This window comes from Pezoporus occidentalis, unplaced genomic scaffold (assembly GCF_034315485.1).
Source record: "Pezoporus occidentalis ecotype Australia unplaced genomic scaffold, CSIRO_AGI_Poc_V1 ctg117, whole genome shotgun sequence".
Taxonomy (NCBI): Eukaryota; Metazoa; Chordata; class Aves; order Psittaciformes; family Psittacidae; genus Pezoporus; species Pezoporus occidentalis.
Genome location: NW_026912961.1, coordinates 196 through 72,284, shown reverse-complemented (window position 1 = coordinate 72,284; position 72,089 = coordinate 196). Strand labels below are relative to the sequence as shown.

The window sequence follows — 72,089 nt, the reverse complement described above, 5'->3', positions numbered from 1 at the left end:
GCCAAAAAAAGCACAAGAGCTTTAATATTTAAGCATAACTGAAAAAGTAATAATAATAAAAAAAAACTATTAAAGGAAAACTTCAGCTTATCCAGTCAAAAGGGTCTATTTACAAGGGGCTCAGGAACTCCAGTTCCATCTTTATGGAACAAGATGTAGAATTCAACCTCCTCTTCAGGACACAGTAATGCCACAGTTGTAGAAGAGTTACAACTTTTCTATTTCTTTGGTTTACTTTTTGTTTCAAAACAGAGGACTTTATTCCAGAGGGATGGAATAGGTAGAACAGAATAACTGGAGGAACTCCTTAAATTTCTGTATTTCATTCAAGCATGATGCTGGACCACAAACAGATCAGATTAATGTCTGTCTGATAGCTGGTTTTCACAGACATTTCTGTATACTATTCAACTTCATCCAAAGCCTGTTTTCAAGAGATTTCTTATTTTACAAACCCAACTACACTAGCAAGAAAGACAGATGGGTAAAACTGAGTATTTTAAGAACAATAAAAAAATTATGCTAGCGCCAAAACAAATAAACAAATACAATACCAAAAGCTTTGGTTTTGTTCTTCTAAATTGTAACCTTATTTTGAAAGTTAGTATGTGTTTTGTCATTTTTTTGTTTTCTTGTTATGACAAAGAACAGCATTCACTGGAGATTTAATTCACTTTAACATGTTCTTTGGGGAGTTTTTTTTTAATGATGATAAGAAAAAGACTCTGCTTTTTATAATAATTTAATTTTTTCTTTAAATTCTGTGCTTTTTTTATAGCATTTTATTTATTAAACTTTCATTTGGAAGAAAGAGAAAGGGATGACAAATGAACTTAGATGGCTTTTAACACAGATGTCATTATTTTAATCTTTTTTCTTTGAAAAATACATTGAACCAAATCCTACTTTCAGTTGTAGAATATAGTTTCAAAAACTTCTAATAAAGTCAGTGGATTTCCTCTAGTTTTACAGGTGTAACAGATTAGGCTTTACCCATATATAAACCCTATGAACAGCTTTATCTAGATATAGCCAGTGCATCTCTATTTATGACAAAAAATTACAAACGAAAGTGTCTCACTCTTCAAGAGAATGCTTGTTTTTCCTCTAAATTTGGTTCCCAATTTCATATGGAGTCTTTTACTTCTTGTCTTGAAAGGATTATGATTCTGACAAAACTATTTAAAAAGCTTTTCACATATTTACAAAATAATCTAGGCTGTTCTTCATTCCACAAGGTACTGTTCTTCTCTCCAATAAAAATCTACTCCTGAAAGTCATCATATATTAAAAACTACTCTAATTTTTGGATTACCAATTTATTTTTGCCTAGTGTTTCATAAAGGTAGCAAGGCAATAACTTCTTAACTGAGGCCATAACATGTAAAACTGCTTGCTAGATTATGCTATAGTTCTATTTAGAATCAGAAAATCATAGAATAATTTTGGTTGGAAGGGACCTTAAAGATCATCTAATTCTAATCTCTTTACCACAGGCAGGGACACCTTCCACTAGACCAGGTGCTCAAAGCCCTGTCCAACCTGGCCTTGAACGCTGCCAGGGATGGGGCAGCAACAGCTTCTCTGAGCACCCTGTGCCAGTGCCTCGCCACTCTCATCATTAAGAATTTCTTCCTCATGTCAAATCTAGATCTATCATCTTTCAGTGTAAAAGTGTTGCCCCTTGTCCTGTCACTGTGGGCCCCAGTGGAAAGTTTTTCTGTCTTTCTCATAGGATCACTTTAGGTACTTTAAGGCTGCTTTAAGGTGTCCCTGAAGCCTGCTATTCTCCAGGCTGCACATGCCCACCCCTCTCAGCCTGTTTTCACAGAAGAGGTGCTCCAGCCCTCTGAGCATTTTCTTCTGGCCTTGCTCTAACACTTTCTTGTGCTGGGGACCCCAGGGCTGGAGGCCCCAGTACTGGCTGCAGTAATCTGGGTGAGATGTCACTGCAGGGGAGTAGATGGGGACAATTACCTCCCTCAACGTGCTGGCAACGCTCCTTTTAATACAGCCCAGGATATGGTTTGCTTTCTGGGCTGCAAGAGCACATTGCAAACTCATATGTAATTTTTCATCTACCAATATTCTTAAGTTGTTCTCCTTAGGGCTGCTCTTAATCCATTCTGCCCCCACTTGTTACTGATCTCCATTTGGACATTGAGTCATTGACCACAAATCTTTGGATGCAGTTATCCTGTTCCTCGAATTGTCCATCCATCAAATCACTATCTCTCTAATTTAGCGACAAGGATGTTGCGTGGGACTGTGTCAAAGGCCTTACAGAACTCAAGACAGACTACATCATTTTTCCTCCCTTATCCACCAATGTCCTTAGTCCATCCTAGAAGACCACCAGATCAGTCAGGCATCGTTTTCCTATTGTAAATCCATGTTGCCTGTCTCTAATCACTTCACCGTCATATATATGCTTTGACACAGCTTCCAGCAGGATGTGCTCCATTATCTTATAGATACAGGGTACAGAAGTAAGTATGACAGGTTGATAGCTCCCAGGGCTCTTCTTTTTACCCTTTTAAAAAATGGGTATGATGTTCGTCTTTTTCCAATCACTGGGAACTTGGCCTAACTGTAAAAACTTTTTACTTTGTGCAAACTATAAATATGGTGTGGTTGATAAGACAGTCTTCTAGTCTGAAGTTATTCTGCTATCTACCCCTTACACAGAATTATAAGGAAATCAAAGGAAATGTCCTTGTCTGTTGATAAAAATAATATAAACCAGAAGTTACCTATGTCAGAGAGCAACAACATTTAATCTCTGTCTCCATTTATAGTATAAATGCTTTATTACTACATAAAATATTGCATTTCCCAATTTCTGTAATTTCCTATCTCTTACTGCAGTATATTTTTGTCTTTGATCATGATCAAAAAATACTATTTTTACAACTAGATGGAGAATAAGTTCATAATGTAGCTTCAACATTCACTATTTTCTCCTTTTCTCCTATGGTTTTTCATATTTAAAAATTAAAATCCACTAGGCAGGATTATTCTTTTCTTGAGATGGGGATTCCCACTGGTATAGACCCCAAACTCATTTAGCTCAACTTTCAGGAGAAATTCAGGGAATGGATGATCTCTATTCCATGTTTCTTAAATCAGTGAGTTTGGAGTAGCTTCAGCAACAAAAGGATGAGAAAAAGTGCATCATCAAATTATAGGTTTAGAAAAAGGAACAATTTCAGAAACTAATGCTCAGACATCACAGAATTTCTATTCTCCATACAGTGAACGTTATGTGTATATGAACAGTTATGTCTACAGCTGTTACTACTGTAGGTTTCTAAGTAGTTTGCATGTAATGGAAAATATTTTGTATTTTGACCTAGCTGCATGTTTTAAATGAATGCCATAATTTATTCCTGATGATCATAGCAATACAAACAGGAGATGGTAAGAGCAGGAGTTCCTATCAGAGAAAGATAATCATAAACCACCAAAGACGGTGTTTATGTCACACACAACATCCTTATCTCTAAATTGGAGAGACATCAATTTGATAGGTGGACCTCTTGGTGGAATAAAGAACTGGCTGGATGGCCGCATGCAAAGAGTTCTGGTCAATGGCTCAATGTCCAGCTGAAGACCAGTAACGAGCGGTGTCCCTCAGGGATTGGTGTTGGGACCGGTCTTGTTCAACATCTTTGTTGGTGACATGGACAGCGGGATTGAGTGCGCCCTCAGCAAGTTTGCCGATGACACCAAGCTGTGTGGTTCGGTTGATAAGCTGGAGGGAAGGAATGCCATCCAGAGGGACCTTGACATGCCTGTGAGGTGGGCTGATGCCAACCTTGTGAAGTTTAACCATGCCAAGTGCAAGGTCCTACACCTGGGTCGGAGCAATCCCAGGCACAGCTACAGGTTGGGCAGAGAAGAGATTCAGAGCAGCCCTGCAGAGAAGGACTTGGGGGTGTTGGTCGATGAGAAAATGAACATGAGGTGGGTTCAGTGTGCACTCACATCTCAGAAAGCCAACTGTATCCTGGGCTGCATCAAAAGGAGCATGACCAGCAGGTCGAAGGAGGTGATCCTGCCCTTCTACTCTGCTCTCATGAGACCTCACTTGGAATATTGTGTGCAGTTCTGGTGTTCTCAACATAAAAAGGACATGGAACTGTTGGAACAAGTCCAGAGGAGGGCCACGAGGATGATAAGGGACTGGAGCACCTCCCATATGAAGACAGGCTGAGAAAGTTGGGGCTGTTCAGCCTGGAGAAGAGAAGGCTGCGTGGAGACCTCATAGCAGCCTTCTGGTATCTGAAGGGAGCCTATCAGGATGCTGGGGAGGGACTCTTCATTAGGGACTGTAGTGATAGGACAAGGGGTAACGGGTTAAAACTTAAACAGGGGAAGTTTAGATTGGATATAAGGAGGAAGTTCTTTACTGTGAGGGTGTTGAGGCACTGGAATGGGTTGCCCAGGGAGGTTCTGAATGCTCCACCCCTGGCAGTGTTCAAGGCCAGGTTGGGCAGAGCCTTGGATGGCGTGGTTTAGTGTGAGGTGTCCCTGCCCATGGCAGGGTGGTTGGAACTAGATGATCTCAAGGTCCTTTCCAACCCTAGCTATTCTATAATTCTATGATTCTATTAAGGAGATCTTGACACTGAGTCTGTGCCAGGGAAGTTTGGACCACAGATGTTTCAATTTAGTTAATGAAAGCAGTGTGACATACTCCCTCCCACATAATGGGATTAGATATTAACTTAGGAACACTAAATATCCTAAATTATCAGAAGATGTTTGATTTATAAACAGGAAATCTGTGTACAGAACAGTGATGCAGCAGGGTGAGAAATTACGGAAAACTCATAATTCCAGAGAATTTTTTCAATTTGCTCAAGTTACTTTAGCAGGTATATCAACATGAGAAGGAAGGCTGAAGACACAAAGTTATACTGAAACAAAGATGGAGAATGATAAATCACTGATGTGTCAATAGAACTATGCAAGAATGAAGTGGAATATTTATTAGTAGAGGGATTTCTGATGATTAATGCTAGCAAATTCTCACTAAAAATATCACTAAAACTAATACTTCTGTCTCAAATCTGCAAAAGAGCTCATAGCAGTAGCAGCACAAAGTTTGGCAGTTAAGACATTGGAGGCAAATGCAAGGTAAGATAAAAACAGGGGCAATTATCCACATTTTTAGATACAAGAACTGGGGTGGCAGATGATTGGAGAGTCATTTGTCAACTAAAAATGTCAAGTGTGATAGGGCCTTGGTCTTGTCGCTAGACAAGACCCACCTCTTCTCCTTGTGTCTCTCATTGCTTCCACAGTGCACCATGGTCCAAAAAACGCAACCATACAAAAATGCTTTTAAGAATAGGAAAGAAATCAAATGGCTCGTTTAGAAGAAATAATTCTTCAGTACTCTAATAGGGGCATTTTAATAATTATATTTGCTATACAAATGAAAAAAACCTCAGAAACTGTGAACATTCAGTAAATAGACTACTTCTTTAATTCAAAAGAAATAATTTTCTTGATTACTATATACAACTGCTTGCAGAAATCAAGTTGATTGTTACTCATATTTCAGCTTTCTTGATGCACTGTTTTCATAGTTCACATGAGTATCTGAAGTTACAAGCAGACCACAGGCCTTAGCTAGACATGTAACATTTTGTGTTGGCAGATGCAATGGTAAAAATTAGTTTGATTTCTGCAGAATTTATTATCAAAGCTTATATTGCTCTCCTTGGCATGTTCCTTAGTTTAATACTTAAAAGAACTCTGTATTTCATTCTGAATTTCTGTAAAAAAATCAAGAACAAAACATCTCTTTAGCAGAACCTCATGATAGTCCTATGAAATGTAACAGAACTCCTAGCAAACATTACGTACAGGGATAAACTTGCTTTTTAGAAAAGTTCTCATCTGAGAATAACAATTAAAATTTCACACCTGGAGAAATATAAAGAGTGAGTTCAAACAGAATGAACAGTTTTCCTGTTAATTGCAATTTAAGGGTAAGTGGCTGAAACAAAGGCTCTGAAAATGGTTCTTGGGCTAGCTCAGCAGAGGTAGGTGAATTATTAAGAAAAAAAAATCAGGTAAGGCAAATTTACTTCCTCTGTGAAGTTATACTTCAGATCCTTACCCTAACCTCCCGTTACCTTCATCCCCATATTCTACCTCTTTCCCGCAAAGTCAGTGTACTGTAAACAGTTACAGGTCTTAAACTGACTTGTCACATTTGGCATTAGTTTAATTAGTTTTGGCAAATGCTTTTTGGTGACTCATGGGAGAGTTCCTTTGGTCTCTTTACTAACAGATGTACCATTTCCTGTGCTAAAAGCAATGACAACAATGTCATACGGCTATAAAATTGTAGGAATTTGCTACTCATAGTCCAATAAAAACAACTTGCTTAAAAAAAAAAGAAATGGAGCAGATAAGATGGAAAATGCACATTAGCAGAAACATTTGGTCATAACAGATTTGATCCTTTGTCACATATCTAAACTTTGTAGGTTGAACTAGAACTACATATTATACAAACCATTAACTCAGGGGCAACCATCACTTTGTGCTCCAAAGAACCCCACTGCATTGCAGAAAGCCACCTCTTCCTGTTACGTGCATGAAGTAAAACAGACACATATAAACAACTATCACTATTTATCAGCTCTGGTACAATTTCCTATATGCTCCCTTATTTATGCTAGCATGTTTCTCCTGGTTAAAGATTTCTGATATGAAAAGCAACCTCTGTGGAGTAATACTAGAAGACCAAAATACTCCATGACAATTTCTAAATCACGATTTATCTGCTTACATGTCCTTACTTCCCTTCTCTGGTTAGTTTATGCAGCAGAGAAGCCCCCAAAAGATACAATAAAAAGTTAAAGTCTAGCGATTGGATTATGGCAACTTTTGGTTTTGATCCTCAATCTCCCCTCCCCATTTGCAAGTAGAGGGGGATGACATCTCTTCTGGGGAGAGAAGGGAAGCAGCACCCTGCCTGCATGCCATCTTCATGTTAAAGAGAGAACCCTGGGGAAGGCCACCAGATCTTTGTTAGACCCTCCTCAAGCTGCCAGGAGAAAGCAGCTGTAGATACGAGAGGAATGTCCTGCCACATGTCACTCACAACTAATGTTTCAAGTAAAGCCCCGCAAACACGAGTACATATTTGATAAATACATATGTAAATTCAATTACCTTCTGTAAACATTGTGAGATTTTTATTTTTTGATATATATGTATGTATTTCTCTTAAGAACAGGAAAATCCTATGAATTATCAAGAAGAGAGGTTTCCGTGTGAACATTTGTCTGGGCATTCTGAAATATTTTTGAAATGCTTGTCCTACAGACAAAACTATGTAGCTAGTGCCTTGCTGAATTACACAAATAGCATTTCAGTGTGTGGTACAGATATCTGGATGAAAGTAAAAATGAAAGATTCTCCTGCTGTTACTAACCTGTGATTTTTAGACCTAGCTGAAACATTTTTCAGATAATTCAAGAAAAAAATAGGAGTTAATGAAATAGGTTTTGAGCCATTTCTTAACCAGCTTCAATGACTTCATTCCCCTGTGCAATTTATCTGTCACCTTTATCTGAGCTGAATTCACCAAAACAAAACAAAAATGAAGGGAATGTATTCATCACTTAATTGCAATTAAAGGTTCAGATTTAGACAAGCTGCCACAGGGAGATGTAATTTGCACTTCCTAACATCAGCCAACCCTTCTGTGCCAGAGGGGGCAATTCATCACTGTGGAGAGTATTGCTGGTTTGTGAGAGCTCTGCTGGCAGCAGGCTCCAAGTCAACACCTTTGTTACACATCCCAGTTATGCCCTCTTTCTGGACAATCCACACACAGCAGCCTGGAGTACCTGCGACTCTGTACAGATAAAATTTATATTGAACCAGCAGTTTGCAGTTGCAGCTTCCCCACACATCACAAGGCAGGGAGAATAAAATTCTTTGGAATTAGAAACAAGATATAACAGTACACACACATATTCTTTTATGCCTACCTGTACAAATATATGAGGACAAGAAAGGAAAGTTCTTAACGAAAAGGTGGACATAAAAGTGAGACTGCAATTAAACCTGCAGTTCAAATGGTCTCAAATGTATTTCTTCAATCACCTTCTTTTATGTTTCCATGCTGCTTACCATGATGTTTTAGATAGGACCTCATCCTGTAATATTTATTCCGGCTTCAGTTAATCAAAATTTGGTATTTCTCAACTATCACTTTAATATTTTATTAACATGTTCAGTATTTGGTGAAATACTGGTCTAGATTCATCAAATGATGTACTGTGGAAAATCTTTTCAAAATAGAATCACAGAAATTAGATGTTCAGTGTTAGGGAGTTTAAACATGTCCAAGTTTCGTTTGTTTGTTTGTTTGTTTGTTTTCGGAGGAGACTCTTTTTGGAGTCTCAGGACAATGTTTAACACTAAATGAGCTATTTTGCTAATAAAGAAAGCCTACTGTGACCTTTACATTGTTTGTGATATGAAAAGCTCTCACCTTAGCAGAAAGCAATGTCAGATTTAATTTAATTCCTTACAATTTGAACTGCCATCAGTGATAAGTTATCCCCCATCAGCAACAGGGACAACATGTGCAATAGTTCGGAAAAGTGTGAAAACCTTTCATGTTAATGAAAGCAAGTTGAGTATTATTTCCAGGTTAAAATTTTGGTTGTATTAACTGAAGATGACTAAGCACAATTTTAACAGAGTGATAATATCTCCTGTCAAAAGACTTCAGACCACTTCAGGAGAACTTTAAGTGGTAATGTTTTAATTTTGCAGTGGTAATGTAGATCAGTATAATTGCCTCCTCTAGAGACAGACAAACTGAATGAAGTTAAGATTCTATTTTATGAGAGACCTTTCTGGATTTTTTTTTTTTTGATTTTTTTTTTTTGGTGGGCATTTAACTGGAAATAAGAATGCTTTGCTGATACAAAAAAGAAATGCTGTGTGTCTCATGTGCATGTTAATGGCTATTTAGAGCAGTATCTAGTGGAATGACTTGAGTCTTGCACTATAATTTAGTCTCCATTCATGTTCCTCTTTTACCTTATCAGGAATTTGTAGCCAGGGAGTTGAGAAAATCATTATTTACAAAATTCCTGACAGTACTACATAGTTCATATTGTCTCCAATAAATTTATAGGAACATTCATTTCATTACCATCTTATCACCACTGAGCAGAAAAACAAAAAATAAGGCAGTTTATTGTCTTCCTATCAAAAATCCATTACAATTAAAGTTTCAACTTTTAAAATGCCTGTATTTCATGAAGGCATGGTCATTATAACTGAATGCTATACCAATCCTTTCTTCTGTCTTTCAAATCTATTCAGAAAACAAAATAAATATTAGTCACAGAAAAAGGATGTGTAACTTTAACTATAGAACATGACTTGTATTTTCATTACTGTTTAGATAACACACTAGATTTTATATAAAATACATTGTAAGCATTGCTTCTTACCAATTTTTAGTAGCAGTTTTTCCTTAGAAATTGTTTCTGTTTCCAACAAACTTGAAACTTGTTCAGGGTGGCTAACTAACTTTTGTGTAAACAGTAAGAATAATCGTAAGACATCACGTTGGAACCTGAATTACCACCCAATATTTATCTTATTTTTAAATGTCATTACTCATGCGTTTATATTTTTTAGATATGCTTTTGGCTTGGTTTTCAATTCTAAGTCCCCAACTAGGCTTTATATATATAACAGGAAAAATTTTTTTGCCGAGAAGGTGAACAGGTATTGGAAGAGGCTACCCGGGGAAGTGGTGGAATCACCACCCATAGAAGGGTTTAAAAACTGTAAATAAGGCCCTCTGTGACATGGTTTAGTGTTGGTCTTGATAGTCCTAGGGTAATGGTTGGCCGTGATGACTTAGAGATCTTCTACAACCTATTTGGTTCTGTGATTCTATATAATCTGCCTAGATCATTGGGCAGTTGTTTTCCAATTAGTATCAGTTACCCACTCCTCCACCTCAGGGAAACTTCATCACTGCTAATAAAAAACCTTTCTAATGATTTTTGGATTTGTGTAGCAACATAGTTTGGGAAAGACATAACAAGGGTAAGGGTGGTAAATTCAATCCAGCAGCATTACTCACCAGGGCAGGTGAAAAGAGAATTCACATCAGTTTCCTACTAAAAGTGACGTGAGATCTGATATGAGGATGACTGTGTTGACAATCTATTACAGCATTAGGCACTAGGAATATCACTGAAACACTAGACTTAGGAGTGATCAAGTTTATTTAAAAAAATAAACTTGAAAACACAGGAGAAGTCACCATTTTTGATCAATATAAAGGGTAAATATTTCCACCGTATATTCAGATGACAATGGAGAATTTTAGTTCTGTAAAATTTTGAGAAGCAATCTTCTTATTTACCAGAGTATAGCTCTTAATAAATGTGAAAAATTTTAGCATGAATAGTCACAGAAGATTATTTTGCCCACCTTGTTTGATGATCAATATCTTTTACAAAATAATGAATTTGGGAACGTGCATTTGAGTATATAGATGCATGCACAGCATATACAACATAGGCAAACTCCTTGTGGCATATTCCTGTACCCAAAGATTTTGATGTCTTCTGTGTAGTGACCATGTAGTGAAAAGAAAAATGAAATCATCATTCTAATGATCCTTCTCATTAAATGTCCCACACGCAGCTAGGATAGGTATGCACAGCCCTCTAAAACAACACTCAAGAAGAGTACAATGTTTTTTACTGTACTCTTACTCTTGGCAGGTCACTGTGAGAACCTTTTCCTTCTTGACCTTCTTGACCTTTCAGCTTACACATCTGGACTCCAGAACAGCTCTCTTACAGGGTCATATAAAACCATCCCTTCTTGGATATATATATACATATATCTTCTTGGTCATATAAAACTGTCCCAAGTCCAAAATAAGCACAAAACACCAAACTCTTTCACTACTTTTGGGCCCAGACTTCCATGAGCCTCTTCATGGATGATAGACTCTGATAGACAAATGCTTCTATACTGCCCAGGTTCAGGCAAGCCTAAGTTGTTTTTTGGCAGCTAAGTAAGTAATCATCTCCTATTAAGCTTTACCCTTCCACAGAGAACAATCTTCCTTAGATCCTGGCACTCAGCCAGTGCTTATACTCCTAGAGTAAGAGATTAAAAAAACTCTCTTCTTCCCATTATCAAAGAAAAAAAAACCAACAAACCCAAACCAGTGCTTCTCTCTTTGAATCCTCCAAGAAGCTTAACATTGGTCTCAGTTGCTCCAAAGCTACCAATTAAGATTTCTTGGAGTGCACTGTAAATCTCCTGTGCAAGGGTGACAAATCTCAGTAGAGCTGTCTAATTAAAGAAAAATAAAGATGGGGTGCCTTTTTTCTAAAAGAAAAAAGAGGTGAAAAGGAAGACCACATCATCATGCACTGTTCACACCACAGATTTTGACTCAAATAATTCCAAGAAGTGTCTCAAAGCGTATAGATTGTATCTATACCATACACGCAAATGTACTGGGGGAATGTGCAAGAAAGAATGGAGGAATAAGCATTTCAAATACTTCATTGTACCAAGGAAATTACAAACATAGACATGTGACATTAAACAGACCAAATAGCTTTCATCCTGGTGTTATAGAATCATAGAGTCAACTAGGTTATAAAAGACCTTTAAGATCATCAAGTCCAACCATTACCCAGCACTGTCAAGTCCACCACTAATCCATGTCACTGAGGGCCTCATCTACATGGCTTTTGAACACTTCCAGGGACGATGATTCCACCATTCCCTGGGCAGCTTCTTCCAATGCCTGATCACCTTCTTGGTGAAGAAATTTTTCCAATATCCAATCCAAACCTCCCCTGATGCAGCTCAAGGCCATTACCTCTTGTCCTATCACTTGCTACCTGGTAGAAAGACCAACCCCTGTCTCACTACAACCTCCTTTCAGATAGTTACGAGAGCAATAAGGTCCCCCTGAGCCTTCTCCAGACTAAACACTCCAAATTTCCCCGTAAGACTTATTCTCCAGATCCTTTACCAGCTTCACTGCCCTCTTCTGGACTTGCAGTGAGGGGCCCAGAACTGAACACAGGATGAGAAATGCAGCCTCACCAGTGCTGAGTACAGGGCTGATCCACTGCCCTGGCCCTGCTGGACCCACTATTTCTAATATACGTCAGGATGCTGTGGCTTTCTTGGCTGCCTGGGCACAAGCTGGTTCATATTCAGCCGTCAATCAGCACCTCCAGATCTTTTCACAAAGCAGCTTCCCAACCACTCTTCCCCAAGCATGTAACGTTGCATGGGGTTGTGGTGCCCCAAATGCAGGACCCAGCACTTTTCCTTGTTGAACCTCATACCATAGGCCTTGGCCCATTGATCCAGCCTGTCCAGATCCCTCTGCAGATCCTCCATATTCTCCAGCAGATCAACTCTCCCACTCAAGTTGGTATTGTCTGCAAGTCTGCAAATCTACTGACGGTGCACTCGATCCCCTCATCCAGATCATCAGTGAAGATACTAAACAACACTGGCCCTAACACCAAGCCCTGAGGGACACCACTAATGGCTGGTCACCAACTAGGTGTGACACCATTTACCACCAGTCTTTGGGATCGATCACACAGCCAGTTTCCAACCCAGTGAAGAATACACCCATTCAGGCCATGAGCAGCCAGTTTCTGCAGGAGAATGCTGTGAGAGAGGGTCAAATGCTTCACTAAAGTTCAAATAGACAATGTCTACAGCTTTTCCCTCATCAGCCAGTCAAGTCACCTTGCTGTAGAAGGAGATCAGGTCGGTCAAGCAGGACCTGCCCTTCATGAACCCATGCTGACTGAGATACATACAGGAAATCTCTAATGGGTAAGAGTATGGGTTCATAGGTAGGAGTACAAAGTCAACAATCTAGAAAGATTTTCTGATACTGTGATTGTTGCTTGTTGTTTCAATCCTACTGTAAATTAGAACTAACACGTGCAGGTGGTCTGGGAAGCTGTAACTATATGCCAATACTCTGCCAGCAGAAAACTCCAAACATAAGTTGTACCACCCAGTAAGATACATTTGTTGACACCAAACAATCAGTTGACACTGATTTACCCTAACAACGGCCTAACAGGTCAAGTTTTACTATTAATGTTTATTATGTAGAACAGTGCCTCAGGGCATCAGTACCTTCCATATCCAGCTTAATATGTATGTTGCAGAAAAAAAAACCCACCAAAAAACCTCTCCTTTGTATAGATCTTTCTGTTTGTTTATTTTGCTGCTTACTGAAACGTTTACTACGTATTGGCTGTGTCAGCTTCATTGCAGATCCCAGTGTTATGTCACTGTTGATTCTTAAAGGTAACTGAATGTCTTGTATGCTTGTTCTTATTGGTTGACAACTCTGTAATGACAGGTACAGTAGCAGGAAGTATTGCAATTGTAAGAACAAGTTCTGAGATGCTGGGAACATTACTATTAAATGTTTTTGCCAAGCTATCCTACTTCGACAAGACACACATTTTTCAAATAATAGAACACGGCCAGAGGGTTAAGTTATGGCCCTCTGGTGTTAGTTGGCTGCTTCGTATGTGTGATGTAATTGTGAATCACAATATATCACAAAGTTACTCAGTCTCAGTAATAGAACAGCTTCTTTTCATGCATTCTGTGAATTTTTTTCCTATATAATAGGAAAACAAACCAAACAAAACAAAACCAACAAAAACCCAGCACAAACTTTTACAATGAATTACAGTTTATGGTATTCTTAGCCAAAGAATGATTTTGTACATACCAGTGCAGATCTTCACCAGTACTAGGAGTGCAATGCCCTGTTACAATTCCTGTTTATGTAATAAAAATATACTGCATTGTTGATGCCAGTTTTCAAATGAGACTGAAACAGTACATTATGACCAATTGTCATAATTAAGGGACCTGTCAACTTTTTTTCTCTGCAAGAGTGGCATGACTGCTATGGCATTCTGACCAAAATGCAGACAAAAGTATCTAATTATCTGATACCGACTGAATAATGTATTGAATTTAATTAGCTCAATGCAATATGGACTTCCTGACATATATAGTTATAGCAAAGAAGTTCTACGCACAGTAAAGGAAAGACATACATACGAAGCTTTTGCTTTCTGTCATCTGGTGTTCATGCAGTGTACTGAATGGTTTCTCAGGAGAAGTTTACATCTACTTCTACTCTGTTTCAAAGAGAGGTTCTGGAAACTGGTGCATCACAATAACCAAGGTTTATACTTTTTCTCCTGAGTTATACATTCCTCCTGGAAGCAAATCTTGCCTTCAGCATTCCATTCTTGTGGCTAACTTTGATATCTTTGTGACCCATATACAATAGGATTATCCTACAATTGGACATAGGATATAATGTACCTAATGACTCAAACTCTCCCCTAGAATTAACGGTCCCATATCCAAAAAAGAAGAAACTACATTTCAGAGACAGACAGCATGATCAGTTGTTATTCTAAAAGACACTGAAGTCTATGGTGAGAGTCTAAAATCAGTAAAGATTTTAAATAGGCAAGTTCTCTCTGAAAAAGCAAACAGGAACAGGAAATATCAGATGAATATGCTGAAATGGAAATTATGCCCATGCCAAAGGCAGGAGTTTTATCTAGAGGGAAAAAAAAAAAAAGGAAAACAGACTTGAATTGTGCAATGACTAATACTTTTTTTCTTCTGCTTGGTTGTTGGTTTAAAATATGGTTAATATAAAAAAAAAAAATCCTTTTATTTACATATCAGACTAAAAGGATAGTAAGATTGAAGGAACATTCATGTCTCTGTGATCTCTATGTCTTCCATTGCATGAACCTTCTGCTCCAGATGAAGATTTTGGTTTTAGCACTCACTTTTCCTTTCCACTCATTTTCATGGTTTGTTTATCATCTTTCAGAAGATTAATGTGGCATGGATCTACTGGAGGATTGCTTTGAAGCTTTTTCTCCTTATATTCCTGTACTTGGATGCTCTCCATGTTAACCCACCGAGGCTTTCTTCTAGAGCTTAGGCTTGTGCCTCAGCACTCCACCTTCCAAGTGGGAGCTGTTTGTTAAGGAAAAGGAGCAGGAATGTCAAACCAAACCTGAAAACTTGCTTGACAAGAAGAAGAAAAGAGATGTAAGATCAGCTGGTGCACTCTAGCTAAATAGGGTGTTGCCATTTCCTCTCACTGGACACCTAAGTTGCCCTCCCAGGTGTTGGTGTTAAATATCAAGCAAGTGTAGAGCGATTTCTTTTGGATGCTGAGTTGGATTCTTCTGGAGGCTATGGGGCATAGAATATTCAAGATGAGTTATTTGATGCAGAAATAATCTGTATGGGTTAAGCTTCTATTCCGAAAACAAATCTTTATTTGTAACACTTGAATGCATATCTTGAAAAACTTGTATAGTCAAGAGGTTGTAATTGTGTATAAAGTTTGGGTCTAAGACCTGATAAGATTTCTAATGAATCATACCTAACTGAAATCAGTAGGTGTGTTTCATGACTTCCAATAAACTTTAGATAAGAATCCTTCTCAGCTACTGAGGAAGCCATGAAGAACGGAACAGTGGTGACACCAAATGTTATAAATTATCGTATCTTCTTAGACTGCTTTTAATTTTATATTTTAATAGCACAGAGCAGATTCAAGCCCTCTATAATAGGACCTGTATGCATAGAGAAGCGTTAGACCAAAATAGTTTAGGGAATAAAATGCAAGCTGAGACACATAAGACTACAGTGGTTAAAACTGCAAACAATGTAAGTCGGATAAATGGTGACAGACAGCATATTAGTTCTCTCTAGTTAAAGAAAAAACAAACTCTTCAGTAGATTGAGGGGACCAAGTATGTGCTAAATTTTAGAGAGGCCAGCAAAAGGGAAAGTAATTAATTCTTGGGGTTGAATCTGGCACAGCAGATCATTCTCCTTCTGACAGCTACTTTTATTTTGTGGCAGTCTACTTTTTGACAGCATCTAACCTTCCAGCTAGTTTATACACACTTTAAACTTTACAAGTAGTACCCATAGGAAACGTGCATAGCAGTGCCAGGACCCTGATGAAGACTGCAGCCTTTTTCCCCAACCAAAGCAAGAAGAAGAGTACAAAGTACACAGAAGCTGCATGCAACCTGTTTCTCAAGTTTCAACTCTTCCATTACGCAGTTCAGTATCCTCCCTTTTTACAGGCTGCCTCTGCTGTCATAGGAGCTTAAAATCTGTAATGTGTTTCCTACAGGTATTCAGAAATAAACTATCCACTACATAGCCTAATGTCAAGATAGGGCCTACAGTCCCATCACCAAGTCCGATTCATTGGTCCTCACAAGACTAAGGTTTTCTGTCCTTTCTATGAACTTGAAAGGTACAACTCTGAAATGATAAATAACAGTGCCCCAGGCAGCAGGGAGAAGGAAAGGCAGTGTTTCCTTCATCATATTCAGGCATTACTGTTGACAGAAAACAGTATTTCTTAAACAAGATAGAAGGAAGTCTAAGGCCAACATCTCAACTGCTTCATAAGCCTCTTCTTCTGGACAGCTTTCAGTTTAGCTGGGAGATATCAATTTTTGCTTTTTCAGAATGCCCTCAGTTCTGTGTTAGAAGCATGTCCCTGAGGGACAAAACTTTATTATAGTGTGCATAGAAAAGAACCCATTATTAAGACAAGCTGCCTTTCAAGAAGCAAAATACACAACTTTTTACCATCAAATAATCTTTGGTTCATTTTCTTCATAATACCTGTCAGAGAAGGCTCACTCTTGCTGGCAAGAAGTGCAGACTTTAGTGTATGGTCAAAAGGAAGAACTGGCTTAACTCATGACATATAGGATGGAATATGGAATTTATGAAACAGGCTTCATCTCTTCAGTGCCTGAAATCTTCCAAAGTCATCATTATAGAGTTATCAACCGAATCCCTCAATCAAGAACCACTTGGAATTCAGCTATTTGGATTTTTGGTGATTCCATCTAGAAAAGCTTGTTTTCCACAGAAACTAATTTCCGTATTTCCAAGTGTTTCTCTATTTAGCTTCAGAAGCGCAAGACTAACAAGCCTATATGCCCAAATGGTTCATATTTAGTCAACCAAGAAGCATTTTTGTTACTTTTAAGCACAGAGAGCACTTTGGAGGCCTACCTCAATAGACAAGGAGCATTTCCATTGTTTGGAGAGTGACAGATAAACAGCTGTTGGCCACAAATAGATCATGTTCTACAGTAAGATGCAAGTATTTAGCATACAACACAATGCACAGACTGCAGTCTAACATTGCCACCACTATAGATCATAAATTCAGCCAGAAATTATTCTCCCTGCTGTCCTGGAGGCCCCGTGCCTATATTCTTGACCAGCAAGAATCTCTTCTCCATTCCTGAGTCTCTCTTAAGCCCCTGGGGTTTAGGCAAAATTAGGAGTCCCCCAAAATGTACTTGTAGGGCCTCTGGCGCAGGACTTTTTTTTCTGTGTTTTGCAGATGGTGTACACAACACAATCAAATAGAAGCCAACACTTAGCAAAAGGAGTCTACCTTCATATGAAAAAAGCTTTGACAAGTGGCACTCTGTTAGGATACAGTACTTTGTTTCAGGGCTGAGGAGCACCTAATCTCTACGACTCTTGATAGCCTACTTGCACAGGTCTTGCAGTGTGGCTGATGTAGGGCTGTATGTGACTAAGAAGTCCCAGGGTACCAGCAAAAGGTCTGAAGCTATTAATGTGTGACAAACTTGCACATTATAATTATTACAATAATTTTAGGACACAAACATCAACCCATTGCCCCCTTATTCTCTTTTTTTTTCACGTTTGTGAATTAAAATGCAGTGCTGAAATTTCAGAAGCTGTGTTTGAATTATAGTGTCCTTTGGAGGCAGGAGAATTCTTCCAGTTCCAATCCATTTCTCATAAGGAAAATAAAATGGAAGCCCTCCCATGCCCCACGGAGTGTGTCTGGACTGTGTCCAACTATGGCTAGATTTGTTTGTATTTATTAAATGTAGCAATGGAGTACACTGCAGAGAGCCAAAAATGTGTTTTGGAGGGCAGAAGACCACTATCAAAAAGCAAAGTCTGCCAGTATCATTAGACTATTGATTCATAATGATGTTTACGATTATTCTCACATTATGTGATAGGGAATACGACTGAAGAATCTTTCAGCTAGCAGTTGTCAATACGAAACTCCCCCAAACCACAGATTTTTCATAGGAGAGGAATTGTTGGGTTTGTCCAGTTTTGAAGGAAGAATTATTCACCCTCAAAATCCACCATGCAGCTAATTCAGTTAACGTAACTAAATAATTTAAGTTGCTCAGTTATACACGAGAAAGATTTGTCAGGAATGTATTTCCTACAACTCCAGCCACTTCATAGGGGCCCTCTGTCCATGGTGCCAGCCCAGGCACTCTCTTACTGGCTGCCTGCTAGGTAAGTGGCACAATAGAAGATCAGAAATTATGAATACATAGGGATAAAGTATCTGAGGAGCCCGAAAGACACAATTTAAGATGTCTCTTTAAAGTTCTGGAGGACTGCAAGAAAAACAAAATTGCAACTATTTGTCCTTTTTCTAAAACAAAGACTTTAAAATACTATTCATGTAACCTCGTGGAAAAAATGATTTTGGTCCCAAAAGCCTGCAGTATAGACAAATAAGAGAAAAAGCAAAATAGGAAAAGGCATGCAACAAGAGCAAAATGACATAGCCCTGACAGCGAGCCTGTGTCTTTGTCCACTTTATTCTAATAAGTTTGTTTGTTTTTTTTTCTTCTCATTCTGTATAAACTGCTATATTGGAGAAAGAATTGAAGGAAGTAGGAAGCTAAATGCACTAGCATTAAATGGGAATAAAATGAAGCTCAGCCACCTCAAAATTCAGGTGTTTTTTGTTGTGGGTGGTTTTTTTTCAATAAAACTCAACCTATGTGTACATTTTAAACTAATCTTTTCTGAAAAATACTTACTCCAGAAAAAGACAAGTAAATTGGAAACAAACCATACCGCATTTAAACAAGAAGCCCACTGATGGAGATGCCACCCCCGTATCTGCTGTGAAAGAAAACAGGCCTTTACAAACTGCATTATAGCTCCATCTGTAGGAAGTTTGGACATAAATAATTTTGTGAGTCAGCAAATACACATATGGATATGTCTCTCAGCCCTGTGAGTTCTTGTACCTGTTTTTGAAAGCCCACAGTCAACAAGCTAGGTCTCTTATTTCTAGTTCCCCTCTGGTCCTAGGATTCCTTCCTGAAGTCAGAAGGAAAACAGGTGAAAACAAAAGCGAAAAACAAAAGTAAGTGAGATCCTATATAACCAGTGTCTTCATTGCAGTCAATGGAACTGGTTTATATTACTCAAAAAGTTAGAAAAAGCCTTTCTATAAAATGTAGGATTGTAATGTGACTGGAACACTTTTCAAAGTTCAGTTCCTCTGCCTTGAGTATTTTAGTTTGAAATTAGCAAATGTGATGCACACCTACAAGAAGGGTTGGAAGGAGGGTCTGGGGAGCTACTGACCTTGGTGACAGGGAAGGGGATGGAGCAGATCAGCCTGAGTGCCATCATGCAGCACATACAGCACAACCAGGTGGTCAGGCCCTGTCAGCATGGCAGATCCTGCTTGACCAACCTGACCTCTTTTTATGACAAGATGAACTACTAAGTGGATGAGGGAAAGGCTGTGGATGTTGTCTACCTGGACTTCAGTAAATCCTTTGACAACATCTTCCTACTGGAAATAACAAACAAAACTCCACCCTTGCTGAGCTCTTTTCTGGTGTGGTTGAACTGCTACTTGATATCAAGATTAGCTAATTTAAAGCTAGTTCATCATAGACAACATTCCTCATTGAAGACACATTTCCTGGTACAATTACTATAATATAGCTACACTTGGAGACTCTTTTAATTTAAATACCACCCACCCTGGCAAGATACTACTTTTGGGGGAATAATTTCTGCTATTTCTCCAAACGAAATAATTCAGTAATATTCTTACTTAAAATATATGTTTGAAAACATGCAGCAACTCAGACAGAGACCCCGTCCCAAACCGTGGCTGTTCAGGTCTCTGGGTGCAGGGAGTGCCAGAGCCTGCTGCTGCCGGGGGAGGGAGGACAGCATTCCACCTGCGTGAGGTGTGAGCAGGTAGAAGATCTGCTTAGCCTGGTGGCAAGACTTAAGGAGGAGGTTGAGACGCTGAGGACCACCAGGGAGTGTGAAAGGGAGATCGACTGGTGGAGTAACTCCCTGGCGTGACAGTTGGAACGGTTCCAGGGAGATACCCCCGAAAAGGGGAAGGACCCCCTGCCCTCTCACACAGAGGGGGATGGCCCGAGACAGCCCCTGCCCTGTAGCTGTTGCACAGAGGTAGGGGACCAAAAAGATGACAAGGGTTGGAAGCGAGTTCCAGTTCGGCGTCTTGGGAAACCCTCCCCCCTTCCTGCCCTGCTTCCCCAGGTGTCCCTCCGTAATAGGTTCGAGGCCCTGGATCTTGAAGGAGAGGTAGGTGAGAATGTGGGGCAAGGCCAGCCCACAAGGCCACATAGGAAAAGGCGGTCGACTTTGCACCTCAAGACTGCCTCTGATAAGAAAGAAAGAAGGGTCATTGTAGTAGGCGATTCCCTTCTGAGAGGAACAGAGGGCCCGATATGCAGAGTTGACCCTCATCATAGGGAAGTGTATAGTCTGCCTGGAGCCCAGATCAGGGATATCACCAGGGCGCTCCCCAACCTGGTGCACCCAACAGACTACTGCCCGCTGCTGGTCTTCCAGACAGGTGGGGAGGAAGCTGCTTCCCGCAGTCTGAGGGGGATGAAGAAAGACTACAGGGCCTTGGGGCGGATGGTGAAAGAGTCTGGGGCTCAAGTGATCTTCTCCTCACTCCTTCCATCTTCCACTGATGATGTGGGAAGGAATGGGAAGATTCAGTTCATAAACGATTGGCTTCGAGACTGGTGCTACAGGCAGGGCTTTGGATTCTTTGATAACAGCTGGTTTTATAGGGCACCATTCTGGACAATGACAAGTGGGAAAGGTTTGTCTCACAGAGGCAAAAGGATGCTGGGGCACGAATTAGCAGGGCTCATTTGGAGAGCTTTAAACTAGATTCGAAGGGGGATGGGGTTGTAGCTGGGCTTGCCCCGGTGGGGCAGCACTCCAGAATTAATGAAGACTGGGAGGCCTCCTATAATCCTAGGGTGAAATCGGTGTGCTCAGCTCGCTCCCTGGAATGTCTGTACACCAATGCGTGCAGCATGGGAAATAAGCAGGAGGAGCTGGAAACCTGTGTTAAGTCAGGAGACTATGATCTGGTGGCAATTACAGAGACGTGGTGGGACAGCTCACATGACTGGAATATAGTCATGGAGGGCTATGTCCTTTTCAGGAAAGAGGCCAGCCAGGAGGGGTGGTGGGGTTGCTCTTTATGTGAGGGAGCAACTACAATGCACCGAGTTCTGTCCAGGGACAGATGATGAGCGAGTTGAGAGTCTGTGGGTGAGAATTAAGGGGCAGGCTGGCAGGGGCGATACTGTTGTGGGTGTCTGTTACAGACCAGCAGATCAGGGTGAGGAAGTTGACGAGGCCTTCTACAGGCAGCTGAGAGCGGCCTCACAGTCACAGGCCGTGGTCGTCGTGGGGGATTTTAACTTCCCTGATGTTTGCTGGAAGGACCACTCAGCAACCCAGCCACAGTCCAGGAGGTTCCTCCAGTGTGTGGATGATAACTTCCTCCTGCAAATGGTGGATGAGCCAACCAGGAGAGGAGTGCTGCTGGATCTCATCCTCACTAACAAGGAGGGTCTGGTCGAAGCAGTAAGGGTTGAGGGCTGCCTTGGTTGCAGCGACCACGAGATGGTGGAGTTCAGGATCTTGTGTGGTAGGACTAGTAGAATAGCAAGTAGAATTGCAATCCTGGACTTTAGCAGGGCAAACTTTGGCCTTTTCAAGCAATTGCTAGGGGAAATCCCATGGGCAAGGCTGCTTGAAGGTAAAGGGGCCCAAGATAGTTGGTTGACATTCAAGGATTGCTTTTTCCGTGCTCAAGATCGGAGCATCCCGACACGTAGGAAGGCAAGGAAGAGGGCCAGGAGACCTGCGTGGCTAAATAGGGAATTGCTGGGTATGCTCAAGTGGAAGAGGAGAGTTTACAGGTCATGGAAGGAGGGGGTGGCCACTTGGGAGGAATATAAGGCTGCTGCTAGGGGATGTAGGAAGGCAGCTAGGATGACTAAGGCCTCCTTAGAATTAAACCTGGCGAGAAGGGTCAAGGACAGCAGTCTTCAAAAAGGGCAAGAAGGAGGACCCGGGTAACTATAGACCGGTCAGCCTCACCTCCATCCCTGGGAAAGTGATGGAACACCTTATCCTTGGTGCCATCTTAAGGCATATCAAGGATAAGAGGGTTATGAGGGGCAGTCAACATGGCTTCACCAAGGGGAAATCATGCTTGACCAATCTCTTAGCCTTTTATGAGGAAATAACACGGTGGATGGATGATGGCAGAGCGGTGGATGTGGTCTACCTTGACTTCAGCAAAGCTTTTGACACAGTCTCCCACAGCATCCTCACAGCTAAATTGAGGAAGTGTGGACTGGATGATCAGGTAGTGAGGTGGACTGTGAACTGGCTGAAGGAGAGAAGCCAGAGAGTTGTAGTCTATGGGGCGGAGTCTAGTTGGAGGCCTGTAACTAGTGGAGTGCCTCAAGGGTCAGTACTGGGACCGGTATTATTTAATATATTCATCAACGATTTAGATGAGGGAATTGAGTGTACTATCAGCAAGTTTGCTGATGACACTAAGCTGGGAGGAGTGGCTGACACGCCAGAAGGCTGTGCTGCCATCCAGCGAGACCTGGACAGGCTGGAGAGTTGGGTAGGGAATAACTTGATGAAATAGAACAAGGGAAAGTGTAGAGTCCTGCATCTGGGCAGGAACAACCCCAGGTTCCAGTATAGGTTGGGAAACGACCTGTTAGAGAGCAGTGTAGGGGAGAGGGACCTGGGGGTCCTAGTGGATGACAGGATGACCATGAGCCAACACTGTGCCCTTGTGGCTAAGAAGGCCAATGGCATCCTGGGGTGTATTAGAAGGGGGGTGGTTAGTAGGTCGAGAGAGGTCCTCCTTCCCCTCTACTCTGCCCTGGTGAGACCCCATCTGGAATATTGTGTCCAGTTCTGGGCCCCTCAGTTCAAGAAGGACAGGGACCTGCTGGAGAGAGTCCAGCGCAGGGCAACTAAGATGATTAAGGGAGTGGAGCATCTCCCTTATGAGGAAAGACTGAGGGAGCTGGGTCTCTATAGTTTGGAGGAGACTGAGGGGTGACCTTATAAGTGTCTATAAATATATAAAGGGGGAGTGTCAGGAGGATGGAGCCAGGCTCTACTCAGTGGCAAACAATGATAGGACAAGGGGTAATGGGTACAAACTGGAACACAAGAGGTTCCACTTAAACTTGAGAAGAAACTTCTCAGTGAGGGTGACGGAACACTGGAACAGGCTGCCCAGGGAGGTTGTGGAGTCTCCTTCCCTGGAGACATTCAAAACCCACCTGGACACATTCCTGTGTAATATTATCTAGGTGTTCCTGCTCCGGCAGGGGGATTGGACTAGATGATCTTTCGAGGTCCCTTCCAATCTCTAGCATACTATGATACTGTGATACCGCTTGCACTACAATACTGAGAAAAACTTTCAGCAGACATGTGGACTAGCTGGTTTTGCCAAATAAAACTGTCAAATGTCAGCAGCTAGGTTTGGTGGTGTACTTTCATCTAAAATGGTATGTAAACTAAGTAAAAAAGTACTCCATTTTCTTATCTTAGAGGCATATCCATTCCAAAACAAAGACTGCAGAGTCAAGCACTAAGCAATACAGTCTTTTCTTACTAAAATGGCCACACCCACCCTAGGATATAGGATAATGACATCTGTGTTTATATAATTATTTTCTTGCATGAACAATCCTGTTTCACTGTATATTTTGTGTTTCTGCAGCTAAACTTGCAAATGAGTTAAGGGTCCTTTGACAACTCAAGTTTTTTAGTAGAAAACAACATACTACCAATAAAATTTGATCTCAGAATTTGATTTTAGCAGTGCAAATCTGGAGTTTAGAAATGAGAAACTAAGAATCAAAGGACTACTCTTGGTTACAACAACTACAAAGGACTACAAAGGACTAATCTTGGCTACTCCAAGAATTCTTTTTTTTCTGTGGGGCACGTCTTTCACCCAACCTTCTCATATTTGATTACTTAGCTGTGAAGTACTTTGCTACCCTCTGTATATGCTGCAATATGTTACTAATTAGGTATCAGAGATGCTGGGACAGAAGGCATTGTTACTATTAAGTAATGTGTTTGAAGGAAATTAATTAGCAACAACTCCATGCAGTTTATGGTATATTTAGTTTCCAGTTATAGATTCATTCTGTCGCCTATTTTCACTAGTGTTTTTAAAAACTGATAGTACAGCAAAATGGAGAATTGGGTAATCATACAGTTGTTTCTATAATATACTGTTTTGTTTTTTTTTTCACTGTTAAGCTACAGTGTCTGACAACAAATTGAAAATTCCTCTAGAATTTTCCCTGCGGTTAGGTTTGTTTCTGGTGAGCAACTCAAAAGCACAAGATCTGTTTGCTTTCTTATTGAAATGTGAACAGCACATTATCATCAATCCTGTTCCTTGAGAATACCGTAATCCAGATCTACTCTGCAGGAAATCCTGTCTAGTGAATAAAATGAAAGCAATTTTTCAGGAATAATCATTCCTCATCATTTATGAAGAGGGAACAGAGTGCCAAATATGATGTATGAAATAAATTGTACACCAGGAGATTTTGACTGACTTCTCCAGATCATAACCTTTAAAGGACCCCTAATAACAATGAATTATGGTTGTTCCAGTGTGAGCTGCACAGTGGTTTGCAGGATGAACTAATATTCAGCTATGTGCACTCTGGACTTGAGATCTTTCTTGGATGTTGCACCATATGTGTTGTAAACTTCCATATGACTTTGAAAAGAACATCTACAAGTCTCCTGTAGTAATTCCTAAATCTTTGGGCCAATTTCAACTACAGGGAGACAGAATCACAGGATATTTGACAACACTATTGTCAAACAGAAATATAGAAAAAATAGAACAGGTTTTGGTTGACCATATATCCAACCTCTTGCTGAAAGTAAGACTTATTTGAAGTCAGAATTTCAAATTAGAAGCCTAATTTCAGTTAGAAGCTCAGCATTCTGTCCAGCCTAGTTTAAAAAAAAAAAAACCTCTAAAAGGAGATTATCCCTTTTTAGAATCTCTGTAATTACATTTCTAAAACTTAGGGGGTTTTTATCTTTTTCTTTTTATCTGGGTAGAGAGGTCAATGAGTGGCATTGTTAAAGGAAAGGCAGATGGGAGGCAGTTCATATACATTTTGCTTGGCTTTTTCTAGTTAGCTATTCAGCTGATAGCTGAGATTATTATGGCCTATGGAGGAACTGGCGAGAAAGAACCTCGTGAACATATGGGATAAAAAATAAGCTTTGTTAATTTTCGTGTTTCCAGCATAGCTTGGAAATGGAATAAACACAAAATGGTAATTAGGATTTTCTTTTTTCAACTATTTTTTCACTTAAGAAATGAAGTTCGATTGATGTACAGCATTTTCACTATAGAGGTATAAAATGCATATATACGTAAGTGGCCCAGATTAAGAAACCTTAATCGCAGACCGCTTTCAAATAAATGTAAACCATCTAGATGGATTTTATCTAGAAATTAGTTTAATTTTGAAGGCTGGATTCAAGTGGCTAGGGCTGTTTCTGTTATGTGCTGTCTAATCCTGTAATTGTTTCACAAATCCGTATTCTTACTTGATAAGGCAGAGTTCATTTAGAAATGCCTTCGAGAGAAAAAGCACCAAACTCTGCAGAATGGAGGTCAGCATCTCAAATTAGGCTGCAACACCTATCATTCTGTAGATTCATACAGATAAGGACTACTGACATACACTCAGCACTGACACACTTAGACTTCTTGATCTAGCTAAACCTAGATTTATGAGCAAACGTCATGGAAAGGGCAAAGAATGTCTGCTCTGCTTACGATTTTAATCAGAAATAAAAACATTATAAATGTAATATATTCTTATCATATCTTAGAGACTGTAGATTTCTGGACCTCTGAATGTCCCGTTACAGTAAGAAAATATACAGAAGTTTATTGAGAGTGGCTGGCATGCCAGTTGTCTACCAATGGAATACAAAAGTCTTTCTAATGAAGTTTTTATTGCATTCTATCAAACATATCTGTCAATAAAAAAAAAAAACTTATATTACATGATATAATTTAGTATATTACATCAGAGGCATTAACAAAGTTGAAGACCTATCCAAAACAAACAGCTTTGATAAAATATGTGTTTCAAGCTGATTTCACTGTTGTTTAAATTGGTATCTAACCTCTAAGTATTAAAGAAAAATAGACTAAAATGATAGAAATAATTCTCAGTATAGAGGTAAATGCTTACATGCAAACTAACCCAAGAAATCAGTTGTACGTAAGTATGGTAACTGTGGTTTCTGTATAGCTGTCCAGCAATACTTAGCAATCCAGCACCATATATTCTTGAAAGAGAGAGTGACATCAAAACTGCTAAGCATTTCAGGGATCCAGTAATATAGACTGATTCCTTCTTATTTCAGATGTGGACATTTGTTTAACTGACAAATTGTATTTTATTTCCTACTCAACTATATCTTTCAATGACCGATCATCATCCAACCTTGAAATAAATGTTACTTGATTAAAGTAGTAAAGGTTGAAACATTTAAAACACATGCTGTAGATCTCAGAAATCAAGTCAAGATGTGTAAGGGTAAGAATCATAAGAGGATTTATGAAATCTGCCCTGAACAAATTAATTCATCAATTTAGCCAAAGGCCTGTCAATGAATTCAAGAGCTTTTAAAAAAATGGAACATCTGTTGCATATTTAAAGGTTCTCTTTATATGTAAATGCAGTGGATGACTCTTTTTGAGGTGGAATACACAGTTTACATAAATGTATCTGGAAGTTAATTTGGAATTGCTCTCACGTCCTTGAGGATCAGGGTAATCCATGGAGTGATTGAGGAGAATTAGATATTGAGTGAAGCTGAAAGTTACATCCATAAATCTGGATAATGACATTGTCAAAACAACCTATTACCTCACAAGAGTTAATAGTAGCCTTCTGGTTTGCTGGTTGTTTTTTAAGTAATCATGTGGCTTTTTAGAAAAAAAGGTAGAATTCTTTGGCATTCTGTGGTCTGTCCAAGGTGAAGTAATAACCTATGCTGTCATTTGTCCTAGCATTAACTAATCTCATTTTGGTTTAGAAAATCATTCAAGCTAAGCCTTAAGTCCACTCAGCTAAAACAATTTGGTTTACCGTCTTTGTTATGAAAGGACGGTACTGGGCAGAAAATGTGCATTAAGCAAAAGTTTAAGAACTTTGGTGTTTTTTCTTCTGTACATCTATACAAATGTTCCATTGCATATGAGCAGCCCAGTTTCTGTAGAAAACTGGCTTGATTGTGCTACTTTGTAAGAGCTATGTTAACTTCATATACACACAAGTATAAATGAACACAGCTAAGTTACTCTAAGAAAACACTACATGAATGCAAATAAATGCAAACATTATTCTTACAATGCAGAAGATACGGTACCTCAACAGTTTGGCTTACGACACCTCAACTCTGCCTCATTTTCTACAGAGGATACTGCTACTCCACTTATTTTTATGGCTCCAGTAATTGTAGTAGTTAGATGATAAACATCAGTGAAGTCACAACAACAGCGTATCTGTCTTAATACAGAATTATTCCCTCCCACATACACATACAGAGCTGGGTAAATCTCTTGAGAAAAAAAAAATAAAATAACACATCAAAACCCAAAAGGAAAAAAAACCAAAAACCAAAAAACACAAACACCACCCAAATGAAAAAAAAAAAACAACAAAAACCAACCAAACAAAAAATCCCCAACCACCCATCAAACAAAAGTAACAAAAAAAAAAACCCAAACCAAGACATGCAATATGAGTGACTGGCTATAATAAGAATGCTCTTGGGAACTTCTTTTGTGCTAACCTTTCCCCTTTTAATTATACCTGTGAGTGCAGGTTTGGATTTTTAGCATGCCCTTTTTTTTTTTTTTTTTTTTGGTGAAAGTCAATGGAATACATTTGACAATTGCCTACGGATTCAGTTACTTGTGCCTCATATTTACAACCAAAGTACCACATGGAGAGAATAGGCCCCTAGGACTGACCAATAGTGACAAATGAATTTGGACTAGCAGTAATCTTGAACGCTGAGGAAGGCAGGCCTGTGCAGAAAGCACAAGCAATCGAATGCTGTATATTTTTTATTTCTCTCTGGTTTTTGGTTTGTTGGGGTTTTCTTTGGCTTTATTTACTTACTTCAAGCACGAGTCTTCTATTAGTAGAGAAAATGAAGCAGTAAGCATGAGAGTGTGCCATGCTGAAGAAGGTTGGTCCATTGCTCAGTGCTGCCCTGTGGTAGTGCAACTAAGTTGATTACAAGTCTACTTACAAGTCAGCAAGCAATATCCTCAGAAACAAAAGTATTTTTGGAATTTCCAATACTCCCCTTCTTTGGCCCTAGTCTGTTCCTTAAAATGAGCTAGGAAACCCAGTATTTTAAAACTAATTTAATAGCAAATATATATATATATATATTTTAAAAAAGGGAAACCTGTGCTGGTTACAGTAATAAAAAACCTCCACAAATTAAGGTTGGAAAATCCAACCCCAGAGTAAGGCTGAATATTTGGGTTTTTTTGGTTTCAAGAGGTTTTTTTTATAAGGAAGCCTACTACCTGTCTTTGAGATAAATTAAATCTAGAAAAAACAAGTATGTCTTTAACAGTGATTCCTTTTTTTAAGCTTTTTTTGTTGTTGTTGTTGTGTGGTGTATAAGTAGCTTTTATACACTACATCTTGAAAAAATGTGGTATCAACTCGGAATTTCCTGGGTAAGGTGAATCAGAAAATAAGAGAACACTGCAGTTCAAAGTAACAGAAAATTTGTTTACAGATGAAGAAGCTACATATGTTTAATTTGGACAGTAAGAGTTAGCTATTATGGCATATGAATCAAGTTTTCTATTTTGTGGTTTTATTAGGTTTTAATTGTTGATACTTGCATTTGTACACCCTTAACTACAAACTAGGAATGGGTTTTAGTTTGTCTGTGGGCCAGTGGCACAATAGATGCATGTGTGTACATGTATGTGTACAAGCCAGATTGTTTGGAATAAACCTAAAAGAGATGTTACCTATTACAGTGACCAGACACCTGACAACAATTGTAACTTACATTAACCCAACAAAGGGCATGCATGGCAACTTACTTTTTGATATATAATGTATTTCTGAAGAGTAAATTATAGTAACTTCTAATGTAATCGGCTTAATAATTCCTTTGAAACTTTAGAAATTATATCATATTCTTTCTCCTATTCTATCTTCAATTTCATTTATAAGCAAGCTTGAAAAAGTCTACCAGTATTTTTACTGTTACTGTAATCTGTTGCTGGTGTCACAGAAACTGTCCTATTTTTTTCACTTAACCTTGAACAATGACCAGGGGCTCAGAATTTTCTTAAATAAAAAATACACTTTGCAGTGCAGGTCCCATTGTGCTATGAAATCTGTCTGTGCCTGGGTTACTGGTTTAATGCATTTGTTATATTGAGAGCTGATTCAGCAGAAATAATCTCTGACATACTGGTCCCAGACTTTTGTGGTTTCTGGCACCAACAGCAGTCTGATCCTCCTAGTAAAAGAGGTTAACTGACTTCAGAGTTGGGGAAAAATCCCCCAGGAGCAAAAATATCCTTGCTTTCCACATGAACATGCAGCATTCATACATGCTTTAGGGGAACTGACTGGTGAATTGTTTGACAAGCACCCAGTTTAGCTTGTCTAGCTCCAGCTTACATCTTTAACATATCTGTACACAGCTACAGTATTCCCCTAAAAACTGCCACTTCATCAAGCTACCCTATTTTGCTAGATGTGTTGTATAGATAGCACAAAGAAGAAACACAGGAAATAACTTTGTATAAAGCACTGCATTCTAATCACAATACCGGAATAGGATTTTTTTGTTTAAACAAGAGTAATATATTTTAATAGAGCTTCAGAGTGCTTCCTAGTATGTTTGGTTTTTTTTGTTTGCTTGTATGTATGTGTGTATGCCTCTGCACGTTTCCTCAAAAGTGTAACACATCAGTTTGGCTCACACAATTACTGATGTAAACTGCCTGAAAGAGATCAGAAAGGAAAAAAAGTTTTAACTTTTAAGAGGATAATTGCATAATGCTTTCTTAATTTTCAGATCATCATATCAGCCTGACATTTCCCAGCTGGTATCACATTTCCAAAATGACCCTACAGTTTCATTTGATTAGAGATGCTCTGATTATGTTTGACCTGATGATTAAGTCAGAGAGCTATTTACAAGGGCTGTGTACTCCAGGTTTTGTGGGTTTAGTTATGAAAGCTGCAAGTCCCAGAATCCCGCACCAAGATCCCATTTGCTTAGGAAGCTTTAAGTGATTACTTTCTTATCTCTTCAGGACAGCTTGCCATGTTACCCCTCACAAAAAAAGAAAATAAACCCCTCTATCCTTCCAGTTTTAGGGTTTTTTTGCTCTCTGTATGTACACTGCTCTTACATTTTCCCCTCCATGCTTTGCTGTCAATCAAAAATATAAAAAAAAAAAAAAAGTGAAGTCAAACCTGAGGAAGCAAATACTTTTTATTTTTTCCTTAAGGAAAAAACAGATTATGGGAACCAAACTTGACTGTCATCTCCATAAAACATTTCTAAGACTACTAGCCCTAATGGAAAGCTCTGTTCCATTTCTGAAATAATTTTTATTTGTAAAGTGAAATGTGTAACACATAATAAAAGATCCTCTGAAGAACAATTATGCCGATTTGGTTTAACCAGACCCAGAGCAAAACTGAGGCTGGTCCACAGGCCTTTTCAATGCTCACATATTTTTCTGAAACATTCAGAACTGCTCTACACAAATACCCGCCGCAAAATCCAGTGGAGCTGACAAGTCTCATTATCCAGTTCCCACTCCAGGCAATCATGAAATCTGAGTGTTGCTGACATGATCCATTTATACACAATATTTATTTAAGGACAAAACTTTACATTTTCATCAAGTCTGCCTTTAACCAGACACTTGAAGGAAATTAATCAATACTTTGTAACACTTGTGGAATCAGCCTCCCAGGTTTATTCAGCTGAGTAACACATCATCTGGCAGATGAACTTTAAAGGACAATTTTGCAGCAGGTTATAAGAATTATACTACCCTGGCTTCTAGGAGTTAGTAAGATTCAGGATTAACCAGAATCTTTTTGAGAGAGGAGTTAACAATACAAAGGATATCTGAACCTGAGTTAAACTCTCAACTGTTGCTTATTTTTTATGTGTTGTGAACATGTTTAAGTGTTGTGTAGCACTTTCAGATATCCTTATTTAGCATTTTCAGGCTTTTTTTTTTATTATTAATGATACAGAAGCGTGAATTGAAGATCTTGTGAGTCATTGAGAATAACTGGAAGGCAAGACTGGAAAAATGCTTATAGCTAGGTAAGAATTGGTACTGTCTCTTTTGGCACTGGGTTACAGGGTAAACTGGATTCCATCCGGTATCTATAACTCTTATTTTTACATAATAGAGAGTATAAACAGTTAGCCAGAACTTGGTTTGTCCTACATACTTCTTCAAAGAACCACAGAACGGCTGAGGTTGGAATACTCCAGGGCACATCTAGTCTAGTCTCCCCTACTCAAAGCAGTCACCTAGCACAGGTTGATCAGGCTTATGTCCAGTTCAGTTTCGAGTATCTCCAAGGACGGGGATTCCATAACAACTCTGTGCAAACTGCAGCAGTGTTTGGCCACACTCATAGCTGAAGAGTTTTTCCTTATCTTTAAATGGAATTTCCTGTCTCAATTTGCACTGACTGCCTCTTGCCTTGGGTACCATCGAGAAAGTATGGCTTTATCTTCTTTATACCCTCCCATCAGGTATTTGTGCACACTGAAAAGATTTATCTTCTTTATACCCTCCCATCAGGTATTTGTGCACACTGAAAAGATTTCTCCCAAGACTTCTCTGGAGGTTGCACAATTCCAGCTCTCAGGCTCTTCTGGTATGGTCAGATGCTCCCATCTCTTCATTTTCATGGACTTGGACTTTCTACAGCATGTCTGTTTTCTGTCTTGTGGGAAGCCAAGAACTGGACACAGTGCTTCAGAGGCGGTCTCACCTGGGCTGAACAGAGGGTTAGGATAACCTCTCTTAATCTGTTGGACAATGCTCTTTCTAACACAGCTCAAGATGCCATTGGCTGCCTGTGCTTCAGGGGTGCACCACTGGCTCATAGCCAACTTATTGTCTACCATGACCCACAGGTCATTTTCTGCAAAGCGTCTTTCCAAATATTTGATCTCCAGCCTATACTACTGCACAGGGTTATTCCACCCCGGTGCAGGATTTTGTTGAACTTCATGAAATTCCTACCTGTTCATTTCTCCAGGCTGTCGCAGTCTTGGATGGCAACACAAGTGATCTCTCAATCACTTTTCCCAATTATATACCGCCTATAAACTTGCTAAGGATACACTCTGTCCCACCATCCAAGTCATACAAAGCCAGTACTGACCCCAGTATCAGACCCCAGAATACTTCACAAGTAATGGGATTGCAACTGGACTCTGTGCTGCTGATAATAATCCTTTAAGCCCAGAAGTTCAACCAGTTTTCAATCCACCTCACTGCCCATTTATCTAGCCCATAATTCATCAGCCTGTAGATGGAAGATGTTTTGGGAGAAAGAGGTGAAAGCCTTGCTGAAGTCAAGATAAACAACATACACTGGTCTCTTCTAGCCCTCGAAAGCAGTCATTTCATTGTAGAAGGCCAGTGGATTGGTCAAGCATGAGTCTGAACTCTTGAGGTTCAGGGTTATGACCCTGCTTTATTCCCTTCTCTCAAGATCCTAGACTCTGCCGCCTAATGGTGACTACACACCAGGCAGAACTTCATGTACCCCTGCTGCTATCTCACACAAAATGCCAGCTCTTTTCCCCACTGTCATGGCCCATCCTTACTAAACAGCCTATATCTGCCCAGAGCTATCCCTCCACATCACTGTGATCCCAAAGACTACAGCTCTGCGCTCTAGGGCTCTAATGTGTCTTTTTGGTTCCCTATGGGTGTGCATCAGTGAACAGGCACTTCAGAGCACCTAGTCAGGCTTACTTCCACAAAGAACTCTGAGAGTGTCTTCAGTACTGTTAATCGGTAATGTGTAAAATACTGTGGCAAATGAACTGATGGAGAGACCAAAACCTTTCCAACACGCTAATTCAGTGCACATCCCATTATAAACTCTTTGTAGCACCCTTAATGCTTCCATGCTTAATTCATACCAGTGAATTGAACCACCTATTCTTTCTTCTACTGTAGAATTAAACAACTGAATGACATTTTCAAAAATTCTAAGTGCCTGTACCTTCCAAGGCTTTCAGGCTTGCAAATGCTGAGTGCATCTGAGAATCACCAGCTTGCTTTGTTTTCAGACATACTGACATGCAGGATGCTGTAAATGTAACTAAGCTGCTCTTTTTAGATGCACATCAGTTAATTTATCTCCTCTCTCTGTCAAAGAAGAGTGAACAGGAAGGCCACAATGTTACATGTGAAATGCTTTCAGGGATATAGCACATATTTAAAAAGTGCTTATCTCCATCATCCAATTCATTTTGGTTGTTATCTGAGCCTGACACTCCTCTTATGAAATCTAAACTAAGTCAAATATGAGCAGAGTTCAAATTTTAATAAGGGTTTTGGATATATTCAACTTTTCAGTAATGGCAACAGCTTTTCAAAATGAAATCCTTTTACAAATCATTCCCTGAACGAACACGGTGTGAGACATTCTTTGCATCCCAGCAGATAACTTCTAACTTGTGCTAGAAAGATTCCTGAAAGATGGACTTTTATATCACAGAAACTTTTAAAGGTACATGACAGAGCTAAAGAATTCTCTACCCCCTGAAAACATTTTTGTTATGGGCCTGGTCCTGTAAGGGTACTGCATGAAAAAAGGCTTAATCTTACTGGGCCATCTTGTTTTCTAGCTTGTTTTTTTTGTTTGTTTGTTTGGTTTTTTTTGTCTTTTTGTTTTTTTTTGTTTTTTTTTTTAACAAAGCTAAGCAAAGACACAGAAACTGCTCTTAATTTGGGAGAGGAATTTTAATAATCTCCCTCCTGAGGGGAAGAGCATCAAGAGCGTACCTAACAACTGTAATGGAGACTCACCCTAGTGACTTCATTGGGATTTTCAGGAGCAATTCTCTTTCCAGCTAACCAACTGAGGTCTTACCACTGACATAAAAGCAGAATGGGATTCTTGGAGTGCAGGCAGAATTTACCTGCCTATTAGAAAAATTAGCATGTTTGAGCAAGAGGTTAATAAGTTTCTTATTTCCTTCTATTGTGAAGTTGTAATACTGTATCTGTGACTAAAATAACAGCTGTATTCTGCATGAGAATGTCTTTATTAAGCACAAACATCTTGCTAAGAGTCAAACGCAACATAGCATTCATTAAATAAACACCTTGTAGTATAAACACACCTTTACCTTCAAACATGATTCAGTTTAATAGCTTCAATAGCTTGTGTTCGAATTGGAGCCTATGTACTTGCTGATTTTGACAAGATGCTCTGAGGGTTGAGATACAAAGTATCTGACTATAAGTATCTGAGAGCCTGAGTATCTGAGGTCATGGTAAAGTTACATTGTGTTTATTTTGCCAGATTTTTAAGATCTGAAATGCCATCCTGTTTTCTGCTTTGGTTTAATGTTTGTTTGGCTCTTCCCATGTTCTTTTGGCATGAACATAGTTAAGTGCATGATGACATGTATATTTTTAAAACAATGTAATTTATTGGTACTATATTATGTTTTATTGTTGAACAACCTCCCCCAACGTATGCAGTGCCCAATATTCATGCAGTTTATTGTCGTAACAACTGTATTGGTGCTTTCAAGCTTGCTATATTCCCATTAGTCTAATATAATTTGTTGATCAAACACCATCCATCTTTCATTAACTTCTATTAGAACAAAATTCTGGCTAATAGCAGATGACTTAAAGAAGCAACATAATGCTGCTCCAGTTTCTGTAAGGCTTCTTTATTCTTCGAGCAGGCAGACAGCTGCCTGAATGTTAGCTGCATGCAGAAAAAGCATGGAGACCCATGCACTAGAAAATTTATTGCCTTGGTTTCTGAAAATACTGTAGGATGTAGGATTTTGATTAGCTAGTCTGAATATCCATCTTCATTGTATAGTTTTACTGCATATGCTAAAAGAATCCTAGTTTTTTTCTCTAATGCTTAATCCCTCGTCACTAAAATGCCTGAACTTACAATATAAGTAGAAGCAATGATTCATCCCAAACTGTTAAAGGTTTAAAAATATTTCTTGCATTATATTTGCACATAATACACCTCTTGTGAAACTACTTAGTATTGCCTGCTAGATACATCTGAAAGCATTTTGTCATAGACCCACGCTAGTAACATGGATCTGAAAATTCATTCCTTCATGTACTTTCTGTTAAATTCCGACTGAGATGTGAAGCAATCTGGGTGGTTTTTGGTGGGTCTGAATTTTTTCAGCAAGAGCAATATGCTTCTTACAGATCAAGTTTACAATTTGCAGAGCGTTGCTATGTCCAGCCAAGCTCTCCTGAAGGTGGACAGCAGTGGAGCACGGGCATCAGTGGACCTCTCACTTAGGCCTGTTCCCCAAGTGCCATCTCCTGGGGTACATCGGGTTTTACTGTACTTTGACTACCTCACCGCAGCCAGCTCTGTCCACCACGCCAGCTCCATCGCTGGGCTCTGCAGCGTCTGCAGGGTACCAGCTTCTTTCCCTACTTCCTTACCTGCGCAAATTCTTCATGCAAAATAACTTGCTCTTGGCTTGTTTTAACTCCGTTTGCAACAACATCCTTTCCAGATGCTGTTACAAACAAGGGCTGCATTAGGAGGAAACTCACGTTACAGTATAGCAGTATGGGTCAAGATGCCAAATCATTCCACCCCGGATAGTTCTGCCCCGCTCAGCGGGCAGACTGAGGGGCAACGCCGCACCCTGCAGCAGCGGCTAACTCGCACAACACCCCTACACGTCCTACACCTCGCTGCGCTCCTGTGGGTGTAATACAGCACAGACACGACTTACTCCCAGCCCTCTGCGCGTCTCTCCCGGAAGCTCGCCACCCTTGACCCGAGTACCCCTCGAGCCGCGGCACCGCGGCTACTGATGGCCCCACACAATCCCATGACCGGCGAGGGAGAACACTCCCCCCCCTTCAACGAGGCACACAGCACCACCCCGCCGCGCCAGCCTCTCGCGATAGGACCAGCAAACCTCGCGATACTTCCTGCTCCTCGCCCTTCACCGCGGGCTCCCTTAAGAAGGAAGTCTCGCCGCACCGCTCTTGTCGCGATAACTCCCTCCCTCCAGGAGTCTGCAGTCGCACCTATGGCCGGAAGTGGTGTGGGCTTGACCCGGTGACGGGAGCCTAAGTGTTCCCGCGACCCGGCAGGGCAAGGGGGGCCGTGAGGCTGCCCCGCCCTTGTTGGAGTCGGCAGAGGGTGAGCGCCCTTCCCTTCACTTCCCTTCCCTGGCGAGGTGTGAGGTGCCTGCTGGGTGACTGCTCTGCGCCTCCTGGGTTTCCTCTGCCCGTGCCCTCCGGTGTTGTGCCTAGCGAAGCCGGCCCGTGTTCCCCTCTTGCCGCTGTAGACCGCTAGGGCGGCGGTCCGGCAGGCCTAAGGTCTGCGCTCGCCCCCTAGTCGCCTTCGGCCAGGCAAGGGTTTTGCACGGCCAAAGGTTAGAGTGTCGGTGTCCAAGGTAAGCATGTTCGTGTTATTTTCCCAGAGCGACGTGCAGGCACTGCACATACGCAGTGTGCAGTCACCTTTGCTCAGGTGAAAAATGAAAACGGGCGTGGTAGTTGGAAGGTGCTTCCCTGTACGGTGGGCCCGTGGGAGTGGGCAGTGCCCAGGGCACACGTCTTGATACTATGGTGCTGTGAGGCCTCGCTAACGGCAGAGCTGAGGTGCTGGATTGTGCCCGTATATATGTTTTAGAAATAGAAGGGAGAAAATACTCTTAAAATCGGATCTGTTACCAGCAGCATACATTTCGAGTTTGGTTCTTGCGACAGGTGGAAGTGTGGTTGTGTGAACTCATGATATCCTGCTTTGACATCTTTTGGCGGAGAACATTTTTGATTTTTTTCAGACTTTGTTTATCAACTTCATAGTTAAGCTTTACAACTGAAGAATGGCAGTGCTTTTGCTTTACAGTATCCTTGAATTTTGCTGTGACAAGTAACTTACTAGAGTGTACAAAACTGTGGTCTACATTCAGTGATCAGTCCTCTAAAATTAGAAAGCAGTCATGATAGTTTCACTTTCTTTTTCTTTTTTTTCTTTTTTTTTTTTTTGTGGAGGAGTAATTGTTGAAAGGAGCTAGTGTATGACAGTAGGTTCATGAGGGGCAAGTCCTGCTTGAGCCTGGTCTTGTCCAACAAGGTGACCCACCTGGTTGAAGAGGGAAAGGCTGTAGATATTTAATAGGTCTGTTAAGACATTTAATAAGGTCTGTTTGGGCCTTTTTAAAGCATTTGACACTGTCTCACACAGTGGTCTGGAGAAACTGGCTGCCCATGGGGTAAAGATTGGACTTGATAGTACTAAAGGTCATTTCCAACCTAGCTGATTCTATGACTATGATTTAATACTCTTAGTAAATATATAATAGCACATTTTTTTTTTCAACAATGATGAGTAGAGGCTGACATCTTAAGTATTAACTTCCTTTGATGATGGTATGTGTACTGTATCCATATCAGAAAGCCATACCAGATGATTTTCTTCAAATATACAAATATAGTTTTGGTTCATAACCCAAAAAATTAGTGAATCAGTCTGGTTAAAGCAGTAATTCTTGCTTTGGCTTGTGCAGCATTATTTTCTGGAGTTTTGTAGCAATGGTGTCCTTACTACCATTGCATTTCTTTTCTTTTTCTTATTCTATGCCTTGTTTCTCACAAGGTTTGGGATTTGGTAGCACTGAAGCATGCAATTTATTCCACTTTACGCCTGAAACTCCAGTTCTGAAAAGTTATGTGCAGCTTATTAAACTCAAGTAAATGCTTAGTTGAAGACAGAGGTGCTGTCATTTGAAATCCTGGTTTTAACTTGAGAGTCTTTACTGTCACAATATGTAATATGCTTCAGATATTACTGTAAAAGAAAGTAATTACAGAAATGCTGTCTTATTTTAAACTTTGTTTTGCATATTTAACTGTTCTTTCATTTTTTCAGTATCGCTTCTTGTTTTTCAGAAATTGCTCAAAGACTTAGATGCTACTGAGAGAAGTTCGTGTGCACATTTTTTTGCGTTGATTTGAGCATCTGTGATACACAGTACAGATGGCTTAACTTTTAAGAGATTGGATATGTATCATATGTTGAATATACTGTTTGTTCTTCACCCTTTGCCACAAAAAGATACGTTTGAGCTTCAAGTCTCTGAGGAAACCATTGAGAATGGCTGAAGGTATGGGGGAGTTTATGTACTGGTCGCAGGGTGTGGGGCTAAACTTCTCAAGTGAGGGTGATGGGAGGCATTATGAAAGACACCTTCAAATAGTCTAATGGAAAGGTTGTAGTTATAATCTCGTTAGTATAAGAAGCAGGTCATCAGTTTAGGTTGTGGGATGCAAGTTCATAGCATGCAAAAGCTTGACAGTGCTAAAGAGCATACTTGTAAAATTTGTGGTCATAAGACCCCAAATGCAAGGAATCTGCATGTGGTAAAGAGGAAATGGAGCTACTTTAAAGAGAGGAGTGTGTTGGGGTTTGCTACATGCACAAGCTATACCTAGCCCAGGGTGTCTGTGTGGCTAAAGAATACTTTAAGGCCAAAGAATTTTAGAAGAGAATTTTCCTTTTTTTTTTTTTTATTTTTACTATTACATGGATGTCAGCTTATGACCAGAGTGGTTTGTTTTCTTTAGCATATACAATTTAATGAAATTTTTTTAAATGAGTAGTTATCACTGATCTTGTACGTTGTGGAGAATAATCCTGTAAGCGTACACTTCCAGGAGCTCAGGAACTGGTGAGAAGAACCTGTCTTTCTCCATGAATTTTTTTTTGCACTGACACAGGAAAAAGGGGGAAGGTGGAATTTCTTGTCTTCAGGACTTCCTGTTTTCTTTTTCTTCCCTCTGGAAAGTAGCTGGGTTGAGAAGCCCAGAAACAGTGGACTACCACTGATCATAGGTATGAAGTACAAATACGTGCTTTGAATGTAAGATTCTGTCTGACTTTCTTCTTTCCATAAAAAGCTTAGGTGCCTCTCACTGCTACTGATAACGACTTTCTAAGGAGGAGCAGGGCTTATTCCAACAAGTAGATAAGAAATAATAAAAGTGCTAAAATTAGTTATATGTCCCTTTCTTTGTTTTGGGGTGGCAGAGCCTGGGAAGGTTGGAAACTGTCTTCACAAATTTGGAAGGACAAGAATTGCTCAGTTCAGATTTGGAAAACTGTGTACAACTGTTACTTACAAGGTCTTTCTCTTTTTACTATGAAGAGTGATGGCCTTGTTTTTTCTGATTGAGGTATTTTGTTGGGTTTTTCAATGTGAATTATTTGAACTCTGATACACTGCTGTTCTTATCTTCCCTATTCTTTGTTGGAAGCATACATTATCGTTTGAAAAAAGTTGTCTTTGCGCATTAAATGTAAAAATGAGATAGCTGAAAATGAAGCATGTCAGTCATCTGTGTTGTTAATACTTGATATGCTGTATTAAGGCTGTAGTGAGACCACTCAGAGGAGGGGATTTTAACAGTTCCAGACTTGACAGCTGTAGGCATTTAGTTCACTGAGTAATTAGCCACTTTGATGAGCAATATAGGCAAATGGTGCACTTAAAGTACACTTCTGTTGTTTCTAAGCATATTTGTTTGTTTGTTTTTACCTGTTCCAGACTGTGTTGTGAGAAAGGTGATGTTTTGCTGTGTGATTATAATCATGAAACAATTTACTAACACTGCAGTAGTAAATTCTGGTAGATCCAAAGTGTCTAATAAACAAGGTCCTGTGGTCTTTTAATTGGACACTAAACCTGCAGGCATCAGTATTTACATATATGAAGCCACTACGTAACAACTTAATGTATCAGAATTTTGCTTTTACATCACATTTTCTTCGTATACGCTTCCAGATATTTGTAACATAGCAGTGTTTCAGCAAACTATAATTTTATGTCTACCTCAGGATTTAGTTCTAAACAATAACAGGTATCCTGATTCTAGTGCTACTTTCAATAAATTCTTTTAAGTTGTATGCATTTTGTCAAATAAATTTATATCCAATGTTTTATTAATGTGACATAATGAAATACTTTGTGCATCTGGCCAGTTTATCACTCTGTGTCTTTGTGGTTTTTTTGTAGATAATTGGCATACTGGGGAGAAGTGCCTTGCCCCTTGTCTTGAAGATGGGAAACTTCATGAAGGAACAATATCTTCTATTGAGAAGGACAAGAATGGAAAATCATTTGCTGTTGTATCATTCTCAGAGTCTGAAGAAAGGAAAATATTAATAACTAAACTTTGTAGAGTCAAAGACAGAAGAGGGCCCTGGAAAAGCTTAATATTTGATGATCGTGATCTGGAAAAGCCTTATTTTCCTGACCAGAATTTTCCATCTCCTGCAGTTGCTTTTAAATTATCTGACAATGGTGATTTTATTCCATATACAATTAACAGATACCTACGTGATTATCAAAGGGAAGGAGTCCAATTTCTGTATGGACATTATGCTAATAAAAGGGGGTGTATTCTTGGAGATGATATGGGCCTTGGAAAGACAATACAGGTATTCTTTAAGTTTTTTTGGCAATGTATTTTCTATGAGGTTTTAATCGTTTTAAAAATAACTTATTTAAGAATGCCATGTCAGTGAGCTTAACCTCCCTTTGCTGTTGTGGAGTTGGAGGTGGCAGGATGTGACTGTCCAGGACAGCACTTAGAGTCAGGAGGCACTGCTGATTTAAGATCACTCCTGATAAGTGTCAAAACTGGGCTGTGTCCCCTTTTGGTGTAAGCATGGATAATGACAGTGGTTACAATGTTAGTATTCATTTTATGTTGAATTTACCTGGAGGATTACCTGTACATCCTATGAAAGGAGTCTGCACTGGAGTATGCTAAAAGAACTTACAACCCTTATCAGACTTTTCTTTCAATATCTTTTTTTTCCTGAAAACAAATAGTTCAGCTGTACTGGGAATGAATAGGAGCAGCCACATTTACTCCCATTTCTGGAAAAAGTGCTTAAATGTCCTATGTTATTTTTATTACTCTTTTGGAAATACAACTTTGGTTGATGAAAAGACAGAATGTAACAGGATTTTTCCATTATGCTTTGAATCAGTGTGGCCCAAATGAATTATTTATTTTACTAAAATTAGGGTGATTTTACATTTGAGAATTCCCTTTAATCCTTTCTGTTTTAAGCCAGCAGCTTGAATCCTGTGGTGGCTAGTATTTGTCCCTCTCTCTTTTTCTCCCTCTGTGTGTCAAATGCAAGATCATTGCTTCATTGACAAATACAGGCTGTAGCTTCTGTTGTCCTTCACCCTTCCATTTAGGATGATGGCAGACACCCTTCAGTGCAAAGAAGTATTATTCTGTAGCAAGTTTGACAAAAGGAGTGAGTAAATTAAACTGGCAAAACCTCTCTGGATAGAGCATTTAGAGGTCCCTCACGAATTTGTGTAGCTGCTGCTGATCTGTTGACACGTTTATTGAAACTAAATTTCATCCATTTACCTTGTGTTTTACTTAAGCTTGACTATGTTTCTTGTCCATGGCAATTTAAGAGCTCTGTACTTACAGAAGTTTGTTACTACTCAGAACTGCAAATAATCTGATTTCCTGTAGCAGGAAGCATCTATATAAGACAGTAAATGGGGCAGGAGGAAATGAGTTGTCTTGCTTGCATCTCGTGTATTTGTACCTCAGAGCTGATTCTGTAATGACTTGGTCACATTTGTCACACAGTGATAGTGTGTTCCTGTGTGGAATTCAGATCTAGTGGTTATTTCTTTTCCTCGCAGTGTCAAGTTTTGAAGAGTATCTTGTGTATTACTTATAAAACACAGTATTTATGTTCAGGTTCAGCAGGGGAAAGGCAGTCCAGGATATGAAGTAAAAGAGGATTTCACTTAGTTAAAAAAGAAGTGTTAGTTAAACTTCAAGTAATGGTTTAGTCTTACAGAAAACTTATATTTGTCAATTGCATAAGCTTTATTGTTTCTGAATTATAGGGTGATTTATGACATAAAGGGTGTTCTAGACAACTTTTGCATTTTAATATTCTTTGTACTTCTGAACTGATTTTTGCTTTAATTGTCCTGACTGTATGGCTGTTTAATTTCAAGATGAAGTTGAGGTGGGGGCAAGTAGAATAATGTTGTTTCTTAATGTGATCGCACTAAGTTAGTTTCCTAGCAAGGCCTTTAGGTTGCTTCGTGCTCTATCTCGACAAACCAAAGGTTTGTCATCACAGTTGCCCTTTTGTAGTCTTTTCTATTGTTAAATTTGTGATGCATAATTCTTCCGAAAGAAGATCTGGAAGACACATGGAGCTTTTATGTTCAGTTGAATTTCATTCTTACTCTCAAAAGGATTGAAGAAAAAAAATTAAACGTGAAAACTCGCAGTTCCTCTTAGCGTCAGTTCATATGAAATATTATCTATGCAAATGTTTGGTTTTCTTTTCTCCTGTGTATCTCTTTCTCACCCTGTGGCCCCATATGTGATGGATTTCTTCTTTCTTTTGCTCATCAACCCTTACTCTTCTTGGGTATTTTTTCTGGACTTCTGCACTCCTGTCTGGCTCTTTCTTCTCCACCTTCTCTTCTTCCGCCTTCCATTAGGGGGAGAAAGTTCTTGAAATTTCTTCCTTTTTGGAAATCAACAGCTAGTAGCTTTACTGCAGCCCTGCTATGAACAGCTGTGTAGCAGCTGCAAAAGGAAGGGGCTGGAGCTGACTGCTCAGAGTAAAGGCAGCCTGTTGAGTTTTCAAAAGAAGGGCACCCCTCTGATGATGCATCTGGTCCTTGCTGCTGCTTAGCCCCATGGATACCTTTTATCCCAAGTGGATTTCATCAATAATGCGTGTACTGGCCAGTCTCTGTGCCTTCTTCCTGTTTTGGATTGTCATGGGAGAAGTTTGTAATAGCCTATGCAGGGATGTTTGTCCTTGCTGTGGTGTATAATAATGAATGCCTTAATCATAATCAAAGGAAAATCACCTTGACCGTTTTGGGACAGATAAGATAGTGAAGCCTAAACACAACAGGAAGAGCTGGTTTTGAAGTTAATGACAGGAATTGGAAGGAATGGAGTATACAGGAAACAACATACTAGTGAAAATTGTTAAATTAAGCTCTAGTTTAAACCTCTTGCTTTTTCAGAAGTATAGTGGGGAGTATACTTCTCCCTAAGAGATATTAAGCAAGTATCTCTTCCTTCTTTTTTGCTACTGAGTCAAGTATCATCCTGAAAATGGAAAACTGCAAGGCATACCTCAGTTTTAGGTTTTCTGAGTTCATTCATAGTCTCTTGTGTGTTTTGGGGACTTTTCCACTTAGTGGATGAACGAGTGAAATAGAGCAACTAGTTGCTCTTATTGTGAATTCAGGATTCTCCAAGGGAAGGGGTTCCTATTTTAAAAATTAGATTGATTTAACACAAAACCCCCCAAACAAAATCCCAACTCCGATCCAAACCACTTTACAACATCCCATCCAAGATTTTGTCCTAAATGTTTTGGGTTATATTTGGGGGTTTTTTTTTGTTTGTTTTTTGGGGGGGGGTTGTTTGTTTGTTTGTTTTTCAGTGGATCTCCCTCAGTTTCTGCTTGCATTTTTGTACATAATCACTGAGAATTGTTTTCTTCCTCAAGGTCATTTCGTTTTTGGCTGCAGTGTTGCACAAAAAGGGAACACGTGAGGATATTGAAAATAATATGCCAGAATTTTTACTGAGGACAATGAAAAAAGAACCCAAGTGTAACCCCAAGAAGGTACAGCTTTTAGTGATACAAGCTTAAGGATTTTGGTAAAAGGCAATACTTGGAGTTGTTTTGGTTTTTTTTTCATTTTTTTTGCTTGCTTTCAGAGTTTATGCATACTTATTTTTAAAATTCAGCTAATTTGGCGGATTAAGGGCTCATGGTCTTCATAGTAGTGCTAGGGAAACCTTCAGTTTTCCAGACTGTCATAGTGCATTATTTAACTGTTACTGTTGAATCTGGTAAAACTGTTGATCAGCACTAACACAAAACGTTTGGAAATACCTGTATGACATCTGTGGCTAGAGTAATTTGAAAAGCCCCTGTCAGTGAATAGAAAACTACAGTTTTGTGGGATTGTGTTTCTCAAGTAAGAAAAGCATATGCACATGTATTAACAGGATATATAAATAATTAAGGTGAACGTATATATTTGGAAAATTTGTTAATATTCTTGTGACTGCACATGTTTTCTTGAATGAGTGTCATAATTTCTGGAGTTAAGACTGATGATCCAAGGACCTGTATTTGATTAGAGCTAGTAAAGATACATTTAAAAGCTCTGTGTGAATGAGAGAAATCTGAAGATTGTTTTAAGTTTACCCAGCATAGGACTTAAGGAATTTCTGGTTTTGAGTACTGTTTTTATCATATTGAAAAAATTGGAATATTTGGCAGTGCTGTTCATATGACTGTGGCTCTCTGAGGAATGGATACGGGTTTCTCAGGACATACAGGCAAAGAGGAAAAAGTGAAGGGGTAGCGCATCACATAAAAGAAGAAAAACAACCAAACAAACAAGGAACACTCCTGACTGGTAATAAGAGAAAGAGTTTCACTTTGAGGCCATTAAGTACTGAAGGAGGTTACAGAGAGAGGTTGTAGACCACTCCCATCCCTGTGGGGATTTGAATACCTGAACTGAGGGAGCCCTTAATACCTGTTCTTAATTCAGTGTTACCACTGCTTTGACCAGAATGTTAAGACTAGAAACTTCTTGAGAGCCCTTCCCACCTCACTGATTTTATTATTCCACGATATTAAATCAGTTGTATGATCTGTCTTACATTTTTAAAGCCTTTTCATGTCTTTCTGTTTTGAAGTCATATGATGACTTGTGGATTGGAGGAAGCTGCTTACCCTCTTCATCCTTGTATTTTCTCCATCTGTAAAACATTTTATAACATACAGATGCTATAGCAAAGCAAAGTGGTAGTGTATGTCTTATTGCAGTTTTTAGAGTGTAGTTTGAGTAATTAACACTACTTTGTGGGGTTTTAGTATTACAGTACATTTGTATTATTGACATACAGTACCTCTGTATTATTCACAAACTGTGAGTAAACTGATTACTTTTGAATTTGTAGTGATTCTTCAGGTATTTTCTGTATATGCTTTAAAGTGACAGAATTAGACATGTTGTTCAAAGTGTTGAAATCAGTAAAATAGATATCATGCTTTTGCTTTCTGTTATTGAGGAAGAAGTGCTAAGTTGCAGTTTTTCCAGTAATACTGTAACATCTTTATTTTCAGACTTTCCTCATAGTGGCCCCTCTTTCAGTGCTTTACAACTGGAAGGATGAGTTAGACACATGGGGGTACTTTAAGGTCTGTGTCTTACATGGCAGTAAAAAAGATGATGACTTCAGTCGCATCAAGCAAGGGAAATGTGAAGTTGCCCTTACAACGTATGAGGTGCTTCGCCTGTATTTGGATGAATTTAACAGGTAATGATTTTAATGTATTTTTCTACACACAGAATTTTAACTATATTGTTTTGCATTATTCTTTGCAAGTACTTATTCTTCCTGTGTGATATATATATACTGTTAAATTCAATGACTCACTGTGCTGAAGAGGAAAATCTCATTTAACTGTCTTTGCAGGGTTTACCCTGTTATCTTTATTATGGGATGCTGAGGAAAAGTAACTAATTGAATAGTTTTCTTAAAGGTAGCCTACACCATTCATGAAGTGTCTCTAAAAGGCATAGGAATTGCTTGTCTGAAAACAGGTGGTTGCTAAAAGATATGCAGAAGATATTTTCTGTCTTTCAGTATAAGGTAAAAATCTGGAATTTTTAGCAAATGTTCAAAATGTGCATTTTCCTTGTTACTGCATTTTTCACCAGCTTCAGGAAATCCTTGAGTCCGAAACTCGAGATAAAAGACGTATATTTGTGTGTGTATGGTTTTAAATACCTGATGGACTTAGTAGAATCAAGGTCTTTCTGACAGTGGATGTATTATATATGCTACTTTATTTCTTCATGGCTGTCAGGATTTTCAAACTAGGAGTTTTGCCTTTCCTTTGGCTATGTTCAGGAAATAGGTATATATGCAGAACAGATCTGACCGACCGCTTGCAAATACATTGCTGCAGCATACAGATTTACCCATACTCTGTTTCTACAGAGCATGTGGCTGGATGAGCCTATGACCTTGATGCTGGGGAGGTTATGTGTCTTGCTTAACTAGAATGATGGATTGGTCTCAACTGGTCTTAAGTAATTAACTATTGTGGAGAAGAATGCATGGGATCAGTTATGCGTGTACATCCACATAGTGAGAGGTTAAGTTGAAGGAGCTAATATATAATAGTTTGTTGGACCCTCTTCAGAAGCTCCCAATTTTTAGCAGATCTTAGGCACATAAGGAACTTAGATATGAAAGAATGTATTTAAGAGGCATCAAAAATGCCACAAGTTTGGCTTTCAGATTAGTGAACTAAATGCAGCCCATTCAGGAGAGAGGTTTCTTCCTAAGCATGTCTGTTTCAGCTTTTTGGAGTCTGAAATATTATTGAAGTGGATATGATTTTGTCGTGAAATATGCATTCATATATATATAAAGCAGTCTCATACAGTTAACAAATCTCTTCCTATGTACTTGATAAATTAGTATCACAGGATACATACAGGTCATTCTACCTCCGAGTTTTATGCTTGAAATCAGCTGCAAAATACCTTTCAGTTCTTGCTTCTAGATACGTTTCTCCTAGTTGCAAAATCACAAAATATTTAAACTCCTCTGCCATATTGATATCATACACATAATGAAGAAGTTGAGTGATGTAGAGCACCATGCAGATTGAAGTGCTTTCAGTCTACTTCTAGTTACACTGGATAGTTTTCATTGGGAAAATGAAGCATACCTGCATTAAGCATCTTTCAGTAGTTTATCTTCAGAAATTTAATTTTTCTAACTCTTACTTATGAGCGAAATTAGTGCTGGTGAGATATGCTGTATTGATTGCTCCAGATACTGAAAACTGCTTTCTTCAGAGAAAGCATTTGATACGTTTAGCATTAGTTCATTTATTTGGCTATATAGTTTAGCCATTATACTCAACTATGGCAGTTGAATTTATTAAACAAACAGACTACAGAGAAACTGAGTAGTGTAATGCAATCAAAAAGCAATAGTGTGTGGCTTGTGTGGCTGACTTCATGTCGAATGATGGGATAAGCAGTTTCAGTTAACACAGTATTTTTTGCTGATCTGCAGCGTAGAATGGTCTGCTGTAATAGTGGATGAAGCACATAGAATCAAGAATCCAAAGGCTCAAATAGCTCAAACCATGAAGTCATTAAAATGCAGCGTTCGCATTGGTCTTACTGGAACCATTCTTCAGAACAATATGAAGGAACTTTGGTGTGTTATGGACTGGTAAATAAAACTTTATTTATTTATTTATTTTTATTTTTTTATGGGCAAACATCTCTGTATGTTAACCATGTAGTGGGGCTGGGAAGGAGATGGATGATATGGACCCATCTGTGTCAGAAAACCCAACAAGTTGTAATCCTCCCCCCAAAAAAACAATGTTTTGTCAGTATGTAAGTATGTTTTTCCACTGCGTCTGCAGAGGTAAGCTCCTGATACGAGTTTTTCTGTTATTTAGTACATTTGGAGCTCCTCAGATCTGGCTTCTTTGGGGAATATAGGAAGCAGTTAAAATGCTACCCATCCCCCTCCTGCCCTCCATGTTTACCTTTCTGTTCCAAGGACAGACTTTTCCGTCCTTCTGACCTCCACAGGGTAGATGGAGAATCATTACAGAAGTTTGAACACTGTTGTGCATTTGCTCTGTCCAATATGTGCAGGTCATTCTGACTTATTTAGAAGATGAAAGTAATGATATCTTACTGTTTTCCAAAATACACAAGTGCACATAGTTGCAAAGCAGTAGTCTTCTCCAGGAAAATGGAGCGGGAGGGGTGAAACGAGCCCTAGATAGAAATTGAAATGTAGGAGACTTGCTGGAGATGCTCTGCAGAGGAGGAACAGAGCAAACATACCTTAAATATAGGGATATACGTAGTGAATTGAAATATGGAGAAGAAAATATTTTGACAGTAAGCTTAGTGTTGCATCCAGTCCATTAAAACTATGCTGATTTGTTAATAAATTTTTCCAATATTGTAAAGCTGCCAGTGATTACCAAACCCTTTTTGCTGTTGGGTATCCTAAAATTTTATTTAGTAAATTGTAATATCTGCATAATGTGATTCTAAGAAAAACAGTAAAAAATGAGAACATGACTGCTTAGTTTCCAGTTCAGGCTCCAGAACAGTAATGGTCTGATAGTTTAGAGGTTTTGTATACTTGTGACTTCTGTTAGTCTGATGAGCTTTTGTTTTTCTGGAGATAACAACTCTTTTCTTAAGGGGAATCTCTTAATGTTTGAGGGTCACAGAAGGCAGATAAAAAAAAATGGCATATCTGGAAGTAGTATATGTTTTTATCTATATACACAATTTTTATTTATTTTTCTAAGATCTCTTGCTGTTGTGCAGAAACAATTCATGGTATGCTTTTAATTAATGGAAAAAGGGAGACTGCCTTAGAGTAAAGAAAATGCTGTTATTCCTTTGCGCACATGCCACCCTCCACACCCTTTTGGTTTTTTTTTTTATAGGGCTGTACCGGGACTTTTGGGTAGCAGAATACACTTCAAGAAGAAGTTTTCTGATCCAGTGGAGCATGGCCAGAGGCACACTGCAAGTAAAAGAGAGCTAGCAACAGGTCGTAAGGCCATGGTGGAGCTAGCAAGAAAAATGTCTGGCTGGTTTCTGAGAAGAAGCAAAGCACTTATCAGTGATCAGTTGCCAAAAAAGGAGGACAGAGTAAGAGTGCCTGCAGTTTTGAAATACAGTATTAATGAATATATATCTTCTTTTTTGTTTTTGTTGTGTTTTCTCTCTTTCTTCATGCCTGTAGTAGTTTATGTTTCTGTCTTGGACTTACAAATTTAAGAATAATCCAGAGCCTTGGAAAAAATGCACATGCAGTAGTGTGCTTTGTTCACATAATTACAATGATTGCTTGTTGAAATGGAGTTAATCAAGCATGAAAATGCTCAGCTAGACTTCTGACTAGTGATTTATACATCTATTTTATGTGTACTTTTGTACTTATCTGTGCAAAGCCAGTACAGTGTATGTAAATCTCTCAATTCTGTGTAGGACTTCAGAATTTGCAGCTTAACACCTTGTGCGTTGAACTATACGTTTTTAGGTTTTTATTTTTAATTCCCTCAGTTCCGATCACTAAATAAAAGAAAACCCTAAATCCTTATTGTTGATAGGTCTGGGATCCTGTTCATTGTAATCATTATATGAAGTTATAATACTTTATGACTATAGCTGAGAATTCTGATAAATTCTTATTGCACATACTTGTGCTTTCCTTCTAAATAGACAAACATTAGTTTGCAGCTGTTTGGTTTTTTTTTCAAAATTTGGTATTTATTCTTCATCCTTAGTGTATAATAATGTCATCTAAACTGTCTTTGGAAGGAAAGATTAACACAAACATCAGTCAGTTGCTTTTTCTAAATCTAGCAGGTTTTATTCTTTTTATTCTCTTGTTAATGTGAGTATATGTTCAAGTTACTGCTTTATTATTATAGCTCAGCATGGTGCTGCTGCTGTGTGGGTAGCGTAGGTTAAGGAATGATCTTAGGATTTCTGTCTCCTGCTGCTAAGGCTAAAGATGTCATGGAGATGCCACCCATGGTCTCTAAGAAGAGGGATAAGAGTTTTGGCCATAGCACTGTATAGATCCTTGCCTTCTCATTCCTTATTCTCTTTGCCCTGCCTGTGGTAGTGCCCTACAGCAGCTAGTGCCTAAAAAGAGGAAAGAAAGGGAAAATTAAGCAACTGGCAAAGCAGAGGGAAGTCCACAAGTACAGTTACGTGTTTATTTCTCTTACTTTTTCCACCTCTACAAGAACCATATCGAAAGGTTTATAGAAACCTAGCAGCAGGTTCTTGTAGCTTGAAATTGATACTCTCTAGAATTCTGGGAGGTGATAAAAGAAGTATGCATACATTTTTGGATACAATTTAATGCTGTTCTGATGTCAAGATCTACATTTTTTAATTTGGCAGTAGAATAATTTTCTGTAACTACTTGAACAAATATAATCTTGTTTGCTACTTTGTCTCCTATGGTGTATGTTTTTTGATTCAGTACTCTTTTGCTTTTCATTACATGCTGCATGAAATTGTGTTTTGGGGGTTTCTCTTTGGCAGATGGTGTACTGTTCTCTCACTGAATTCCAGAAAGCAGTGTACCAGGCTGTGCTAGAGACAGAGGATGTGAGCTTAGTATTACGAGCAGGAGAGCCCTGCAGCTGCAACAGTGGTCGTAAAAGAAAGAACTGTTGTTACAAAGTAAGAACTTGAACTGTTTGGATTTTAGAATGTAATCTTTCTGATTTTCTCCAGAGACTTGGTGCCGATGAAATGCTGATTGAAATGATTGCATGCTCATAAGCCATCTGTTTGGGAAGGCCTGACTGGAAACAGGGGTGGCTGCATCAGGAGCATCATGGTGTTAGGCACTTTGGGATCACAGCAGAGCTGTTTTGCATGCCCCAAGCAGGTGTTTATGCAGAAAATTCTGGATCTTTGCCTTAAGTCCACCTGTGATATAGTTGATGTTGGCGTGGGTGTTGCATTGGCATGTTCAGGATGTGTCGGGCATACTGCTCCCATGTGCCTCAGGCAGTCTGTGCAGAAACTGCAAACCAGAGGCATTCTGGACCTAGCAGTTTGCTGGGCTTTGCATTACAACTGCAGTTGGATTGTCTTTCTGTGCCAATAAACATGTGCTTTGCTTTGCATCATTTAAAGGGGAACTCTGACAGTAGCCATAGAGCGCAAGCAGAACTTTGTTCAGTAGTAGCAGCTTTGCAGATTTCTTCTGTCTTCCATGGACTTCGTTAGCATTCAACGAGTCCAGCTTTGGGTTTGTTTTGCCCATGTCACTCGGATTAAACACATCTTAAGCATTTAGAAGCATATGTCTTGTACTTGCATCTCCCTGTTCTCCTTCTGGCCTGTTTTGATCCTCATGTTGTGGGTGTCTTTGTTGTTTTTTGTTTGGCCTTTTTTTTTTTTTTTTTTTCCAAATGATGTAGCTTATTCAGTCTTCACATCATTCTTTTAAAACAGTCTTCCAACCAGCCTGTTTAATATTTCATGGTTACAAGCATTAGTTCTTTGCAGACTTTTGTTTCTCATGATGTCTTGTAGAAAAATTAAAATGCTATTGAACTTGATTCACAAAGGGCAATAAGCAGGCCTGCGGATACTTAAGTGCTCTTAAAGACTGTCTTATTCCAAAGTTAACCATGAAATTTAGTAACTTGAAAGGAAAACAAATATTGGTTGAATCAGGCAACCATAACCAGAAAAATAGCTGATGTTGCTGCTGCATTGTAGAATATTTTGTTTGTTACTTGAGATGTTTATAAAACTTTAAACATTTTTGCTGTAAAGTTAGCAGTCATTACATAAGAATTCATACAAACACTTCTGGTTTGGTTTACTTTTGCATCAGTTGTAAAGTTTGTCTCTTTTTTTTTTTTGTCTATTGAGGAATTCTTGGTTATTTTAGTAATTTCTGTAGGTACTGTGCTATCTGAAGTGTTTATTGAACTATGAACATAGGTGTGGGGTTTTTCTTTTTGAGAAGATGTTTTCTGGTAATAGTATCACAAAGCTGAGTGGAAAAAAAAAAGCCGTTTAATTTTTGTTAGAAATACAGTATACATCTATTTGGGGTCAATTATAGTACTACTTACAATCGCTAATGCATTAAACCTTGTAAAGCTAGCAGCTATTATAGATGAATTTTTATTTTCAGGAGTATTTGTTTGCATAACCATTCTTTTCTGTTTTGGTTTTTTTTTTATGGGGAGTAGGAAAATGCTTATGGTGAAACAATTAAGTCGCTGCGCTTCAGTTACCTGACAATTCTACAGAAGGTTGCAAATCATGCTGCACTGCTGCAGACAGACAACACTAGCAAGCATCAGGTTAGTCTCAGAAGTATGTAAAGGATGGTCTAATGGAAAAAAGGATGAAAGCTCTTGAATGAAATTGCTGCTGGCCTCCTTTTTAAGTTTTATCTAACTGACATTAAAATATATTGCCAAATTCCTTTTCCATTCAGTAATTTAGAATGCAGCCCTTGTAATGTTGTGTAACACCTCTCTATATATCATTTAATTGGTGCATATTTTAAAATAAGGGTTATAGACACTGAAGAGCTTTAAGGGGGAGAGTTATTTGTAGTCATTTATAATATTGGCATTTCTGCTCCATTTATGACAAGTGCCTAGTAAAAGGAATATATTTGTGCAAATAAATAAATAATAGCAAATAGAATGTGTTGTTTTTTTCCTGTGGTACTTCATATTTAGTGAGAGATCAGTATCAGTTTATCTTGTTACTGGGGCAGCTAACCTACAAGACCCACAGTTTTTAAAAACAATTGTATGCGAGCCTTAAAATCCAAGAATGAGCAGAGGGATCAAGGGATGTTGCCACTTCACCTCAGAAGCCACAGAGGAATGGAAATGGAAAATCCTAGCTAATTCTAGCAAGTTTGTTCCATTAAAGCAGTTTTGCTTTTTAGGGAGTGTTGCTGTTAGTATTCATAGTCTTATATGCAGTATACACCCAAATGTTTCCCGTATTGGCTTTGTTTTGGTTTGTTTCATTGGTTGGTTGTTTTTGTTTGGTTTTTTTTTTTGTACTGTGGATGTAGTTTTTGTTGTAGTAACATTTGAGCGTTTAAATAGCCACAGGAATAACAATATAGGAGTACATAATTATTAACCTCTCAAATTTACTGAAGAAACTGGTATTTTGTAGTATTTCTTACTTTTAGGATTAAAGTCTGTCACATGTGCTGTTCTTAGGTGAGTCACAAGACCTTTTCTGTTCTTCTGGAAAGGTGGACTTAGAGTGTGTGGTCAAGATCTGAGCTACCCAAATTCTAGTAGTGGCTTTTCAGCCACTGCTGAACCCAGGACAACAGTTTAAATGCATTCCCCATATTTATTTTTTTTTTCTGTCATATTGGTGAAACAGTATGTAATTCATGTGTTGGCGTATGCAGGAGGGTCAGGAGAAATAAATGCTGGTACATACCTGTAAGGTAACGGAAACCTCAGATCATCAGGGTTCTTGCGGCTGATGATTCTGGCCAGTCCTATTGCTGTCTCTCTCCAGGAGAAGAAATTTTGGACATCTCTTACTGTAGTAACTAGAATCTGTGGTTTCAGATTAAGGTCCTTTTTAAATGAAGCAAACTGAAACAGACAGGAGGTGTTTTATCCAGCACTCTTGCAGAGACCTGAATAAAAACACTAGAGTCATTCTGCTTGAGTTACTTCAGCAGGTCACTTGTTTCAGCCTGTTTGACTCCTTGTATGGCTTATTGGTTTCCCAGTGTAGTTCTGTAATTTTTAGTGCTTACTCAAACTTTCGCTTTTTTTCCAGGAAGCACATATCAAACGGGTGTGCAGCCAAGTATTTTCCAGTTTTCCAGATTTTGTGCAGTTAAGCAAAGATGCAGCCTTTGAAACCATTTCAGATCCAAAGTACAGTGGAAAAATGAAGGTAAAGATGTTCTTTAGAGGAAAATTAAGTGTTGGTAATAGTAATAGGTCTGCTAGTATAGTAGATGCTTATAAGAAAATGTGCACCTAATGGTTGTTGGTTTTTAATAATTCTGTTTATGAATAATATATGTCGTGCTACCATGACAACAGGTAGCTCTTGTCATGGATCAGGGTGTCTGCGGGCAGACTCGAAGGAGTGATCTGAGATAATCTAAGATGTAACCTTCACATATTCAGTGATGGGCACAGAAATTACCCTTACACTCAGGGGGTTGGGGTCATATTATGACAGAGTTCCATGAAACCATTGATGCAGTGGCAATCAGAAATAATTGGGAAATGGAGCAAAACAAAATCATTATGGACTTAATGATTTCTGCACACCTTCAGTATTGTGGGTAGTTCCAGTGCCTTCTCTCAAAAAGCATCTGTTAGACCTTGAAAAGGTTCAGAGAAGGGTTCAGGAAAGGGCCACAAAGGTGATCAGTACAGTGGAACAGAAACAACCAAATGTGATGTGGCTCTTCAGCCTGGAAAAAATGTCTTAGAATGAATTTGAAAGGGACCTGCACTTTCGTGGGTAGCATGGAACTGGCAAAGATGTACTGAGTGTTTATTTTGTCTTCTAACCCTTCAGACATCAAATGAAGCTAGTAATAACACATTTTGTTCATCTTTAATGTGGCTAAGTCTAAACCTGTAAAGCTCCTTACCTGGAAAATGGTGACTTTTTCTGGTTTCAGAGGGGAACAAGATGAATAACTGGAAATGACGTTTAATATAGCTAATTAGAAAGAAAACCATACTAGGTTTAGGAACGTTCCTGGCCTGAGAGTAATTGGAGGTGAGAAGCTATGCAGGATTGAGTGTGCCATATTTTTGTTCTCTATAAATCTTCATATTACAGTTGCTAGTTGGGACTCTCAGGGAAGCAGTGTCAGGGCCACATTTTTGTAGCAGGAGTAGTGGTTATCACTTTATTGATTTGTTATTATGTGAGCAACATCTTTCTTTTCTGTTACTACGTCCATGTGAGAGGCCTGCATATTAGCTTGGTTATAAACAGTCATCTCATGGAAGGCAACTTTATTGTTAAATTACCAGCAAATATTTAATACATACCTGTAAAAACGAAGTCTGTGATCTTCAGTAGTGCTTATGAAGCTCTTTTTTTATTGGTTAAAAATAATTTTCCTTGCTCTAGAAATTTGTCTCTTAAGGCTGTTGCATCCTTCACTCCAACACTGCCTGACAACATTTTGATTGTCTGTTTTGATGGAGTAGCAAACAGCACAGGCAAGCAGAAATGACTGAGTTAAGACAGAGGTCCCACCATCATCTGCCTGTTGAGAGGAATCTGTTCCACACCATGGCTATAGGTCTGAGTTGCTTTTGGGACAGCACAGGCTGCAGGGACTTCTTGGGGGTGCAGCTGGCTGTGGCTGTGTGGGTTGGGTGTAACCTTGGCTGGTAGCAGTAAGGTTTTTCCTATGCTTGTGTGTGGTGATCTTGGGTGGTAAGGAAGAAGATTCTGCTATTGCAGTGCCAGAGTATGAGCATAACTGTGGTGGCAAAAGAGCAGAGGCTGTTATCTTATTTTTACCTAGCATATTATCATTATTTCCGTAGAAATATGTATGTGTTTCGGAGCACCTTGCAAATGATAGTAACTTCTGCCGCTGAACATAACCTTAACCCAGGCAGGTGTGGCTCTGAAGCCTAAAAACGCTGTAGGCTAACTTGGGCATCTGTATACAGACAAGGTGTTCTTAAATGTGGTAGGTACCACCTCGTCACAGACGAGTCACAGTGTATAATAATGAAGAGATACATATTTAAATTCGTGTGGTCTCTTAAAAAGAGCACTCTACTTTTGTTTGAGTCTGATCAAGTGTGTCTTTTTCAGATTTAACTTTCAGGAGTTGGTGCACAAACATAGGTTTTATTTCTTTTTTGGTGCAAACCCATCATTTTTCCTTCTTAGTCAGAGCTGTTCTTCAAAATACCTGAAATCTCAAAGGGCATGACATTGATCCATTTTATTTAAACAAAACAGGTGGATTTGTTTGTGTGTATTCTTACAGGAAATTCATTATTTATGTACTTTAATAGCAAGAGTACAGTAGCCACATTCCTTCTACTTTCAAAAAATGTCACTGGTAAATTGACATTCAAATGTAGCTAAACTGAAATGCAAATATAAGTCATTTAGCTCTTTTAAATTACCTGATACAGACTTAGCCCAATAAAATAAATTCTGGATTATATCTTTTTGTACAAACCAGGCAAATTCTCTTGTTTTACCTTGTTTTCTCTTGTAACTGTGTGGCTAACACATACAAAAAGGCTTGTAAGTGATGTATAATTAATATTTTATAGTCTAGATACCATCCAGAATTGTAAGATTAATATAAACAGTCATCATTATTTGGTTGAGGAAGATTTGTTAGGCTTTTAATGAAATCAGTGTTGATTAACAGTTATATGTTTATTACTGAATAAATACAATTTTTTAAATATTTATTGCCCAGTGGGAGAAGGCTGCAGGCCTGGTACAGAAAATTCCTCTTTCCCCTTTGTGTATTGCTTCTGCATGGTACTCTGGAGCTGCCATTGCCAGATGTGGACATGCTTCCTTTGAAAATAACAGTATCACTGTTATATACAAGGCTCTGGATTATTTGCTTCCCCACCAGCAGAACGTTGTGTGTGGGCGGATTATTGGCATTTCAGGGTCCGTGCAGACGCTGGGAAGCTGGATCCTACTGTAAACAGAGCAACAGGCAAGAGCGGGAATGAGGAGGGGCATACATCTCACTGATTATTTTAAGAAGTCAAGTTCCAGTTCTGAGCTCAGATGTAGTACAGAAAGTTTAAACAGGCCTTCATGTTTTCAGGGTACTGTGTGCATTTGTGAAATGCAAGGATTCATAAGTTGAGCTAGCACGAGATAAGGAACATTTTTTGCAGTCGATGCACTGACACAAATAGCTTTTGAATTTACCTGTTAGTGGTATTATTGCCTTTTTGCAGCAGGAGTTCCAAATACATCACTGAAGAAATGTACGCTTGGCATATTTATCGTGTTAGCAGAGTTTTTTTGTTATGACTCTGGCTTTGCAAACAATTAATTATGGTGTAGCCTATTTAAAGGTTGAAAACACAAGTAAGTGTGTGTGAGATGACCTGTAGGTAAAGTCTCTGGTTCATTTACAGGTCCTTCAGCAGCTTTTAAATCACTTCCGAAGGAACAAGGATAAAGTTCTTCTTTTCTCCTTTTCCACAAAGGTGAGCTCCATATGATTTTTATCAGTTAACTACAGTAGCAAGTTCTGAAGTGTAAAGCCTGGAGGTGACAGCTGTCAACTACATTCTCTTTGTGCTGTGGGTAATAATGATGAGGACAGTGCAACGTACTCCAGAACCATGTTGAAAACCTCATGTTCATGATAAAAATGGTGATAGCAAAACAAACGAAAAACTGCTGCCTTACTTAAGAGCTTTTCAAAACTGTTGTATTACTTCAGGTGTAGATAGCTCATACTGAGTTCAGCTAGTGTGTCTTGTGTTAGAGCAGTGTCACAGTGAAGTACAACTGAAGGATCCCACAACCTTTGTGTTACCACTTAAAGTAGGTAAATTTTTCTGATCTGTTGGCTTTTGAGCATCAGCAGCCATGAAACTTCATCAGTTGGTTTGAACTTAAAACTGTTTAACTAGAGCAAGAGGTGTATGCACGTTTTGCTTTTAGGAGACCTTCTTGAGTTTCTTGCTAAGGAGTAATGTGTTTCCTGAAATGGTGCAAGCTAAAATACATATTTTCTTAAATATGTGTGATGATAGCTCTAAAAAGTATTAAAAAATAATAGCATCAGTGACAGTTCTTAGTCTTCGATATTTAATATTTTTTTCAAGAAAGACTGCAAGTTCAATATTTGGATGCAGTAGCAAAGTGTTCGTTCACATGTCTTTCTCTTTCACTTCATTCCTCTGAACTCTGACTGTGCATACCCGTGTGCTGCTTTTCCTGGTGCTCATCTACTGTATTTCAAGCCATTGTAATTTGCCGAGATGGTAGAAAACTGTTTAAGTTGCCTTCCAGTTTATTGGAAGAAACTGATTCAGCATACCTTAGGGGTGGGACAGAAAGTCATGGTTGGAGGATTGAGTGAGACCACAGCAGACCAATACTGATCACCTTGAGTGCTGTAGAATCGCAGCTAAAGAGAGTCAGTGTTGATACAAAAATTATGAAGATTTGCTCTCACTTTCAATTCTTGATCTCTTAAAAATAGAATATGTCCTATTGTTTCAGAAACATGTCCTCTGTAATTAAGTTAATTAAGAAGATAATAGTAAGCACTTCATCCTTCTTTTTTTTTTCTCTTTCTTTTTTCCCACCCAGTTGCTAGATGTGCTGGAACAATACTGTATGGCATCTGGGCTAGATTACCGAAGACTTGATGGAAATACAAAATCAGAAGATAGAATGAGAATTGTAAGAGAGTTCAACAGTATTCAAGAAATTAACATATGTCTTGTATCTACAATGTAAGAAAATTTAACTTGAAATTTGTTTCATTCTGCCTTCCTAATGTTTAGTAAATACGTCTGTATTTTGCTCGATGACCTTGTGAGGTATTACTTTTCTGAGAAAGTGAATTGTTCTCATCTGTTAGTTGACATAGACTCACTGCTGTGCTCTAAAGCTTCCTATAATATTTGGAGGCTTCCTCCCTTCCCTTCTTTTCTGCTTAATGGATTTCTAAGATCTGAAGCAAGTGAGTCTTCTGAATCCTGGTTTCAAATGGTTTTACTGATTTGTTTGTCTTCTCAATCAAATCTGGAACCTGGCCATCAGCTTCTGTAAGACCTTTATGAGTTCTCGTTCCTTGTGTCTGAAGACTGCAGGGAGTAACTGCATCGATAGCATTAGGAAAGAGACTATAGTTGGTGCTTCTGTCAGTCTAGTTTAGATATAAAATCATAACCTTTTCAGTTCTCATCCACTAATTTACATGGGACTAAAAATGAAGGTGAGGTAAAGAGAGAAGGACTTTCTCCTCTTTGTTATGAGAGCTTGTGAATAGAAAGACTGGTGAGCTTTCTATACCTGCTGGTGGTACCTGAGATGAGTCTTGATTCACTGAATAAATGGAAGGAACAACAATGGAATCACAGTCCCTATAAACAATGTTTACTAAGCAAAACATAAGGGGTGATACTTTGTGTAGTTTATCACAGATAACACAAAGTGATCTTCTTTCCTGCTTGATAGGCAGTAATGGAAGCAGCTTTAATATTTCCTTTGGAAATTTAATAATCATTTGAAAATCAGTGATTTATCCCAGTGCTACTCTACAAGAGATTAATTTTCCCTCTTACTCACATTTCAGGCAATAGGACTTTACAGTATTGTCCTGGTTTCAGCTGTAACAGTTTAATTTTTTCTCTTCCTCCAGTAGTAGCTGGCACTGTGCTGTGTTTTGGTTTCAGTTTGAGAATAGTCCTGATAACACACGTATGTTTTAGTTGCTGCTCAGTAGCTCTTAACCTGATTAAGGTCTTTTCAGTCTCTCATGCTCTGCCAATAAGGAGGGGCACAGTTAGCTGGGAGGAAGCAGAAACAGGACACCAGACCCGAAATAGCCAAAGGGGTATTTCATACCACAGCACATATAAACTGGGGGGACTCACCCGAAAGGCGAGCTCATAGCTCGAGTTGGGCTGGGTATCGGTTGGCAGGTGGTGAGCAATTGTATTGTGCATCACTTGTGTTTATTGCTTTTTTTTTTGCCCCTTTCCCTTTTTAGTTTTATATTCTCTCCCCTTGTTGTTTTCCTTATCATTATTATTGTTAGTAGTAGTAGCAATAGTAGTTGTAGCATTTGTATTAAGTTACCGGACTGTTCTTATCTCAACCCGTGGGGTTTACGTTCTTTTGATTCTCCTCCCCATCCCACCCGGGGAAGCAGGAGGTGAGTAAGCAGCTGTGTGGTGCTGAGTTACCAGCTGGTCTTAAACCACAACAAGTATGTTCTTTATTTCTCAACACATAGTAAATTAACAGAATTGGGTCATACACTTATGTCTGGTTTTGGCCAACTGTTCCGTGTAGTCAACCTGTATGTGTTCTGAAAGTCGTATTGCTTGGAGAACCAAATGTTGATTTTTGCTGAAAATACACAGTCTTTTGGCTGTAGAATGCATTCTGCAAAGGGTGAATTCCCTGCGCAGTGATCTTGAGTCTGCCATTATATTCCACTGGCATAGTCAACACACGACTTTAAATCAGGAAGCACCAATCTGTAAATTCCGCTTACAGAGCAGACAGTGGCGGTGACTTCACTGTTAAATTTACAGTGTTCCTAGTTTATATTCCTTTTTTTTTTTTTTTTTTTTACCAGCAAAGCACTGTTTCTGCCTTCAGTTGGCTAGGTACAGCCCACAGGCATTTGGAAAACCTCATTTTAGTTGCTTGGTGAGTTTTCTGGGAAATGGAGCCTTAAGTGAAAAAAAGAACTCACAAACAAAAAATCCCGCGTGTCCATATAGCAAGACCTCAAGTCTTGCAGTTATTGGTAGTATTAAACATAGTCATAGGTAGCCATAATACCTTTATTGATAGCTATGACTAATGTAGCTATATGGATAAATATATTTTATGGGTGTTGAGAGAAAATATGATTGATTTCTACAGAGCTTGTCAATTCTATCAAACCATTAAGTATAGACCATGAGTTGAGAGCAGCTATGAACTGAGGAGAAGGACTTGGGAGTGTTGGTTGATGAGAAGCTCAGCATGAGCTCCTCAAGTGTGCACTTGCAGCCTAGAAAGCTAACTGTATGCTGGGCTGCATCAAAAGGAGTGTGACCAGAAGGTCGAGGGAGGTGATTTTCCCACTCTGCTCTCATGGGACCCCCCTTGGAGTCTTGCATTCAGTTTCTGGGGCCCCATAACAAGAAGAATGTGAACTTGTTGAAGCAAGTGCAGAGGAGGGCCATGAAGATAACCTGGGGGATGGAGCACCTCTCCTGTTGAGACAGGCTGGGAGAGCTGGGTTTTTTCATTCTGGAGAAGTCTAAGGGAGACATTAGAGCACTCTGCGGGTAACTATAAGGTGCCTACAGGAAATCTGCAGAGTGACATTTTACAAGGGCATGTAGTGACAGTTGAGGAGAAATGGCTTTAAAATGGCAGGGTAGATTTAGAATATATATTAGGGAGAAGTTCTTCACTGTGCAAGTGGTGAGGCACTGGCACAGGCTTCCCGGAGAATTTGTGGCTGCCCCATCCTGCCAGTGTTCAAGGCCACATCGGCCAGGGCTTTGAGCTACCTGCTCTGGTGGGAGGTGTCCTTGCCTGTGGCAGGGGGGTTGGAACTGGATGATCTTTAAGGTCCCTTCCAACCCAGTCCATTCTATGATTAAAGACAGACCCTTGGTTAAAATTACAAAGTGTTTCACTGGGTCTTCCATGCTAGCCTTTCTCTAGAACAATGAGGTATTAAGCTGTCAGTGATGGGTTATAAAACCAAGCCATTTATTTAACACAGTGTGCAGTTTTAAGTAAGATGATCTTTTCAAAGCTGTTGTTTGTAACAGAGCTGTTATAGGACCTTTCATGTAGGGCTCTTCATTTGAGTCATACTACAGTAATTTGCATGGACCATCTTGCAGTAGTGACTAAGAGCTAGTTAAAATGGAAGATACTATTTAGTGTGCACAAACTAATTACTGTATTCATTGTCTCCATGAAGGATATAGCAGACATTTTTTTTTCCATTTTGGAGTATCTGAATTTTTGTGACATACCTAAAAATAACGAAAGACAAAATCTTTAAAAAGCTAAGTAGCCTATTCAGTTAATTTTTATAGGCAGTCTGATTTACTTGTGCTAAGGCTTTGCACTGAGGTATAATTCATATTGCAGTTCCAAATATTGCAATTTTTTTATTAAAAAGCATTGGAGAAACATGTTGACTTATATTTCACTTTGACTGCAGGGCTGGTTTGGTAAGATGAGAGACTGAATTCTGTCTCACTAAAAAAGAAATACACCAAAATTCCAACATACAGTAAGGTATTCTGAAAAGTACAAAGATTTTTATTCAGCATTTCAAACTTTGAGAATGCTTATCCACCGGAAACCTCCGTTAATATTGGCAGGTTCCCACTTCCTCTCTTTTTCCAGATTTAACTAACCCAACACCACACCACACCTGGAAGGAAGAGGCCGCAACTGTATTTATGTTGACAGGAATTCCATGTAGACCAAAAACTGGTGGAGTTCCATAAGCTTTTAGTTTCTGTCTCCATTCATTCTTATACCTGAAAATTTTAACTTTCCCTGTGCAAAATACAATCTTCCAAAACTAGGTGCTTGATAAATTAAATGGGATTGACATTTTCAATTTTGCAGTACCTCACTCAGAAAAAACCACCCTTAAAAATTAGTGCTGCCTATGTCAATGTGAAGAATTATTTTAATAGTTAAATTAATAATAGTATTTAGTACATGCTTGTGTAGTATCTTGTCTCTTCCTGTAGGAGTGTTGGTTGAGCCAGTTGAAAAGAATTGTTATTTGCCTGATTTGTTGCTGAATGAAAAGTGGTATTTTCCTTACTTTTATTCCTCCAAAATAAAACATTCAGCTATGCATATGCCAAGGTCCAAGTAACTGACCATTGTTAATTCTTAAAGATATGACATACCCTAGACTATGACCGTTTTAGGAGAAACTGCATAGCATTACTGTGAAACTATGTACTGGGATTAGAGGAAGTAAAGTTTAATGCAGACTCTTATTTAAGCTATAGTTTTCCTTCTTCTGTAATGTTAACTGGCCTGAAAGTGGTTATGAATTTCAGTAAAATCGTTGGTGGAGTAGACCTGTGTAGGGCTTAGTGGGTATGAAGTAATAGGGCTTCTACTGTAGTAAAGTGATAGCAGTTGGTTATCACAGCTAGTCATACAGTTTGTAATCTACTTCTTAAGAGAGAAGACTGCATTTTACAGCAGTGGTTATTTGAGTACTTAGTGGTTATTAACACAATAGTAACACAAAGCTATACCCCACTATTTTCAGTATCTCTATTGTGGTCTTTTTTATGTAGGGGAAAGGTATGTCAATGTGAAATTAATACATGGGGTGGGGTGGGGGAGAGGGAGTTCTGTTCTTACTGTCAAATAGTCCTATTTTTTCTTTTTTATATTTTTAGGGCTGGTGGACTGGGTCTTAATTTTGTTGGTGCCAGTGTTGTTATACTGTTTGATCCTACATGGAACCCAGCAAACGATCTTCAAGCTATTGACAGGTATATTCTCAATATACAGAACTCAGTCCAAGTTGTATTCTTCTTTAGCTTTGTTCAACTAGAATTTTCCTCGGGGAAGAAATTTTTAATGTAGCCTTGCTTGTCCATGAGATAGTAAGAGATGTCTAGCTAAGTTTTTTTTTTAGTGTTGATATTTTAAACCCTGAAATTTATTTCTTATTTTACATTTTATTTTTGTGGCACTGTTATGTAGGGTCATAAAAATCCCCAAACAAACAAACCAAAACACAACACCAACACCACACCTTCCCCCCCGCCCCACCAGAAAAAAAAAAAACCAAACCAAAACCCAAGCAGACAACAAACCGTAGCTCCTGTAACTTTTCATGATCTCTAGAATGTGTGTGTCTCTGTAGCTGGATGGCATTTCTCCTGTTTGTCAAGACAAAATGCATTGTAGTTGACCCTCGTTCAAGTGATGTTTTGAATTCCAGAATCCTTGGAAAAAAATTTATTCTCTTTTCTGCTTCACACTTGTGGAGATTAGTGTCTCTTCAGCACTTGCTCCCATCTCTGATATTATGCCATTGGAGTGTTTCCAGGAATCTGGATTTTTCTTTTAGGGCTTTTTGACCGTAAGATGCTTGCCTAGGAATTCAGGGTAGACTTTTGAATAGCTGAGGTAAAAAATACTGGAAGCCTTGTAAATTCTGTAGATACATGTGTATTTTCATGAGCAGAAATAAACTTGTTTCTGTTGTCCCTTCCAATTAGGGAATTCCATCTTAAGAGTCTTTCTGGCTTCTAAGAGAAATACCAGTTTCAGCAATGTGTGTTGTTGAAAGGGTCTGCTTTTAAAGAATCTTTGTAAGATCACATTTCTATAAATTGGATCAGCCTCTGTTGAATTTTTGGAATATAATCTATTAGAAGTCTCAGAATTTACCATTTAGATAGAACATTGCCTGTTTATTAGCTGTTTTGTGATGTTGTGACTTGCAAAGTAATCTATAAAGTTAAGAAAGAACAGACTGCCCCAAGTAATCCTGTGATCTAACTCCTATATAATGCAAATAGGAGAATACCTTATGCAAGAGCAGATGGAACACGGGATGGGGTGGCGAAAAAACACAACTGAGAAAACATATTGGAAGATGTGTTTTCAAGAGAGGTGGGAGACAGGCCTTGTGGTACAAACTTAGGAGAAGGACTTTTCAACTGGATAAACCTTGGAAGAAATATTGAAAACTAAGGGTAAAGGGAATTAAATACTGAGGAAAATTTGGAAAAGTAAAAAACCCAACCAAACAAAAAATCCAAATAAACCCAACAAAAACTAGCAAAAAACACAACCAACTCATAAATAATTTAGAGTACTACAGTTTTATTGGAATTCTTTTATTTACTTATTTATTTTACTACTCGTAAGAGTGCTTTCTCTTTTTAACAGATAAAAATGTTTTTTAATATGTTGTTTTCCCTGCAGAGCTTACAGGATTGGCCAATACAAACCTGTTAAAGTGTTCAGATTGATATCCTTGGGAACTGTGGAGGAGATGATGTACTTGCGACAAGTTTATAAACAGGTAAAGTTCAGAAACTATTGAAATTGGGATATCTTTGAAGCAGTTTGTGACTGAAAGCAAAGTTAGCCTATAGCAAAATTGTAGTTTACCTTGGTTTCATGATATATGCTATTACCTTAACTGATTAAGCAAAGATACAACTTTAAGTAATTGTTAAAGAATAAAACAATTTTATTTGTATTTGAGTTTTTCTGTAACTTTGGACAGATTAATTATACAATATACATTTATCAAGTTATACCAAAAACTTCAAGACTTGTAAAATATATCCTTGAGAGTTGTAGTTAGACTCTGCAGCAGTCTGATTTGGTTGGAGTCTGGTTTTGTCCAACCCTCCAATGAAGGGTTGGAGAAAGAGAAGCAAAAATCTTACTGGGTGCTATGGAAGAAAAGCAAGAAGGCATTGCGGCTCTCCTGCCTTTAAAAAACTTGCTTGTAAAAGAAGGGAAAACCGGCTTGTAGTTCTGCTGTAACAAAGCTTGCCACAATACTGCACCTGGAACACTTGCTCTTTCTAAGTTTTGCTAGTTACACTGATAAGTTTAGACACCTAAGACTGGGCAAACCAGAAGTTTGAGGAACACAGAATCTAGCAACTGTTTCCTAATGAGATCAGCATAATAACTTGGTTAATAGCTAGTCTTCAAAATGGTGACCTGTCACTAGTTGGGTCCCACAGGGCTCAATGTTGGTCCCAAGACTGCTTAGTACCTTCATAAGTGATCTGGAAGATGGGATGAAGTGTACCCTTATTAACTTTGCTGATGATACCAAACTGAGTCAGGAAATGGACACTTTGGAAGGAGGAGCTGGTCTGCAGGAGGACATGGACTGGAAGAGTGAGCAAGCAAGAGCCATATGAAGTTCAGCAAGGAAAAGTGGAAAGGCTTGCACCTGGCTAAACGCAGTCCAAGAGTGCAGCACAGGCTGGGATCTACCCAATTGTGGAACAGCTCTGGAAAGAGACTAGGGGTCCTGTTGGACAACAAGCTTAGTATGAGTGAACAGTGTACAGCTGCAGCAAGGAAAGCTGACAAGATGCCGGGTTCCATCAACAGGGACATTGCCAGCATAGATAAAGAAATCATTATCCTACTCTTTTCCTTGCTTGTCATGTCACACCTGCAATACTGTGTTTGGTTTTGATCTGTGCCTAACAAAAATGACATGGACAGACTGGAATGGGTCCAGAGAAGGGCTACGAGGATTATCAGAGGAGTGGGAAGCATGCTGTGTGAGGAAAGGCTGAGAGAGCTGGGCTTGTTCAGCCTTGAGAAAAGAAGGCTTAGGGGAGACTTTATCACCATGTTGCAGTGTTTAAAGGATGGCTACAAAGAAGATGGAGACCCCCTTTTTACAAGAAGCCGTGCGGAAAAGACAAGGGGTAGTGGGTACCTGTTACTCCCAAGGCGATTCTAATTGGACACAAGGGGAGAATTTTTTGCAGTGAGAACAATCATCCATTTGAATAATCTCCCCAGGGAAGCAACATTGGATGCATTTATGATATGGCTGGTCAGGGTGCTGGGATATCTTGCTAGACCTTGCTTTTGCCAAGGTGTTCTTTGAGGTCCCTCGCAACTGGGTATTCTATGATTCTAGAGTAGTAATTTAGTTTTCAAACGCATCAGGAGCAGGAATTGCACTGCTCTATGGACGTTACTTTAGCAAGGTCTAAAGGAGTGTTCATTGCCGACAAAACTAGTTGATTTGCTCTTTATATCCACATTAATGGAAAAGCTTAGAGAGCATCCTGTTTCAAAGTTTCTGTCATGCAAAGTACGTAGGAGGATTCACTTCAACAGCAGATATCAGTAGGTGAGATCTCAGGCTAACAAAATGAGCAATAGCAATTTACCACCAGCTGTATTCACTAAAATCCTGGAGGAGTGTCATGCTTCACAGAGGTCTTTGCAGTTGGTAATCCTGTAGATAAAGAAGACCTGGACATTGTCTGTTTAGTTTTCCAAAAGGCATCTATAAAACTTGTTGAAAGTCTCATGTGGTTGGTTTGTTTTTGTGGAGGCATTTTTGTCTTTTCTTGCCCCAAGTTGACTTGTGGTTTTCAAGTTGAATAGGAAGCAATAAACAGAATAAATCTTTAATTTTAATTTTTTTAGTCTACACTTGAATTGCATTACCTGATACTGACACAAACCCAGGAAATTTTCAGTCTGTTTTGAAGCAAATGCGTTTTTATGCTATTGAAAGTTCAGAAACCAAGAGTACTTGTGGGCACATGGCTTTTGGTGAACTATACAAATGCGCTCTCAGGGAGCTAAATGTTGTCATCTGTGCTTTTCAGAAATCAGTTTATGTGAAAACGCTTTCTCATGTTTGTAATGTATTCTTACCAAGGGACCTATTTGACTTTAAAATTGCTAAATTCTTTTTTAATTTGTGGTGTTTGATTGTCTGATTTCGTCATTTGTGATTGAATAATCTGATGTAAATAAAATTGAAATCTAACGTAATAGAAACCCAGGTAAGATATATGTATCCTAAAGTATACTTTTGTAAATAATATGAGTAATTCAAGAAAGATGTAAACTATGCTTGGCTAAGGTTAAACTAGAATTTGACTGTACAGTTACTGGCCTGTATAATTCCAGGGATGTGCTGTCCAGGAAAATGCCGGTTCAGTGCTAGAACTAGGAGGAGAACTGAAGAACTACCAACTACTTAGAGACTGTCACAAAAAATATTACAAGTCTTGTATCCATAAAACCATGGTTTTGATGTTCAATTTAAAATCAAATAGACCAGTTATCCGAGTGTTGAAAATTTACAGTCAATGAAACCTGCCTGACTGCAAAAATGTTTTAGTTCTGCCTGACAAACCATTTACTCATTTTTCCTTTTTACCTAGATTTTTAAGTCACTTCTGTTCAGTGTACTTAGAGTGCATGATAATTAAAATATTCAGAGATTATTTGGAGTAATCTTGGGGCCTTATTTAGTCCTTACCAAGTAAGCATACAATGCAAAGGACTGTGGAAAAGTTAGTAAAAATTCAGTACTGATGAAAGATGAGAAGTCAAGGTACAGAGAAGTGTCAGTAGTGTATACGGCAGATGTCTGATATCAGACAATAATGAAGTAAAAGACTTGAAATATTCTTATTTTTTTTTAATTCAGTAAAACCAAGCAGGTTCATATTGTAACACAATCTATTATACCGGCATCTGCCAGGAAAATCAAAACAAAATATCCTCCCTTAGGAATTTTTGGCTGCTCCAACTAAAGTTGTGTATATAATGTGGATGCCGGGAAATTCTGATGCATAGTTGGAGCAAACACTTCTGAAATCTTTTGTGTTGTTCTGTTTTAGCAACTTCACTGTGCGGTGGTTGGAAGTGAAAATGCCAAGCGGTATTTTGAGGCAGTGCAAGGATCAAAGGAACATCAAGGAGAGCTTTTTGGAATCCATAACCTTTTCAAACTTAGGACTCATGGGTCCTGTCTTACCAAAGACATCCTGGAGGTGTGAAGTCTTACCCTTTTAATTCTGTTTATTAGTTTTATATTTTTGCTTTCCTCATGAGTTATTTTGTTACAATTTTAAATGGAAACACTTTATGAAGCTGAATGGTGAAATTTAAAAAAGTACCTGTCTAGAAGTGCATTAAATGAAACAGGCATGCTAATTCCTGACTCTGATGTAGACCAGCTGAATTTCCTTAAATCAAACAAAAAAACTGGAAAAAGTTCTGATTATAGTTTTCTAAAGTTTGCCAATATGTTTCTTTTCCTAGTAAAAATGCCATAAGTTATTGTTATAATACTTTCACATACAGTTAACACTGTGTACAGGTATCTTTTATTCATCAGTAGATCATTGACCATATAAGCCAGAATTCTGATTATAGGAATACTTTTTTAAGATCACAGTAACCTTTATATAGTACATTTTGAGGTGTCAAAAGCTATCTAATAACACGTATTTTAGAATGCTGTATTTAAAAACGTTACAGGATAGAAGTAAATAACTGAGGCTTTATGCTTTAATTTCTTAGTTATTCTAAAAAAGAAGTCTTTTTTGGTCCAATTTCAAGTGTATAGTGCAAACTGATTTTAAGTATATGCAGTATCCAGTATGTTTGTTGCAGCTAAATTGCATCTTGGAGTTTATTGCAGCTTTATTCCAGGTTTGTTTCCCTCTGTTGTGTTATTTTGCCTTTGCTAGGAGGAGGCTTGGGAAAGTAATACAGTAACACAAAGTTAGCAAACCCAAGAGTAACCTTGGGGATATTAAGCTCAAGACTTCTCTAAATTAAATTAAAACATGGCATGTAATTTCAGCATTGAAGCAGGTATTCTACTTTAGGAAAAAAGTTTAAAATTATTAAAATAGTGTGTAAATCAAATGCTCCAAATTTCTGCAGTATGTTGCTTTTACTGCAGGATACGCATTAGATCAAAGAGCAGTAAGTGTATTGCCAAAATGCAAGCCTGGTCTTTGCTGATTGTGTTTCTGGTGCTTAGACCTCTGTAAAAAGGAATTAAAACTGGGCCTGCCTTCGTTAACTTGAACAGATAAAAAATTTTATTGCAAACATTCTTAACTGTTCTAGAGGGAAGGACGGGTAGAAGCAGGAGTCATAACAGCAACTATGTGGCTAAAGGAAGAGACTTCTCCATGCAGCTCAGAAAAGGTGAGGACTATGAACCAGAGCATGGTAGTCCCTCTGGTTCCTGACACTGTAGTGGCAATTATAGACAGTATGTAATTAGACTGATAATACTTTTACCTTAGATTGAATTTGCTGTCTTTTATTGCTTGTTTGCCCCTGGTTTCATGTATTGTAAAGTATTGGGTAATATCATGCTCTCATTCTGTATTTAAAGTGGAATATTCTGAATATCGCATGATATGATATTCTGTGACCTTTACAACACTTGGATATCATATCCTCAGTCTGAACTTTTTACTAATATGCTGTTATTACAGAACAATATTGTTTACTGAAACAGAGTCATAGAATGGATTGTGTTGAAAGGGACCTTAGAATCATAGATTAGTTAGGGTTCGAAAGGACTTTAAGATTATCTAGTTCCACCCCCTCTGTCATGGGCAGGAACACCTCACACTAAACCATGTCACCCAAGCCTCTGTCCAGCTGCGAGCACACACTGAAGCTGGCTCATGTTCATTTTCTCATCAACCAACACCCCCAAGTCCTTCTCTGCAGGGCTGCTCTGAATCTCTTCTCTGCCCAGCCTGTAGCTGTGCTTGGGATTACTCCGACCCAGGTGTAGGACCTTGCACTTGTCATGGTTAAACTTCATAAGGCTGGCAACAGCCCACCACACAAGCGTGTCAGGGTCCTTCTGGATGGCATTCCTTCCCTCCAGGATATCAGCCGAACCACACAGCTTGCTGAGGGCACACTTAATCCCACTGCCCATGTCAGCGACAAAGATGTTGAACAAGACCAGTCCCAAAACACCAATCCCTGAGGGACGCCACTCGTTACTGGTCTCCAGCTGGACATTGAGCCATTGACCACAACTCTGTGCGTGCGGCCATCCAGCCAGTTCTTTATCCACCGAGGGGTCCATCCATCAAATTGATGTCTCTCCAGTTTAGAGACAAGGATGTCATGTGGGACAGTGTCGAACTCTTTACACAAGTCCAGGTAGATGACATCAACTGTTCTACCCCGTCCATCAGTTCTGTAGCCCTGTCATAGAAGGCCACCAAATTGGTCAGGCAGGATTTCCCCTTAGTGAAGCCATGCTGGCTGTCACCAAGCACCTTGTTGATTTTCATGTGCCTTAACATACCATCCAGGAGAATCTGCTCCAGGATTTTGCCAGGCACAGAGATGAGACTGACTGGTCTGTAATTCCCTGGGTCATCCATTTTCCCCTTCTTGAAAATGGGGGTTATATTTCCCTTTTTCCACTCGTCACCTGACTGCCATGATTTTTCAAATATGATGGTTAGCAATTTCATTCGCCAGCTCCTTCAGGACCCGCGGATGGATTTTGTCAGGTCCCATAGACTTGTGTGTGTTCAGGTTCTTAAGATGGTTTCAATCCACAGATCCTCTCCTACAGTGGGCCCAAGGTCTTCATTCTCACAGTCCCTATGTCTGCCTTCCAAGACTTGAGTGGTGTGGTCAGAGCATTTGCCAGTGAAGACTGAGCTGAAGAAGTCATTAAGAACTTCAGCCTTCTCCAAATCCTATGTAGCCAGTTCTCCTGATAGCTTCTGCAGAGGGCCCACATTGTCCCTAGTCTGTCTTTTATTTGCTGCGTACCTATAGAATCCCCTCCTATTATCTTTCACATCCCTAGCCAAGTTTAATTCAAACTGGGCCTTAGCTTTCCTAACCTGGTCCCTAGATTTCCAAAGAACATCCCTGTATTCTTCCCAGGCCTCCTGTCCTTGCTTCCTCCTTTTATAAGCCTCTTTTTTCATTTGAATTTTCCTCAGGAGCTCCTTATCCATCCAAGGAGGTCTCCTGGCCCTCCTGCTGCACTTCCTTCGGCACCACACTCCTGAGCTTGTAGCAGGTGATCCTTGAATATCAGCAAGCATTCTTGGCCCCCCCTGCCCTCTAGGGCTATATCCCATGGAACCTGACTAAGCAGGTTCCTGAAGGGTCCAAAGTCTGCTCTCTTGAAGTCCAGGGCAGTGAGCTTGCTGCACGCTCTTCTCACTGTCCTGAGGATCTCAAATTCGACCATCTCATGATCACTGCAACCGAGGCTGCCCTGGAGAGTCACGTTTCCAACGAGCCCCTCCCTGTTGGTGAGCACGAGGTCAAGCATGGCACCTCTCCTTGTCGGCTCCTCTATTACTTGCAGAAGGAAGTTGTCTTCCACACAATCAAAGAACCTCCTGGATTGCTTGTGCCGGGACATACCATCCCTCCAACAGATGTCAGGGTTGTTGAAGTCCCCCATGAGAACAAGGGTCTGTGAGCATGAGGCTGTTCCTGTCTGTCTATAGAGCGCT

The 72,089-nt window shown here is 39.1% G+C and overlaps 1 protein-coding gene across 6 annotated transcripts; it reads left to right on the top strand.

Moving 5' to 3' along the window:
• Positions 1–38,490: 38,490 nt before the first annotated feature.
• Positions 38,491–70,045, top strand: ERCC6L2 (ERCC excision repair 6 like 2). Of its 6 annotated transcripts, XM_062640017.1 has the most exons (15): positions 38,493–38,799; positions 40,708–41,132; positions 44,229–44,348; positions 45,870–46,063; positions 47,843–48,004; positions 49,257–49,464; positions 50,875–51,015; positions 52,551–52,664; positions 54,136–54,255; positions 57,474–57,545; positions 58,663–58,808; positions 63,480–63,575; positions 65,023–65,122; positions 68,454–68,606; positions 69,697–70,043. In XM_062640017.1, the coding sequence occupies exons 1-15, from the start codon at positions 38,790–38,792 to the stop codon at positions 69,850–69,852; spliced, it is 2,217 nt and encodes a 738-aa protein (XP_062496001.1). In that variant the 5' UTR covers positions 38,493–38,789; the 3' UTR covers positions 69,853–70,043. The 6 variants fall into 6 exon arrangements, 4 of the variants coding, with proteins under 4 accessions (XP_062496001.1, XP_062496019.1, XP_062496028.1 ...); XM_062640035.1 differs by lacking the exon at positions 47,843–48,004 and having other exon boundaries at positions 69,697–70,045; XM_062640026.1 differs by lacking the exon at positions 69,697–70,043 and having other exon boundaries at positions 38,494–38,799; positions 68,454–68,612.
• The last annotated feature ends 2,044 nt before the right edge of the window (positions 70,046–72,089 follow it).

Excerpts from the sequence above, each read along its gene's own strand:
- ERCC6L2 (XM_062640017.1), top strand. Across the intron at positions 52,665-54,135 it reads ACAACACTAGCAAGCATCAG|GAAGCACATATCAAACGGGT; the intron begins GTTAGTCTCAGA and ends CTTTTTTTCCAG. Across the intron at positions 58,809-63,479 it reads ATATGTCTTGTATCTACAAT|GGCTGGTGGACTGGGTCTTA; the intron begins GTAAGAAAATTT and ends TTATATTTTTAG.